Here is a 72089-nt window from a genome sequence, read left to right on the forward strand (position 1 = left end):
AACTATAGTTTAATCAAGTAAATGGCAAACATGTTATATTTAATTTAAACACCATGTTAGGGAGTAATTCATAGAAACTAATCAAAGTTATTTGTCGTTTATAATCCCAAGTTTTAATTAATACATTCTATCCAGTTCTGAGCTTCAATCAAATGTTCTTTAGAAATATTTTAAGTGGTGGTCTAAACCAACTAGACCCTTATTGGTTCTTCATAGGAAGTGGTCTCCACCACTGTCTACTCTCAGAACTACAAAATCTTGCAAATTCAGGAAACAATTTCCACAAAAACCTGTTGTTGTATATGATAACCTTGGTCAGATTTATGCTAGGAAGTAAACATGACACTTATGCTAAAAACTATAAAAGCAGACAATCTACGAGAGAAATTTCATTATTTCAAACCCAAAACTACAAAAGCAAACAATCTACGAGAGAAATCCATCAGACCCAAATTCCATTAAACACAAATTTCATTATTTTACAAAACCCATCAATGTTTAGAGAAATTGAAAAAAACATTGAAACATAAACAAAAGCAAAATGTAACACCTGGGCAGAGGTCGGATTCTCAAACTGGTGTCGGCACTGGGATTGGATGTGTCGGGGTGTGCTTGTTTCTGGCTAGGACTCATTCTTCTTCCTCTCACTTTGTGCTGGTTTTGGAGTAGCTTGTGAAAAATGGACACAAGTGAGAGGTCTGAGTAATAAAAAGAAAAGGCAAAAGTTTGAAATAATGGCATGTTGGTAGAGGTGGGTGAGAGGTGTTAATGGAGAAGCAGTAATGGAGAGGGAGTAGGAGTAAATGGAGAAGGTATAAATGGAGTAAATGGAAGTTAGAGGAGTAAAGAAAATAGAGGAAAACAGAGGCCGAAACTGAGATAGGAGCATTTGGCACAACAAAGGCTTCCAACGGCTCTGAGGATGATGTGACTATACACTGAGGGTCCCACATATTTGCAATTATTTACTCAAAATGCCACAAAACTCATTTCTCAGAAAGTGAAAATAGCCTCTGAGGAGTTCTCAATTCTCATTCTCAAAACTCAAAATTTTGAGATATGAGATACGGAAACACAAAATGGAAACTGAACCAAACAACATTTCAGCTAGTGGGTCCCACGGTTTTTGAGTTTTGAGTAAAGGTTTTTGAGTTATGTAACTGAAAACAAGCCAAAACAAACACCGCCTAAGTGTCCTAACTCATCCATCCATGTAGGTGATAGACGAGCAACCTAAGACGAACAAACCATATATCAAGGTGGCAGTTCAATCGTTCAACTAGTGCACATGTTAAATAAGGAAGCCATGTCAGACGAGTGCCAAGTCAGACAAGTGTCGTGTCAGACGAGTATAGGGTGTTGGACGAGACATGTTGAAAAGCTCCCTATTAGGTAGTTGATGAATGAGTATGTAGATGACGAGTGAGCATGTCGACTTGTAAAAATGTTCTTTATCAATTATAATTTTATAAAAGACCGCAAATTTTAACAAAAAAAGCAATGTACATACATAGTTAACAGATATTATGTGTTGTATATATAGGATTTGGATCCGATGCATGGGCCAGTTGCAGTTTAATATGAGGTAAGTTAAAAAAGTTTTAAAATTTTGTAATCTAAGAGCAATTACATTAGTGAGTGTATAATAGAAAAAATGAGTCAAAATTAATATGGTTTTGCCTAAAAATGACCCACGTCAATCAATATATAACCGTATAAATTTACATGGTTATTGCCTAAAAATTTTCAAGTTTGCTACAATAACCATGTAAATTTACACCGACATTATTCATTTTGCATATAAATTTTTTTTTTTATTCTTTCTTTACATATCCTAAGGATGAAGAAAGAGAGTGAATGGTTGTTATTGTGTGTAAAAAAAGAGAAATAATTTTAAAAAATAAGGAAAATTAGAGGTTGTTTGGATTGGGTGTTTTCATGACTCAATTCTCAGTTTTCATAACTCAATTCTCAAAAATGGTGGGACCCATAGCAAAATACTCGTTTGCCTGCACCAATACTCTATTTCCATAACTCCGTTTCCAATACTCAATTCTCTACTTTTTGAGTTATGAGTTATGAAAACTGAAAACAACTTTTGGCTGTTTTCAGTTTTCAGTTTTCAGTTTTCAATGGCAAACTTGTAAATAACATCACATAGCCGGGCCCACAGTCAGATTTTTGCTCCCTCTTTCTCTTCTTTTCTCTTTTTTTTTTTTTTTCTTTCCTTTTTGTCTTTCACGGACNTTACTAGTATATAACTCATAGCCTCATAGGAAGAAGAAATAGCCACATAGATTGAGATCCGACCCTATTGCACCATGCAATTATCTATAAATTGAAAATTAAAAAAATTCACTTTTAATCTAGTTAAATAAGAATTTGCATCCACTCCACAAAATTTTGTCTGTATTAGTATAATAAAAACCTTTTTTTTCTATTTTACATATTCACTTTTCAAAACACCTTAAATCAAATTTTCTAATTTATACTACATTTCATTAAAATACTAGAGCTGTTTGGCCAGCTTTTTTTGGTCACTCAATTTTCGTCACTCAATTTTCATCACTCATCACTCATCACTTATCACTCAATACTCATCACTCATCACCCATTACCCATCACTCAATACCCGTTTGGCACATCACTGAAATGCAATCACTCAACATTTTTCACACTTTTTGTGGCCCAGCTCTGTCACCCACTGCAGCTTTTTTTTTTTTTTTTAACTGGGTTCTGTGAGTTTCCCAGTGAAAAAAAAAAAAAAAGAGGAAGAAACCAGGACCGTGAACCCAGGTGGAAAAAAAAAAAAAAAAAAAAGAAAGAAGAAGGAAGAACAGGACGATGAACCCAGGTGAAAAAAAAAAAAAAAAAAAAAGAACAGGGACGTGAACCCAGGTGAAAAAAAAAAAAAAAAAAAAAAAGAAAGAAGGAAGAACCCAGTGAAAGAACAAAAAAAAAAAAAAAAAACCCAGCCAACAGAAACTGTGAAAGAAGAAGAAAAAAGGGCCAAACTCAGAAAGTGAAAAGAGAAGAAAAGAAGAAAAAAAAAGAAAAAGAACCAGACCCAAAAAGTGAAAAGAAAAGAAGAAGAAAAAAGAAGAAAAAGAAGGAGAAGAAGAGGAGCAGACACCCAGTCCGTGAAAGACAAAAAGAAAGAAAAGATTAAGTTTTTTTTTTTTTTTTTTTTTAAATCATATATAAGTCTTAAATTAACTATGTAGCTAATATAAAAAGAGATGGCTAAAAAAAATATAAAGGGAGTCTGCAAAATAATATATTAAGGTTTAAAGCTCAAGTAATCACCACCGCATATTTGAAAATGATAAAAAAAATGATAAAAATGATAATAATAAAAAAAATATTTGAAAGCTTATTTAAGTAGCAATTTAATAGTTAAGAATTAAGAAAAACCTAAATTATTAAACATTAAAAAATAAAAATGACTAAACATTAAAGAATAAAAGTAGAGAGACTTACATGAGAATTGATTTTTTTTTTCTTTGAAAGCAAGGGAGGAGGCACTAAATTTCACCCTATCAAATATATGTGTATTATGAAACAAATAAAAAAGAAAAAGAAAAAGAAATGATAGAGTTAAATAACCTTGGAGAGGAAAAGAGAACTTGTGGCTTTCGCTGTAGGTATCCTTAAAGTATCGTTTAGGTGCAAATATTTATATATATATATATATATATATATTTTTTTCCCAACTGATCTTACTATTAAGAGATAGTACAGTTTCAAGTTAAACTCTAATATAAAATCTCATCAAATTATTCTCTATGATCTAATCTCAAGTTGTAAATATACTTGAAGATAAATATGAAAATAAAAAATAGTTGATAACCTTATTTTTAGATAAAGGTAGGCATAACTGATATTGATTTTTGCATAAGCAAACATAATGAAATAGTGCAAACGATTAAATCATTTTTTTTTTTCAAAAGATAGATTTAGTTTACAAAATTTTATCTTTTAAAATTCCATATGTTAGTAAGATTATAGGAATTGTCATTGAATAAATAAATAAAGACACAATTAAGAAAAGTAAAAAAAAAAAAATGTAAAAATGTACTTGCTGATCATGCATAGAAAATCAGTTGGCTGAATGTTTCGAGTTTCAATGGGCTTTAAGTTATTTGAAAGGCCTGAAAAGAAAGAAACACACAATCAAAAAAGATCAGGATGAACCAGCCAAGAACCCTCCGATGCTTAAGTCAGATTTCTCTCTTGAACTCAGGAATTTCAACCTTATAAATGGTAAAAACGTACCTTAAATTGATATGGCTGAGTCCTTTTATAGCGAATTTTGGAGTGGTTACTTGTTTGGTAACTTCTCCAACGTGGGTGGAAATTAGAAGGTTCAGACTTAACTTCTATAACTGCTATAAGAAGTTAAGAACTTAGTGGGAAGTTAAGGCGAAGATTAAGGAATTCATTCTCACTTCAAAATAGTAGAATGCGGTCTAAATTATAAGCTTTGGGTAGAAATTCACTCTGAAAATCTATAAGTGTTGGGTGGTCGTCCAGGTCACTTCGTGAGCTGGACGACCCTTTTGGTCTTGGACGACCTCTTTGAAGGCACTTATAAACTAAACCTTCATTATGACCTTGTACGTACAATATTGTGGGTGGATGATCCTTCCTTGGATGACTTGGCGGATGAATTGGAGATAGGCTAGTTTTTTGTTCACGATCACTTGCAAAGAAAAATGATATGAAAAATACACATGACTAAGTTTATTACCTTCATTTGTATTTCACAACAAATTTATTATGAAATAAATGTGTGCAATCGAAGTAGACGAGTTTGCTTTTTTCCTTTTTTCTTTTTACAACAAATTTATTATAACAGTATTAGCATCATGGTTTGTTGAAGTATTCATAATTTAAGAAGATTAGTTTATTGAAACAAATTTATTATAAAATAAATGTACACAATTAAAGGAGATAAATTTGTAAATCGATACAAATTTATTATGTAAAATAAATATATGACTATATTGGTTACCTTCAATTATTCATTGCTTATATGATCTATTTGCAAGAATAGTGTTTCTTTGCTTTTTGTTGGCTGAATCTACAGATCTTGATAGTCGTAAATTCATGAATTTTCATTTTAATCTTGCTAATGATTATAAAATACACAACCAAACTGTATGCATATTTGAAAGACAAATCAAGTGCATGTAAAGTGTAAAAAAATACTTGCCTGTGGTGGTAGTAATGTCTTCCATGTCAAACCACTTCTAGGAGAGGGAGAGAGAAAGTAAAAAAAAAAAAACTGAGAGAGAGACTTAGTTTGAAAATTAGAGGAGTCAATATATAATAGTAAAATATTAATATTTGGAAGTGGTATTTGATGCGGATAAGATTTCAATTGTGATCAAATTCATCTTCTCATTTCTGTTATTTTTTTTTCTTGTCCTTGTAATTCATTTTAATTAGAAGTTTTTGTATTCTTGTTTTATCTAATTAGTTTTGAGAGTGATATTTGACATAGATTGGGTTTATCTAATTAGTTTTTGTTGACCTTTTTAATTAAAAGTTGATATGAACAAAAAGTCTAATGTTAATCTAATATTAGTTGAACATAATTCTATAATAGACTTTTTTTTTATAATACACTACGTTGCTGTTTTTTTTTTTATTTACAATACAAAAAATTAAGAATTAGACGTTTCTGCAATTCAAGATGCATTAAACATTTTTTTTTAATTGTAGTATACGTTGCTATAATTTAAATGCATTAGACTTTTTTTATATAAATATTTTATTTTTAAAATCTAAAAATTTAAAAAAAAAATTCTTCAATTTGATAAAATCACTTGGCACAACCACAACGTCTAAACTCAACTTTTATTACGTAGAATATGATTAGCATATAATATGATTAGAATAATAAAATTATTGGGCTTAAAACTGGCCCAACATCTCATGTGAGATGGGCCTTTAATCTCAATGCTGCACGGTGATTTTATTTATTTATTTATTTTAAACTCTCGCACTGGTAGTCTCGTTCTTCCCCTAAAATATTTCGCGCCCAAAAAGGACTTATTTACCTAGTGTTCCCGCCATTTTGAGACCTTAATTCATTCCCATCCTGACCCTCAGATCTCAACCACAACCAACCAACGGCTGCAATTTCACGAAGGAAGCAGTCTTTCTCTCTCTAACCAGTTCTTATTCTGTATTTGATTTTCACAGAGCGATTTTGTTTGTGAAATCTGAAAGAGAAAAAGTAAAGTTGCGTAGTACTCAAAATGACCAAAGAGGAAATCGAGAATGGAACTGCAGACATGGAGATCGATCAGCGCGAACTTATGAACGGTGAGCGGAGCGAATTGAATGCCGTTCCTGAAGGTTTCAACGCCAGTTATCTCAAAGTCTATTACGGTAAATTACATATATATATATTTCTCCGATTTATTTTCTTTAATTATTGCTTCTGTATTATACAAATCTAGCTAGGTTTGAATTTCAGTGTGAATCTTCAATTTTTTTTTACTTAATTAAATAATTTATTTGTTTGTTTGTTCAATTTTGTGCCAGGAAAACTATTTCCACACGCAGATATATTCAAATGGATGTCTTATGGAAATGGTAAAAAATCATATTTCCTAATATTGCTCTGTGTGTGTTTATGCTTAGAAATTTTGTATTTGTTTGGCTAAAATACTGTTTTTTGTCCTACATTTTGCATGAATTTAAATTTTCAAGCCTAAACTAGAAGTTCAATTTCGTCCTTAAACTTTTGAAAGGCATTTAGTCCTTAAACTTTGAAAAATATCTTTTTTCATCCCTAAATTATTTATTTAAAAAAAAAAAATTAGTTAGGTTGAAAAAGGTTCTTCAAAAAAATTTAGGGATGAAAAATGAAATTCGTGCAAACTTTAAGGATGGAAACAATATTTTAGCGTATTTGTTTCTTTTCTAAATATGTGCTGGATTGGTGTTTATAGATGGGAAGCATCCTGGCTGTGATGAGTCCTATTTCGGCCGGAGAGAATTTTCATTTACATTAGATAACGACATTTATCTGCGCTTCCAGTCTTTCAACAGCGCGTCCCAACTTGAAAATTCCATCAAGGAGAAGTGTCCATTTAAAATAGATATTGGGCCGGTGTACAGCGTTGATGTAAGTTGAATTGTTTTAACAGTTAGCGAGCATGGTTTAGTAGATAATTTAGTTATATCTAGTTGGTTTCCCAATTTGTACTTGCTTGTTTGAATGAAAGATAGCAACAATTTTGGTTTAATACATACTTGCCACATGTTAAAAAAGAGATAAAATGGTTTTTTTTTTAATGAGTTTTTTTATTATTATTTTTATAATGAATTAAAATGGCCATTACCTACTTTTTATATTGCCGACAGTATTCTACAGTAGGAATATATAAACTTACGAGTTACGACGGTCACATCCGAAGTCGGTAGATGGGATGATGGGATGATGGGACAGACATTTCCGAATGGTCACATCAGAATTTGATAAAATTATAACTCGATTTGACCCATTATAAAGGGAGACATTTTCGTTCAACTTTGTGCTACAAGAACTTGTTAGGTAAGAGCACACAGACACATCCTTATCAATCACGACTTATTATGAAGTGAGTTAAAACACAAAATTATGCTAAAAGTAACGTCTCAGCATTATTCATAATTTAGATTAGCCCGATATCATAACTGCTAGTACTTTATATAGTACTGTATTGTTTTGGTGGTGGGGGTGCGTATATTACGTATGAATCATACTGGGTGCTAAAAATTTATTGGTCTCACAGTATTATTTATATATTTAAAATTTATTTTATTATAATATTTTTCAGTTTTCGGTTTTTAGTTTTTAGCTGTATTTAAAAACTTATTTGTATTTTGGTCTGATGATAAAAAGTTATCATAAAAAATAGATGCAGTGTCTTTATACTATTCTATTTAACTATCTAAAAAATTATTTTATCTATTATACGATTACCATACCATTTTATAATTTACTCAACATCCTAATTTTTATTTTGTCATACTACAAATTAAAGTAATATAAAGTACAATAAAAATAATATAAAAATAGAGAAGAGGGAGAAGAGAGGGAAGTGGGTGAGACTGTGAAAGACAAAGGAGAGAGACTTAGTAATAAAAAAAATGAAATTTAAGTTTACAATTGGTGAATAATAACTTTTTTATTTTTTTGGAGTAAAGGTGAATAATAACTTGTATATATAGAAGTCTAATGTAGCAGTATTGTAAAAGTTTTAGCAAATATACATTCGGGTAATGTATACATTTTGTGTCACAATGCTAAAAAAATAGGATATCCTACACCTCCGTATACTAATGCTCTGATTAATTAGCTTCAATAGTCAATACATAGACTTTCTCGTGAAAAATCGATTTGGATTTGCCATTTTGTAAGGAATAGCTTGCTATTTTATGAGGACCAGCTGGTCTTAGATGTAGCTTGTCAAAAGTCATTCTGAAATTAAACAAGCCTCACCAACCACTTGTCTAACGCATGGTTCATATTATTTCTGAACTCAATGAGGGAGGCTACGGTATACTGAGAAAAGTATTTAGTCAAATCTATTTTTGATCGTTTCCTTGATGGGGCAAGTCGAATTCAAGTAACACTATATGCAACACTACTAAGTTTTAAAGAATTGTTTTTGTAGCTGTAGTTTCTGTTTGGTCAAAAGGAAATGTAACACAGCCGCTTATGCTGCAGCTGAATTCGCCATTTTGTCTATTCAGTCTTTTTATTTCAATATACTCAATCTTTCAAATGTTTTAAAAACTACTTGTAAGGTTGACTGTAGTTCTCTGTTTTAATTTTTTATTTCAATAATATTGAAATTTTTTTTTAAAAAAAAAAGTCAAATTCAAGTCCCCCACGTACTATTAAGCAATAACAACAATAAACCTAAAAGAAAAGGAGAAAATCTATTGATATAAGAAAATGCCATAATATTTTCAAAACATTTTTTTATTATTATTATAAAACAACATTCTTATTTAAGTTTTAATACATGTTCCAAACAATAAATTATATAATATATATTATAATGCTTATGTGGAAAAATTAAGGATCGAGATCCTCTAGAGTTTTTAGGGTACTCTACCGTATAGAGTTCTATTAATCTTAACCATTCATTTATAATAAAAGGTCTAGATTTTTCCATATCATTAATCCACTAACAAATCCCCTAAAATAATGGTTTAAAAAATAACTACTCATAAATGATAATTATTGCCTTACCTCTTTTAACTAAATTAGGTCTCTAAGAAAACGTGAAGTAATCTTCTCCTTCCCCTCTTCATTTTTCAATTTGTTCCACAAATCATTTTGGTTGTTAATTTCAAAGCATAGGTTTGACTAAAATCGGACACAGAAAATTCATATTTTATGATTCTAAGTACCAATCATGTACTTGAAAAGAAAAAAAAAAACATGTATATGCTTAATTTTAATAAAATTAATAGAAGACCAAAAAAATTGGAATAAAAACCCTAGTGTCTTTGCCATTCATATATCATTTATATATATATATATATATATGCTTCTTGGTCTATGTGCATAATAATCAATTTTCTAAATAAGCAAATTTCTTTTGCATTTAATGCTGCAATGTCATAGCCACTATTCGCATTTAAGGTAATACCTATCATTTATGAGTAGTTATTTTTTAAAATCATTATTTTTGTAGATTTGTTAGTAGATTAATGATATGACAAAATTTAGACATTTTATTATAAATGAAAGGTTAAGATTAAGAAAGATGCTACGTCTACAACAATTTTACAACATTTTTACAACAAATCACAAGTGGTTAGTTATTATTGGTTCAAATTTGAAACTAACGCTAAGATTATTTTTTTGCCCTAACAATAACAACCAGTAACAACCTGTCACTTAGGATTTGTTGTAAAAATGTTGTAAAATTATTGTAGACATATCATTTCTCTAAGATTAAAAGAACTCTACATGGTAGAGTACCTTAAGAACTCTAGAAAATCTCAATCCCTTATATAATGCTTTATTTTTCAGTGAGGGACCTTCAGCATTAAGTTGCAATTAATATTCCCAAAGTAGTGCTGAACATTCAATTGGTAAGTGCCGTTATCACTTCTGAGTTCTCGGTCCGTAAAGAGAAAAAGTTATGATAAAATTCAATATGCTCACGGTGTTTAGCCAAAGTTCCTTTGGACGGAAGTCATCGAAAGAATGGGGAGGGTAAAGAGAAAGAGGAGAGAGAAATCAAGAAAAGAAAGGTTATAGATTTTCCCTTCAATTATTATGTATTTGAAAAAGATCATTAATTATATTTGGACCCCTTTAATTTACATATTATGCAGCGAATTAATTACAATTAGCTAATTAATCATATAATAAGATGCTCTTTATGTCTTTTTTTAATATTTTTCTAATACATACTTCACTTTGCAAGATCAGTTTGACATACATGGAGACCATGTACATGTAAAGAAATCGCTAAATACTAAGTGTGGAAGATTACTGAGTAGCCATTCCAATAAGTTGTATTCCAAACATAAAATAAAATAAAAAAATAAAAAAAAAAAAAACAAAAAAAAACTCATAAAGGATCAAGGAAAGGCGTATGCAAGAAACCACCCTCCAAACAATGCCACACTAAAGCAATGGATTGTACTTATTAATGGGAACTGGAGTGACAAAGATTGACAGGTAACTGTAATATTGTCAAAATTTTAATTACAAGTAAATTATGTTCTCCACTTTCATCTAAGAATTATTACCTATGTATGCATTGGATTAATATTTTATGTGGATCTTATTATTGTCTCATGTCTACTAGATTATGCTATCAAATTCATTGGATTAATACTTATTTGAAGGGTAAAGTTGGTATATATTGTAAGATTCATAATCTAATACAAATTTTAAATATTTGATTGTTCTTTATTCTTTATAGGAAATTTCATTGAAAAACGCTGAAAACATAAATAAAACGCATGACAAACACACTCATAAATGTGAGGCAAAGTCACTAGTAGTTAGTGTAGATGAGGAGGTATGTGATATTTCAATTTTTCAAAGCTTAATATATTACTTGTTGTACTTAATTAACTATATATCTAACATTGGAAAGTGAATTAATCAGAGACATAAAAAAGAAGGTCATATTCTTAAAGTGGCAAAAATCTACCGCAATACCCATTTCAATTCAAAGACAAATAAGTGGGTACACCTTGATTGCGAAAATACATATGTACGTATATCACTACGTGCATGTTATGTTTTTAAAACTAGAACATATGTATTTATATTCTAATTGATTGTTTCTATTCTTTGAAATGAGATGTTGAGAGTACAAATGAGCATTGTAGCATTCTTAATATAGAGCATTTGACCAAAAATGAGATATCTATAATGGTTCTTAAGTCGAGATCTAGCTATGTAAAGTGACTTGCCATGAGGTCTTCCTCATCTCTAATGGCTTGTTTGGAAGTTTAGAGAGGGAGGAGAGTAGAGGGAAGGAGAGTAGTGGGGAGGAGAGTAGAGGAGAATGATTCACCACCACCTTATTTGGATGTTTTTAAAATTAGTAAGGGAGAAGGGAGTAATTAGTCCTTCCCCTTGTGTAATTTTGTTAATATAATAAGGGTAAATTAGGTAATTTATTTAGTCAATAGTTTATGTACTCTACTCCCCCTCCAAATCTCTCCAATTTGGGGGAATTAAAATTGGGGGGCTAGAGGGAGTCCAAACCCCTCCAAACTCCCCCAAACCCCTCCCCCTCATTCTTTAAAAAACTTCCAAACAAGGTAATTGCATTACTCTCCCTCCCTCTACTCTACTCCCCCTCCTTTTTTAAACATCCAAACATGCCATAAAGGCTATTGCCTTATCTTCTTCCTCAACTCAATATATCCAATAACTCGAGGGTTAGATAGATGAGCTCAAAGATACAAACATAAGGCAAAAGGAGAAGATAGATCAACTCAAGGATGCAAACTTAAGGCAGGATGAGAAGATAGACTCAAAGATACAAACATAAGGCAAAAGGAGAAGATAGATCAACTCAAGGATGCAAACTTAAGGCAGGATGAGAAGATAGACTCGCAAAATATTCAAATAGTTGGTATCATACAATTTTTGAGGAGCAAGGGATTTAATAACACTTTTGGGAGTGGGGGGAGTGCTCATATACTAGTTAGAAGATATCTTGGTTAGTGTTTTTCCCCCCTCTAGTAAATAGTGTTTACCCACCTCTCATTGTCTTGGGTATTTGTGTCTAATTAGTAATAAATATTATCCATAATAATGCAACACCATCTTATGACTGATATCTTATCAGGAAATCCAATATGTAAGGTCACATGAGCATGCAAATTTACCTTGCTTTGGTTATAACAAGTGTGCTTCACTTTTGAGTTTGTAAAAATTGGATAAACCATTTTAATAAGTTTTATTGCTCTTTCAAAATCTATAATCACTGAATTTGATCCAACATGGGTTCTTGTAAGGCAAATATTTTGTAAAAAGTTTTATGATGCAGATAAAGAAATATGTGAAGACTGTAAGTTTTACCTTTCTTGTTTATGCAGCAATTTTCTCAAACTGATTAGCATGATAATGCTAGAGTTTGATGTTTCCTAGACTTTAATTTTTTTTTTTTTTTTGGGATGCCTTTAGTGCATCAAATTGTTGGAGCATGATTGAAAATTTTGAAAGTATTAACGATGACTTTTGATGAGAAAGTTTCATTATTATGATGTGTAACATATATTAATGAAACTTTCTATAACACTTATCAAATATATATGAAGCCTATGAACTTATTGAAGCAATTCATAATAATAGACCATGCAAAGTTAGCTTATTTTTTCTCGTGGGGAGGGGGTTGGAATGTGACTTTTTTTTTTAGAGAGAGTTTCAACTTATGGCGTCCGCACCTGATGATAACTCTATATTATCAGACCAAGACATCAATCAGTTTTTGGTGTAGACGGGGATTGAATCCCAGATCTCTTATTCATTCATCAGAGACTTTACCAGTTAAGCTAGTTGGAACCCACGGATGTGACTTTGGTCTCTAGGGGCCACATGTGAGCTACACAAACACCACCCTTAGGTCCAATAACACCAATAGGACTTACGGTTAGAGAGTTAGACATAAGCCTAGCTAGTAATTATGCGTATAGTACACGTATGTATGTAATATTTAAAAAAAAAAAAAAAAAATTCCATCTTCTGGAGTCTTAACTTATAGTGTCCACTCCCAATGATAGTTCTTTATCATTATACCAAGATACCAATAAGTTTTCTGGTGTAAACTTTACCAGTTGAGCTAATTGGAATCCATGTATCTCTTTTTTTTTTTTAATTTTTTTTTATTGAATATAATTTGTTAGTATCAGTATTAGTGACTATCTTACAAATTTTAGAATTTATAAATTTAAGAGAAATAATACCATATGTATAATATTTTTATAACAAACTTTACAATAGTTGATATGATCAACTGTGAGTGGTGAAAAAAATGGTAAATTTAAGTGTCAATTGTGTCTATGACCGGGAACCAATTCAACAATTGTAAATTTATTATGAAAAAATTGTGTCGTAACATTATTGATTAAAGAAATAAATAGTAATTAGTTCAACTAGAGAATAATTAAGAAAAATACTAGCAAAAAAGTTTATAATATTATTTTATCTAATGACTATCTTATTTCAAACTTATTTGTATTTAATTCTAATAACGTAATTTTCTTTATATATTTATTATAAAGAAAATAAATATGGTTGGAAAGTAAGATCACTTCGGGGAGTATTTTGGATTATTGTATTTATCTTCATAAAAATATATAAATATATGATAAATATTTCCCTTTTTTTGTTACAAAATTTTTAAATATAAACGTTTTATACACGTACTATATATGTACTGTTATTTTTTCGTTTTTGTATTTTTCTGCTGAATATTTAAATGTAAATTTCTTAAATATGCCGAATTATATCCATCCGTATACTTACCGTATTTTACACTTATCATATTTTACTAACTATGGACGTAAATATGCATTATATAATATTTGAAAATATATCTTTGTTTTATACACCTTAGCTTTTTTTGAGTTGTGGTGATTTAAATGCAATGGTGACGTAATATTTTTAATGTATTGCTAAAAATGTTTCTTATATTACTAACATAATTAATGTTTTTTCTTGATGGTATTGATGTATTTTTCTTATATTAGTGCAGATACGAGATTGGTGATAAAAAGACATTTTTTTATGGCGCTACTTGAACTCAATTTTATTTTTGTAATGTATGGAAGACATCTTTCATCTGTATATTGTTGTAATTACTTTGTGAACAACTTACTTCAATGGTTTTTCATTTACTTTTAGATTGTATGGATGATTTGTTTATAGATGTGGTTGAAAATGAATTGATGATTTGTTTATGGATGTGGTTGGAACAAGTTAGTGTAATGTAATGGAAAGTTAATGAAAAGAACATTAATAAATTAAAAAAATGGTAATGAAAATTTATGTCACCAATAGGTTGAATTAACAATTAAAAAAAATGGTGACAACCTATTTAGTCACCAAAATGTTAAATAAAAAAATAAAAAATAAATTGGTGATGAAATGTTTTGTCTCCAATAGGTTGAACTCTAAATAGAAGTAGAAATAGGCAACGAAATAATTCGTCGCTTAATCTATTGGAATTAGAAAATTAAAAAAAAAAGTACAATCATTGATGAAATATATCGTCGCCTAATATGGTCAAATAAAAAATTACAAATTAAAAATCATTGGTAATGAATTTATTTCATCTCTGAATATAATGTTTAACGACGAAAATAATGGGTGACGAAAAAATTTCTTCACCTATGATTTTTTTTTTAATTAAAAAAATTGGATATATTAGTAACAAAAATTTTCATCACTAGGATATTCGATGACCGAGATTATGCAACGAATGATATTTCGTCACCATATGTCTTAGGTGACAAAATAAGGACATTTCGTGATGAAAATTTTCATCACTATAGGTCTTATTTGTTGTAGTGGTGATTTTTGTGAGGAAGATGGTTGTTTGGTTTATGAGAAAGTTATGTAATCAAAGGGAGAGATGGATAAAAAAAAATAGCACATGAAAAAAGAACAATTGATGTGAAGTGTATTGTCAAATACTATATTAAAGTATAAAAAATATTTTTTCGTGTGTTAAAATAAGAATGGGATATGCTCTAATAAGGATTGTAATGCCTTTATAAATGTTATCCAAAAAAAAAAAAAATTGCGTTTATAAAGGTCAAGATTTAAGGCATGCAACTGTCTATTCTCAATGGGGGTAAAGAGTTCATGGAATATCCAAATATGTTGTGCTCAATCCTGTGTGGTCTATTTCATTGTTTTATTGTTGTATTGTCCCATATGGAGGTCAAGGTCATGATGCCAGTCTCTTTAACAGCCTTTAAAGTCATCTTCATCTATAATGTGGCACGTTAAGATGATATTTTCCTTACGATTTGTATACATGTATGTAGTGAAGGAGCAAAGTTTATTAGAGACACGCATGCACGCATATGTGAATAGTTAAGACCAATTTGAATAAATAAAAACCATTCATGTAAATAGTAAACAATATTTTAATACAAAGAAAATCCAAAAAAAAAAAAAAGACATATTTGTTATATATTGTGTATCTATCATTTTATGAATTTTTAAAGTCAAAATTGAACTTATGATGAAAGGATTTTAGTAGATAGACAAACCTTGATTATAGCTCATGTAAATTTTGATTTGGTTAATTATATAGGCCAATAAAAAAAATATATAAACTCAAAAAATGATCAGATTATAACATTTTTTTAAAAACTAAATTATGAACATTTACATACTTGAATTTTAAAAGTTTACTTTAAAATAATATTTAATTTTAGAGTATATCATGTAATCATTATTATATTTTTATTACTTATAGAAATTTACATAAAAAATAAATTATAACATCAAGAAATTGAGCTTCTTGATCATTTTAATTACTTTTGAAAGGTAATAATTTTTTTTTCTTTTTTAGATCAAATCTCTTGCCTTTTCAAAATGGTAGAGCTAGGAAATTTTATTCGGGAGGGTTGCAATTAAACCTTAATCTTACACAGACACAAGAAGGTGTATGTATGTATTATAAATTCAATCTAATTACTTTATATCTAAAAAGAATAAATATCACAAAACTACAATTTTAAGAAAAAATTATGTCCTTATCATTTATATGTAGAATAATTTGAAGAATTCTTTTTATATTTTATGTTTTTATATTTTGAATTTTTATGCAAAAGAATATTATATAAAGGGTGTGTGTGTTCTCGAATCACATGTCATGTGCTCAATAATTGATTACGCCATATGATAATTATATGAAACACTTTCTTTTAATAGTTTGGTAATAGTATATGAGTAGGGCTGTCCACCCAATCACTTCAATAAGGAGGCAATTTAAACCCGCACCCGCAAATACCCGCCTCACCCACTCTTAATGGACAAGTTTTACCCGCCTCGCATAACAAATGGGGCAGGGTTAGGGGTTAACATTTTTTCCCTGCAGTTTCCTTACACCCACCCCGTTTATATTTTAATAATTAAAAAAAAATATTCTTATAGGTTTTTATAAGACATATATGTGTGTGTGTGTTTAGCCTTCTAACTTTAAATTTATGACTTTTCTTATATTGTATTATTGAATTTATACTTTTATGTTTTAATATTTAAGTTGTTTATATTTTTAATTGTTGTATTGCTATGTTTGAATTATTATTATTATTATTATTATTTATTTATTTGCAATTGTTATGCTTTGAGAAGGTTTTGAAATGTTAGAACTAGTTTTTTTTTTTTTTTTTTAATTTTTCATGTGTTTTAATTTAATGCATTCAAAATAAACTTTTAATAAATTATACAACATACATATATATATATATATATATATATATATATAAGTTGAGTGTGGCCCGCGGGGTGGGGGAAAAAAACCCACCCCGAAACAAAAGTGGGGTGAGGTGGGGAATAGGAAACCTGCCCTATACTCACCCTATTGCCATTCCTACATTTTGGGTCTCCTATTCCTAGACCCACTACCGACCAGTAAAAGGAGTCGATTCGGGTGGTCAAACTTCCTTAGGTACTGGTCAGTCCTTGGTCGGAGTTGGGTTATGAGAAACTTTGTCAGTTTAGCCACAAACTGCCGAATTTGGCGAGATATGGTCGGATCTCGAAGAGATCTCAATGAATCTTGAAGAGATCAGGATGAATCTCGACGAGATCAGGTTGAATCTTGACGAGATTTCGCCAAGTCTTGATAGATCGAATATAAAATACCGGCGAGTCACTATTATCGGTGGAGGACGGTGAATTTTCGATGTGTAGACGGTTGGGTCTGTTGAAAATCGGCTTCTCATGCTTAGACCTGCCTACCAACCCGCTGCCACCGTCATTGGTGTCGAGTCGACCAATTCTCGATTTGGATCGGATAGGATGGGCTGGTGGATTGGGTCATGAGTTTGGTTGGACACTCCTATATATGAGACTAAAATTGTGATTAAATTAATTATAAATCATAAATACATGAAAACAAATGAAAATTAAATGGCATGATTAAAAAAAAAAAAAAATCAAGGGTAGAGAAATATTATTACATTTTACACAAAACCTATTTATGTTAAATTTATAACCTATTATATATATATATATATAATTGTCACTGGACATATATATATTTTGGGAGGATTATGAAATACTTTGTTATTTGAGTATTAACTGTCTATAAGTATGCTTACACTAACAAGCATATAAACAATTTAAAAAAATTAGGGTTGAAAAAAACTATAATTATATTACAAAGTGATAAGTAAAATTATAGCACGCAAGGCACCTCGGGTTTAGCCCGTCGGCCTTGGTCGTAAAATAGGTTCTACGGCTTAAGCTGACGGGGTAAACTATGAGAGAAGCTGAAGACCAAAAAATAAGCTGACCGACAGAGACTTGGCGGGAAGAAAGTCACCTCACTCAGGAGGTAACACCATCAAGAAGCTGACACCGTTATGGCTAGAGAGAACAAGGAAAACTGATGATACTAAAACTGATGGTCTTAGGGGAACCTTGGCTTGATCACCACGCATGGGTATATAAGGAAATGACTTGTATCCCACGCTTAATGTTAGTGTCCAACAAGGAAATGGTTCCGTAATATACGCTCATTAGGATTCCTATAAGGAAAGGACTTCTACCCCAAGGAAGAGAGGGTCAACTCTCTACTACTATAAAAGCTCCAATACCCTCACAAACCAAGATACGCATAATTACACCCTCTCTAGCACTCTAGAGTTGTAAAAGGTTCTAACTTGACCTTTGGAGGGTATTTGGCCGGCACCACACCGGTGCTCTCTGTTATGTCTTCTCTTCTCTTTGTGCAGGTGTCGTCTTGATAGTGCGAGCATTATGTGGCTCATTGGTGATATTTTCGGCATCATCACAAAGAAAATAAAAGAATGTTCAAAATTTTTGGGGACTTGGCCATCGTTAGCCTACAAGTGGCTCCGCCATTGATTCTTAATATATATATATATATATATAACCTTTTATAGGCTATTGATAAAATATAAAAAATATCCTTTCTAATTTCAAATGAAGTTTAACACGTAAAAGAAATACTAATAGAGTACGAACTTTGATATGGTTTGGAATTTTTGGCCAGACCAGGTGCGCAATTCCCCTTCCCTTGCATCTATGCATGCATGTTAAGTGTAGTAAAACACTTTATTGTTTGGATTTTGGTTCCCCAAAACCAATAGCTATTCCTGAACACACCAAATCCATTAAATAAATTGGTTCTCTCTAAATTGCTCAGCCATCAAACACACTTTATTCTCACCAATATTCCAAGACGTGTGTGACAAATTCTAACTTTCACCGCAATTAATCACTTATGGGATAGAAAATTAGATATATGGTTAGAACTAATCTTGACCCAACAAGTAATCTGCCCCATAGTGCAAAGGCATTAAAGGTGTAAAATATTGGTTGGATGTGATAATCAAAAAGGTTTCAGAAACCTTAATCGTAAATTGCCAAGCTACAAATCTCGATTGTCGGATGGAATAATAATAATAATTAATAAAGGTGATAGCTAGTTGGTCAGTCATCATCGTCAAGATGGGTGATGCCATATTGATATTTTTTTCTCTTTTGTAAATGAAAATGACGAGTGCAGAGTTTTCACGTAAATGACAAAACTGCAACTGTTTTTTGCGCTGGGTTACACTATTAAAGTATTAATTAATTGGTCCTTAATCACATGTGATGTTTTTGGAACCAATATAGCAGTCACTATGACGAAATGAGATAAGACAACACAATGATTCGGCGGCTTTAAATTCGATTTCATTCTCATTGGCCCGGTGCAGTGAGAGGCAAGCTTTAAGATTTGTTAGTTGTTTCGCAAAGACTTCTCTGCATGTGTTGTGTGGTAAAGAGTGGTTGTACTTACTATACATAGATAAATTCCACCTTCATTCACACTCGTAGTTTGCAAGTAAATTTCACAAAGAAAACGTCTATATACTCGATTACCTGTAATCCAAGTCTCTTTTGCTTCACACGATAGAAAACGTAAAAACTTAAATCTAAATGACATATAGGTTCTTCTCAAAAAAAGAAAAAAGAAAAAAGACATATAGGTAAATTTAATAAAACATTTATTTTATCTTGAATATGCATAGTTTAAAAAGTTTAAAATTGTTTTCCCTTTCATATAATTTTAATTTATTTTCTTGGAAACGTTATTGTAGGGTCACGATTTTCGGACCGAGCCCAAAATACGTGGGATCTTGGCTCAATGAGCCAAGTACAATAAATTTGTAGAGAGTGGGTCAAAGAACTAGACTTTAGTGAGAGATACAACAACTAGACATGATTACAAGTTGATTTGAATAACAAGAACATGGGTTAAAGTATGAAACTTTGTCCTCAGCCCTTATCGGAGGAGCTTGTTGTTCTTATTACTCCTTCGGTGCTTGGTTACAAGGGCTTCAAAGACAATATAAATGCCTCCTCCCTTTTGTATTTCTTATCTCCCCTCTTCCTGGGGAATCTCTTACATTATATATATATATATATATATCCCCTTCCAGTTGATCTTAACCCTCCATTTGTTGATAATGCAGGTCACTACTCGAGTGCTTGTCCCATCAACCGTTTTCCCAAACCTTCTGTGAGTTGCAGCGACCAAGGTAGCACTGTTCAGGGGTCATTTCCTCATTAATGCGGTCAGAGCGTTAGTTGTGGGCATTTAATACAGAGGTGACAGTTTCTCCTTGAATTGCTCCTCCCCCATGCTCCCATGGCTAGTTCATTGTACTCGTCTTTCTTTTTAGAATGCTCTAGGATGCTACCTTTGATGGCGTACCGCTCTTCCCTTCTGTGATCTTAGTTGACCGAGGACAAGATTGTCCTCGGCGATACTCCTCAGCAATTTAGGCTTTCTTCATTCGTCTTCGGACATTCCTTCCTCCTTGGCGTGGGCCTTGGGCTCAGTATAAAATGGGCCGGGGTTGCCAAATTCTTAGGCCCCACAATAACCCCTCAAAATCCTGCTGTCCGGCTCCTCGAACGAGGAGGAGGATTTTGGTGTCCTCAGGTCTTTGTCATGGCTTGTCAAGTCTTGTCCTCCGTCAATGCCAGAGTCTCTTCATCTATCCAAGGCACATTTCTGGTGCTTCGGTATACGGAGCTCGCCCTAATTAAATTTTGGCGGCTTTGTGCTCCCCATGTTCAATGATGTGATGGTAATCTAACGGTGGGGATTTCTTTAATCTTTATGGGTGGGAAATCCGCACGATTCTTTTTAATTGGAGATATAAATACCCATTTGAACCGATTTGCCTCTTTACTTTTACACTCAAGAGTTCTTATGCACATATCCTGAATTCAGTCAAATCTCCAACCAAACTCACGTCTCTTTTCAGCACAAAAAGTTTGTCCGAGGAGCTTTTCCTCGTTCCTGTAAGTCTTCTTCTCCCTCTAATTCACGTTTTCTCTTTTTCTTTCGTCCTTCCTTGAGTCCTTTAGCCGTTCCTAGGGATGGGTAGGTTTAAGAAGTTAGTTGAGTCTAAAGAGGCAATGGAGAAGTTCATGGCTGATCATAGGATACCCCATAACGTAGGTTTAAGATATTGTGAAGAAAGGAAGTGGCATTTTAGGAAGCAAGTGGGGGAAGTAGTGATTCCCATAATCGCCTTCCTAGAAGGTGGTATGAGAATCCCTATGGGGCCGTTGATGAGGGACTATCTTAGACATTTCTGATTAGCTCCCACCTAGTACACCACCAACGTGTTTAGGATTTTGGATTGTGTGGACGCTTTAAATGAGAAAATGGGGTTGAGGTTAACCCACCACGATATAAATTGGTGCTACAACCTCCAACACCTAAAGGGTAAGTTCTATTATATGAAGACGAAGGACGATAAGATTCGGCTTATTTAGTGTCTCCCTGAGTCCAGCAAAGGGTTGAATAAGGACTTTCTTATCGTGTCCGGGGAGTGGCACGACGGCCTTCATTGCCCGACAGAGGAAGGGGTACTAGGTGGGGTATTTAGAGTAGGAGAGGGTTGATCTTTTGTGTTTTCACAGTTTGCATGGTTCGGTTATTAATATGGATGTGCTTTCTTTTTGCAGATCCACACGCCTTTGAACGACACTTCCACTTGGTCAATCGAGAGGACTTACAAACCATCCTTAGGATGGAGGTTTTTGTGAACGAAGTTGACAACCAAATCAGAGTCGCTCACAAGATTCTCGGGTACGATCCCCTACAGAAATCGTTTGCGGCTCTAAAGCACGTGATCAAAGCCAAAGATCCTTGGCTTCACAAGATCACCGTAACAGAACATGGGTTTTTGCTTCCTGAAGGATCCCCTATCCCAGAAGGTGTTCCGTTGTTAGGCCATTCTTCATCCCATCAGGCTGCAAAGGCTGAGGGAGAAAGTGCAGAGAAAGAAGAAGAAGTTGCTGATTTGGGTCCGTCCGAGGACGAATTTGGTGCTTTCGACCAAGTCAATCCATTTGAGGACCCTCTGATGACTTAGGCGACCCCAATTTGACTGAAGTGGATATCCTATCAAAAGGGATTTCTTTTTAGGCCAAGATGGGTTTTAAGAGGAAACCTCAAACCAGCTTGTTCGACTTGATTGAGGGCTAGCCGAGGAAGGATGCGCTGAGGAAGCAATAATCCAAACTTCCTCCTCCGCCGCCCAAGCTTTAGCCTGTTCAGACTAGGTCATCCTCCACCTAGCCCAAGCTTCCACCTCCTCCTCCTTAGTCAAATCTACCTCCAAGGCCCGAACCTATTGATCCCAAACATAAGAAGGATCCTAAAGGCAAAAGACACGTGGAAGCTGACACATCTCGTTCTTTCCAGGAAGGGGATGAAACTCAGCGAGCCTCAAAACAGCAGAAGATGGGGCACAGAGGCCTTGATAAAGAAGCTGATTCTCAGCTTGAGCCCCAAACTTGGTTCCTTGTGCCGATGCTTCATAGGGCTCCCCTGATGGACGACGCCTCCCTTAGGGACTTCTGAGGGGGTGAAGGCACTTTTGTAGCCGACGCGCTGGAGAAGTCCCTACTACTCCCTGCAGACATGGCTGAGTTAGGGAACCTGAGAAGGTAGGAGGTCTTCTTCAGCGTTAAGAGGTACTTGGATATGGTAAGACTTCTAACACTTATGAATCTGTTGATTTTTATTTTTCAGTTTCCAACTTATTGTGTATTTGTTTCAATTGGCAGGCAATCCAGGTCACTTATAGGTTGGAAGAGGTAGCCAATGACTAGAGCAGGGCCCTAGACCTCAAGCGTGACAAGCGCCTGGAAGCCACACAGACCTTTAAGAACTCCGAGGCTGATCTCTAGAAGGCGAGGAAGGATCTTAAGGAGATGACGAAGGCCAGAGATAGCGCGGTATCCAGCCTTGCTAGCGCTCAAAAACAAGCCAAGGATCAGACAATGAGCCTGCTAGAAGCTGAAGGTCAGTTGTAGATTGCCAAGGAACAGATCGTTGATCTGAAGAAGAAGCTGGTTGAGGCAGAAGAGGCCAAAAATGTCGTCGAGTGGGCCAGGGACGAAACCTTGAGGGCTAAAGAGGAGGCTGAATTTGCCAGAACAGAGGCCGAGACCTCTAAGGAGAAGGCCGAGGAGGCGGCTTATGACTTGAGAGTGGCTGAGATGCAGGCCCTTCTCAAGTCTCAAGTACCTGGGGTATACAGGCTCTACTGTTCTCAGGTTTGGAATGAAGCCCTCAAATAAGCTGGGATTGAGGCTTCTTCTGACCTTTGGAGGGTAGAGAATGTATACTACCCTCTTGCCATCATGGAGTCTGCCCCTCTAGCTCCGAGGTTGAGATTGCTCCTGAAGAGGCTGAGGCTACTCGACCTGAGGCCGCTCTGGTGATGACTACTCCTAATGAGCCAGTTGAGGAAGGTGAGTTTTCTAGGGCGTTAGAGAAAGAGATAACCAGTAACCAGGAAGCTCTACATGAGGTGGTGAAGCCTCTAGCCGACCCTCAAGCTCCTCCTGCTAAAAGGCATCAGACTTGGCCCCCTCTACTGCGCCCTTTGAAGCCACTCCCCTAAGCTAGGATCCTCCAGCTTCTGACACAACCTTTCAACTGCCTTCCAAGGACAAATTGACCCTAAAGTTAAAGAAACAAGCTGCCTTTGCTTCTTTCTCCATTTTTTTTTAAAGATATTTGAACTGTTGTAGTGGAACATTTGGACTGAATGTATGTAATTCCCTTCTCATTGGTTAATGGTCGCTATTCATATAACTTGTGTTTTAATTATCTAGCTAAATGGACTCAACAGTGTGACTTGTCTTCCATTTTTGAAATGGCAGCTAAAAAATGTAAAGTCCATAGTAATAATTCTCACTTGGACTTTGTTTAGCCATTGGGCCACCTCATTACTACGACTTGCTTTTGCTGAATAGACTACAAAAGTCAATAACCTTATAAAGATAAACCTTTAAATCCTAAGATCAAATGCCATAGCATAATGTGCATAGTTACCCATGGGAATGTTCTAAAAATTTACTGACCTCAAGGAAACAGTTAGCTAGTGACTATACAGGGGAGTTAAGCTCGAAAACCTCAAAATGCTTTAGGTGATGCTCATGGGCTTCTATTTATTTACGTATTTATTAAATGAGGACTGGGCAAGTGGTCTAAGGTGTCAGGCTTCTGCTGAAAGTAGTTAGTTTCCCCATAGGTTTGAGTCCGAGGACCATGCAAGATCTTGATTTTGTCTAGTACTTAGATTTTTCTTGAAATAGGTTTGAGTCTGAGGACCATGCAAGACCTTGGTTCTGTCTAGTACTTAAACTTTTCTTGAAGTAACTAGTTTTCCCATAGGTTTGAGTCCGAGGACCATGCAAGACCTTGGTTTTGTCTAGTACTTAGACTTTTCTTGAAGCAACTAGTTTCCCCATAGGTTTAAGTCTGAGGACCATGCAAGACCTTAGTTCTGTCTAGTACTTAGACTTTTCTTGAAGCAACTAGTTTCCCCATAGGTTTGAGTCCGAAAACTATGCAAGACCTTGGTTCTGTCTAACACTTAGATAATTTCCTGAAGTTATTAGTTTCTCCATAGGTTTGTGGTCCGAGGAGTCATGCAAGACTTTAGTTTTGTCTGACACTTAGATAATTGCCTGTGTATGTTAATTCCCCCTAAGCAGGAGGTCCGAGGACCCGTCATAGCTAAGGTTCCGTTTAACCACTTCAGTAGATTAGAAGATATCAATATATACTTCCCAGAACTAGCCCCGCAGTGGAGCCTCCTCGAATCGCTTTGTGTTGCTGCCACTTCCTCTAACGGAGGACCAGCGAACTCGGCCACCAAATTCGCGAGGACTTGACCCTTGACAGAGGTACGGGGCATGTTCTTGATGTCAGAAGCCCCTAAAATTGTGCCTCATTTAGCAGTCCTCCCCGTATAATCTGCACTTTGAAGTATAGACCTGAGCAGAAGCTGAGTTAGGACAACAACTGTGTGTGCCACATGTAGTGTATTACTCACATAGTAAACTGGCCACCATAATGGCTTTCCCCAGGGACTCTTGCTGATGGAGGCCTGATCCTATCTTGACTAACCGTTGCACTCACTACCACACAAGCTCTTCCTACAAACGGCGCCAATTGTAGGGTTACGATTTTCGGACCGAGCCCAAAATGCGTGGGATCTTGGCCTAGTAAGCCAAGTATAATAAATTTGTAGAGAGTGGGTCAAAAAACTAGGCTTTAGTGAGGGATACAACAACTAGACATGGTTACAAGTTGATTTAAATAACAAGAACATGGGTTAAAGTATGAAACTTTGTCCTTGGCCCTCATCGGAGGAGCTTGTTGTTCTTATTACTCCTTCGGTGCTTGGTTACAAGGGCTTCAAAGACCATATAAATAGCTCCTCCCTTTTTTATTTCTTATCTCCCCCCTTCCTAGGGGATTTCTTACATTATATATATCCCCTTCCAGTTGATCTTGGCCTTCAATTTGTTGATAATGCAGGTCACTACTCGAGTGCTTGTCCCATCAGCCGTCTTCCCAAACCTTTTGTAAGTTGCAGCGACCAAGGTAGCATTGTTCAGGGGTCATTTTCTCATTAGTGCGGACAGAGCGTTAGTTGTGGGCATTTAATGTGGAGGTGACAGCTTCTCCTTGAATTGCTCCTCCCCCATGCTCCCATGGCTGGTCCATTGTACTCGTCCTTCTTTTTAGAATGCTTTGGGAGGCTACCTTTGATGGCGTGCCACTCTTCCGTTCTATGATCTTGGTTGACCGAGGACAGGATTGTCCTCGGCGATGCCCTTCGGCAATTTAGGCTTTCTTCGTTCGTCCTCGGACATTCCTTCCTTCTCAGCGTGGGCCTTGGGCTCAGTATAAAATGGGTCGGAGTTGCCAAATTCTTAGACCCCACAGTTACAAAGTGTTTTGTGTGTGTGAATTAATTAAGTTAATAATCCTAAGTACATAATATACAAAATAAAAGGCATGCAAGACAAAAAAAACCAACCACACATAAACAAACCAAATATATGGGAAAAATTCTTCAATATAAGGCAGGGGACCGACCTAGGACCTAGGATTTTGAACTAGCGGGGGCCGGAGTATAATTGGAAAAAAAAAAAAAAAAAAACTCCAAATAGGCATCCATATATTATTAAAAAATTATAAATACACAAAATCTATATTTCTAAATACACTAAGAAGCAATCATCTACTAACAAAGACAAAAATAAAATAATGTTTTTTTTAATACTAAACTGGCTAGGATTTTTTGTTGTTGTTGTTGTTGTTGTTGTTGTTGTTTTTGTTGTTGAAATTAGAGCATTCACAGTGGTGGTGCTAAAATTTTTAGCTTTTAACAGCTCAAAAAACTACTTTATCTATTTTATCACCTCACCTTACAATACACCCAATATCAAATGTTTTTTTTTTTTTATCATTTCATTTAAAAATATATAAACAACTCATTAAAATAATAAAGGAAGAAAGAGAATTTGAGTTTTTTAATTGAATGAAGAGATATAATCTTAATAAAATATTTTATTTTATTTTTAACAACATGCTACAATCAACTAGTATTTATATCAATTTACTGTAGTTGCAAAAAAAATTAGTTTTAGCTTCTCTTATAACACATGATTTTTTGGTAGTAAAATAGTTTTTAGCTAAAATGCAATCACCATTGTGAATGTTTTTATTGTTTTTATTAAGTTTTTGGGTTGGATAGTTGTTATTTGGGTTAGACTAGCTAGGCTAATTGAGGAAAAGGGGGGGGGGGGGTCAAAGTTTTGGAAAGGGGGTCAACTACAAAAATAAAATATATAATAACTATATATAAAATAGGACCCGCGCTGGGGGGTGGGGGGGGGGGACCCTGGACCCCCACCTAGGTCCATCCCTGATATAAAGGGAAAATACTCATCACAAATCTGATCAATATACTATAATAAAATAGAGATTATAATCTCAAGTTTATGCTCAAAACTTAAGTTCACAATAAATTGAGAAAAAAATACAGAAATATTAAATTTATAAGGTATAATACAATCTCACTGCACCAAAAAAAAAAAAAAAAATCAAAATCAAAATCTAATGAAACCAACAATGAATTAAGATAAAAGATATCCAATCATATTAATACTTCATCTCTTTGTGATTGTAGCACCCAAATTTTCTTCCTAGAGAAAATACCCAAGTTTATCTTCCTAGTGAGATACGAATTCTTGTTTTTCCCCTCTTGCCATGTGCGGTATGTTGGTTACATGAAACTGTTTACTCTCACTGTAATGGACATGAATGGTCTTAATTAGACAATTCTGATAAAAGCAGAGCATTTATATTAGGCTCAATTAAGTAGGGGTGGCAATTCGTACTCGTGGGTTAGGTTCGTGTCGTGTCAAGCCATAAGTACTCTGCTATATGGATTGACCCGAACCCGACCTGTTTTATTAAACAAGTTGACTCGATCCAACACATTTAACCCGTTTAATTAATAAGTCATGTAAAAGTCAATGCAAATAACCCGTTTAATAACCTAGCGCTATACCTGAAAAGGACTAGTCACAATTGAGGCTCCTTGTAATTGTTAGGGTGAGTTTGGTTCAGCTTTTTGTAAAAGTGTATAATAAAAAAGTGGAGTTTTCAAAAAGCGCATAATGAAAAAGTGCATTTTCAAAAAGCTGATAGTTTGGTAAAAGCTGTTAAAAAGTGCTTTTTGAAAAAGCTGAGTGTTTGGCTAGCACTTATAAAAGTGACAGTTTAAGGGATAAATTACCAAAAAGGACAATGTATATATAAGGGAGTTTATTTCATTTTTTTTTTATGTGAGTTTATTTCATACTTAAATCAACTACTTCATATACTTAAATCAATTTTTCTCTTTCTAAAAAAATTAATTTTTTCTCATCAATATTAGCTAATAATAACCTACCACTTAAGATTTATTGTGAAAATATTGTAAAATTATTGTGATAATTGATACTGATTTTAATTTTAATGTACTATTAAAATTATTTTTTTCTCTTTCTAAAAAAATTATTTTTTTCTCACCAATATTAGCTAATAATAACCTACCATTTAAGATTTATTGTAAAAATATTGTGATAAAAATTAATACAGATTTTAATTTTAACGTACTATTAAAATTATTTTTTTCTCTTTCTAAAAAAATTATTTTTTTCTCACTAATATTAGCTAATAATAACCTACCTTTTAAAATTTATTGTGAAAATATTATACAAATATTGTGATAACATTTCCTCTTTCTTTCTTTTTTTCTTTTTTTTTCCCTCTTTTTTTCTCCTCCACCCATTTTTTTTTTTTTTTTTTTTTTTTGACAATTCGAAAGCCGCTCTTTCACTTCCTCCAGAGAAGATGATAATGATGATGATGATGATGAAGATGAAGATGATTGAAACATTAGGTTTGTATTTTTATTTGATTTTGATTTTGGGTTTGGGTTATGGGTTTTTAATTAATGGTTTAATTTTGAGTTGATTTTCTGTGGATTTTGGGTTTGATTTTGAGTTGGGTTTGAAATGGGTTTTGTTGATTTTGTTGATTGTGGTGGTAGACCGGGTTCATGGATGACTTACCACGGAGAGGCAGAGAAGAGATGAGCGTGAGAGTGAGAGAGCTCAGTGCTTAACGGCAGAGCAGAGAAGAGAAGAGAGAAATAAAAGGGAAAGTGTGAGAACTGAGGTATACATCTGCAAGGGTAATTTGGTAAACAGCAAGAGCTATGGGATAAAAATGCGCGTTTTCTTTTGTTTATGGACCTCTGCTGCTGCATATTTGTTGCGCGTTCTCAGACCATTTTTTGCCTTGGCCCAAAACGCAACTTTTTGAAAAAAGTTGCGTTTTGGGCTGAGCCAAACGCAAATAACTTCTCAGCATTTTGCAAATGCACATATTTGGTAAAAGTGGGCTCAAAACGCCTAACCAAACGGACACTTAATAAAACCCAAATCTACCTAATAAATACCCGATGTGGGACTCATCACACACCCACACAAATCACACAATCAATCAAATTAGGGTATCATAATTATGTAACAACTCAAGGAAAAGCGCTAGCCATATCTGCGCTATACCTCAAAAGGACTAGTCACAATTGAGACTCTTTGTAGTTGTTAATAAAGCCTAGATCTACCCAATAAATATTCGATGTGGGACTCATCACACACCCACACAAATCATACAATTAATCAAATTGGAGCATCACAATCTCCCTCACTTAAATCCTTAACGTCCTCGTTAAGGCCCATTTTATCGGGTAGTGTCTACAAGCCCACACGGAGTTATCGGACCGGCTTTGATATCATATTTAACGACTCAAGGAAAAGTGCTAGCCACATCTGCACTATACCTCAAAAGAACTAGTCACAATTGAGGCTCCTTATAGTTGTTAATAAAGCCCAGTTTAACCCAGTAAATACCTGATTTAGGACTCATCACACACCCACACACATCACACAATCAATCAAATTGGGGTATCACAATCTTTCCTACTTAAATCCCTAACGTCCTCGTTAGGGCTCACTTTGTGGAGTAGTGTCTCCGAGCCCACACAGGTAAACAATCTATTATCAATTTCCATATATTTAAAATTAAAACACAATTACAACCATAAATATAGTAATAAACATATAATTACAACAAAAAATTAAGCAATAATAACAAAATTTAATATTTTTATTATCTAAACGGGTTAAACGGGTCAGACAAATTTAGATGTTGAACACGAATACGACCCTTTATTAAATGGGTCAGTTGTGTCGACCCGAATATGACTCAAATCCGTTTAGCCTCAACCTACGACCTGTTTATAAACGGATTAGTTGTGTCGAGTTCACGGGTCATGTCAGATTTTGCCACCCCTACAATTAAGTTTTGGCCAAAGTTTAGCTAAAACCCTTAACTTTTCTATTTTTGCTAAGCTATTATTCACATGTAGATGCATCAAACCTTTCTTTCAAAGAAATTGTCACGTGGCTTAAGAAAGCAAACTCATATTACTTTAATCCAATGATCTCCATGAAAATGCCCTAGAAAACTCGTTGTTTAAATACAAGAACTTCAAGTCAGGCAGTCTTCCAAAGGAGAAAGTATATCATGTTTCGGTAATACTAAATTAGTATCTGTTTTGGTATTTCTTAGCTAATAAATGAGTGACACGTATTTCAAAAAATCACATTTGACTACTCCAATAAATGATAATAACACTGACAAAACTATTAGAAAGATAAATTAATTATTTATTAGAGTAGTCTCATGTGATTTTTTGAAATATGTGTCACTCATTTATTGGGTAGAAAATACCAAAACAGATACTGAGTTGGTATTATCGAAATATGGTATAATTTCTCCTTCCAAAGGAGTGACTGAGGGATGTTTAGCAATAAATGTGAGAAATTTATTAAGTAAAAGTAGTTGACTTGGCTAATAATAACTCTAAATTAATGATATAGGAAGTAGTAATTTATCTCCGCTAGATTTAATGAGAACTTACCATCTAAAAAGAGTATAATTCTTATCAAGCTATAGTATGTATAACTTGAATCCATTTATACCCACACAGGTAAACAATCTATTATCAATTTCCATATATTTAAAATTAAAACACAATTACAACCATAAATATAGTAATAAACATATAATTACAACAAAAAATTAAGCAATAATAACAAAATTTAATATTTTTATTATCTAAACGGGTTAAACGGGTCAGACAAATTTACATGTTGAACACGAATACGACCCTTTATTAAATGGGTCAGTTGTGTCGACCCGAATATGACTCAAATCTGTTTAGCCTCAACCTATGACCTGTTTTATAAACAGATTAGTTGTGTCGAGTTCATGGGTCATGTCAGATTTTGCCACCCCCACAATTAAGTTTTGGCCAAAGTTTAGCTAAAACCCTTAACTTTTCTATTTTTGCTAAGCTATTATTCACATGTAGATGCATCAAACCTTTCTTTCAAAGAAATTGTCACGTGGCTTAAGAAAGCAAACTCATATTACTTTAATCCAATGATCTCCATGAAAATGCCCTAGAAAACCCGTTGTTTAAATACAAGAACTTTAAGTCAGGCAGTCTTCCAAAGGAGAAAGTATATCATGTTTCGGTAATACTAAATCAGTATCTGTTTTGGTATTTCCTACCTAATAAATGAGTGACACGTATTTTAAAAAATCACATTTGACTACTCCAATAAATGATAATAACACTGACAAAACTATCAGAAAGATAAAAGATAAATTAATCATTTATTAGAGTAGTCTGATGTGGTTTTTTGAAATATGTGTCACTCATTTATTGGGTAGAAAATACCAAAACAGATACTGAGTTGGTATTATCGAAATATGGTATAATTTCTCCTTCCAAAGGAGTGACTGAGGGATGTTTAGCAATAAATGTGAGAAATTTATTAAGTAAAAGTAGTTGACTTGGCTAATAATAACTCTAAATTAATGATATAGGAAGTAGTAATTTATCTCCGCTAGATTTAATGAGAACTTACCATCTAAAAAGAGTATAATTCTTATCAAGCTATAGTATGTATAACTTGAATCCATTTATTGTCTAAATATTACTATTATTTTTAAGTATAAAGTTTGGTTACAAACTTAATTGTAGCCTAAAACTACAACTCCCACTAAAAAAATTAACAATGCTACTACATATTTTGAAAATAATTGTTGGATTAATTTTTTTTTTTTAATATTCTTAACACACATTTCAAATTTTGTACCAATAATGTTATTTACTATTGATTTATAATCTTATTTTTTTTTTGCATAATTTTATACCATAAAAATTTCGAAATTTAAACATTTGATGAGTTATTGCTAGAAGTAAGTTTATTACCAAACTTTCTCATAATATTTTTAATTATCATTTGTTCTGTAATTGTAATCTCGACATTCTCTTGCCCCATCGCCCAACCAACCCGATAGTCATCAAAGACTTTGGTGATGGCGAAGAAAGTCCACGCATCCCATAAACCAAATAACAGATCGACAGCGAAGAAAACCCAACATCATGTTTATGGGGTTTTGCCGTTTTGGTTGGCAACGTCGTAGGATTTTCAAGGCGTATGGTGTAAGAAAGCTGATAGTCGTCAAAGATTGGTGGGCTTTTAATCCACGATGTTACTATGGCGGTGGTTTTTAGGTGGTTGTTGTTGTTGTTGTTGTTTTTTTTTTTTTAATCGAAACTTTTGGGTTGATTTGGTTTATGTTATAATTGTGAAGAGGATTAGCCAGTAGCCAAGGATCAATGAAGATTGGTAAATATGGAATAATTTTTTTAAATGAATGCAATTCGTATAGTTTTCACAATTTTTGGCTAGCTACATGGGTGTTTTTGGATTGGGATAATTATATGGTTAAGAAGACAAGTTTTCTTATTTCGGCCAAGAACCTTGTGGCATGACTACCATCCTTTATTAGAAAAATCATTGCTTAAATCCCTATTTACCCACTTATAAGTTGTGCGTCTAACAACTGATTATAAGTTAGTTGTTTACTTAAATTATTTACCGTTTATGGGTCTTATACTGTTTTTTTCTCTGTTTTTATTTTAAATAATATAAGTTTTTTTTAATAAATATATTAGTTTTTAATTTTTTTATCTTATATTATATAAATAAATTATCAAAAATAAACCATTCTTAAATAAACAAGCATATACGTGGGCTTTGCGTGAACGCGCAACTGTTCAAATATTAATTACTTGGTTTTGTTTTTCCCCGGTAAGTTGAAATGCCATAACTCGACCAACGTGGCAATTGACGATTTATCCGTAGTACAACGGTTGACTTGAGCAATCAGAATTCAGAAGTATAATACTAGGTAAAATGAAAAAAGAAAGAAGGGGCAAAAAAAAAAAAAAAAAAAAAAACCCACATTAGGTAGGAGTAGGTTTTAGTTGAAATCTTAAAGAAATGAAACAAGTCCAATTTTCCCTAGATAGTTGAGGCCTTGACTTATTCAATTACCATAGAAAAAGGGCACTGCATTGAATTTGAGTCTATTCAGTATTCAAGATGAATGACAAAGCCGGAAGAACTTTTATTATAAGTTTAAATGTTTTGCATTAAACCTTTTAAATGTTTAGCGTTAAACCTTAACATTATATTATACTTCAAACAAAATTGAGGTATGTATAACTTCTGAGGAAAAATATTAGTGCAATAAAAAAAATAGCAATTTTTGTCATAATTTGCTAAGTGGCGAGTTGTGAGTGGTCGAAAAAAAATAGTGGATCCATATTTCCACCTCTCACAACTTACCACGTAATGTGGCAAAAGTCGTGATATTTTTTGTGGCACTAGCTTTTTTTAATTTCTTAGGCATTGTATCTTTAGTTCCACAATTAAAATTCCTTTTAAAAAAACCTCAAATAAACTCAATCATGTAGATTTAACTAATGAACCGCGAAGTTGCATTTAATTGTCCATAAGAGAAGAAAACACATATTATGCTCATTAGTCAATACAATTATATAATTAAATATAATAAAGAAAAAGATAGAAGAACTAAGAAACTGTACTTAAATATTTTCCTTATACTTTTTATCATTCTTTCGTGCTTATTATTTTTCTTATATATATTTTAATAATTACTCATCAGGATTAAAATTATTTTTTCAATATATAGTAAACAAATCTTTTATCCCTACAATTCCTAAACCCATGGTAATTATAAAAGTCATTAGCAAAATAAAATTTTTGATTGAGTAAACTATATTTTAAACCCTATAATATATTGATGGTTTTAATTTAAATTCCACACTTTTAGAAAATTACAGTGTAGGTTTGAAAATTCGAATGGGAACGTTTTCAAAGATATATGGCGTAATTTGAAAATTTTGAAGAATGATTTACTTTCAAACCATCCATATTATGTAATTAATTTTTTTTCTTCAGTAAATTGACATTTCTTGGATTCATTGTTTTTTTAATATTAAAAATTAGAACTTTGGATTCTTATTAAAACTTAAGAAGTTAATATCTCAAAAATGATCAAATACTTATACTTGTAAAATGATCATCACATCAAAAATGTTTGATAATACCCCATAAGTAATTCTAAATGTATAAACTTTAAATCCCTATTATACCAATTACCTAATTGTCCCAAAAAAAAAAAAATCTCCAAAATTGATTACTACGCGAAAACAATTGTTACACCACCCCCCTTTTCCTCCTTGACGTTAAAGTTAGAAAGTTAATTTTTACTTTTGAGAAATGATATGTTTATGGTGGTTATTGATTATTATTGTTGAGGTAAAAAAATAATTTTAATATTAGTTTCAAATTTGAACTAATAACAACTAATTATTTATAATTTGTTGTAAAAATATTATAAAAATATTGTGAATGTAATACTTCTCTTTACTATTTATTGTGAAATCATATCAACAGGAAATAAAAAGTAAAAATTACTTCAACTACAATTTTGCAATTACCTAATCAAGTAAAACAGTTAACTTTTTTTTTTTTTTTTTTTAAGCCGTTCCAATTCAAATACCGCCGTAAAGTCCACTCACAGTCGCCCACTCCCGTCGAATTAAACTCACATGCTCGCAAGTCTCAACTAACTAATCTAAACGACCAGAAATCCCTTTTTTCAACACGTGATACACCCGCTAAAGCGAGTGACTAAAATAACTCAAACGAGCGCGAGTACGCATTCGCAGCACACCCGCCACACTTGTCTTTCCCGCGGCCATTAAATGAGCCCTTCTGGCCTCTGCATGCAAACCGTATCACACTTTGAACAGACCTCTCACACCACAGCATTCAAAGAGAGAGAAAGAAAGAGATAGAGAGCTCAACAGTGAAACCAAACGCATAGACTTAAATTCGGAGAAAGAGGCATTAATGCTATTGCTCAACCACCAATGTGATCCATTACTACTAGAAAGTAGTAGCACTGATATTTCTCCTATTTCGTGCTCTCACCACTCTCAACTGCCAATCTTTTTTCACACATTTTCAAACCCTACTTACTATATTAGCATTGTTAGAAAAACTCTTTAGTGTTCACTTTTTAGAAAAAGTTTGTGTGTGCGTGTGTGTGAGAGAGAGAGAGAGAGAGAGAGAGAGGGGTTGATTTGGATCGGGATGTGGAACTCGGCGGAGAATGCGTTTGCGAGGACGGCGCCGTTTAGGGAGGATGGAGAGGACGAGGAGGAGCTCCGGTGGGCCGCGCTGGAGAGGCTGCCTACCTACACTCGCGTACGGAGAGGGATATTCAAGAACATGGTTGGAGATCACAAGGAGATTGAGGTCACTGAGCTGCAAGCTCAGGAGCAGAAGCTCGTGCTTGATCGACTCGTTACCTCAGTCGATGACGACCCCGAGCGATTCTTCAATCGCATGAGAAGCCGATTTGACGCGTAATTTTTTTTCTCTCTCTCTCTCTCTCTCTCTCTCTCTCTTTATCTCTTAAGAAATTTCGTGTAATGGCTGTGTTTGGTTGTGGAGGAAGTGTAGGAAAGGAAAAGAAAAGTTTGGAGTTGTGTGTGGTGTGTGGTGTGGCTCTGTTTAGTTAACCGAGTGTAGTTGAACAATTTGTGAGGATTATGATCGGTTGAGTTTCTGATCTTTTTGGAAGCTGAATTTGACGTTTTAGTATCTCTGTTTTACTTGCTGTGTGTGTGTGTGTGAAATTATATAGTACTAGTTGGCTCTGTTTGGTTGCTGAGAAAATGGAGGGAAGGAAAAAGAAAGTTTGAAGTTGCATGGCTCTGTTTAGTTAACTGAGCGTAATTGAATAAAATGTGTGGATTATGCTAGGTTAAGTTTCTGATCTTTTGGAAACTGAAATTCTCTGTTTCTCAGCAACGAACAGAGGATTGGTATTGATGGCTTGGTTATTCTTCTATTTGAATTTTTTTTTTCTTGCGTATGATCTGAATTATTTGGCCTTTTACCATTTCTCAATTCTGGTTTCACTTCCATCCTGCATTATTTCGAAATTTGGATCAGTAATTTGTTTTTTCTCTTTGTTTCACTGTGATTTCTTTGTCGATGTGCCATTGCTTTTCTTAGTGCATTTCCTGTGAGTATGTATTATCTTCAAGCTGAAGTTTCTTTTAAATTGCACATTTTATTGTGGTTGATACTTAGTAGTTTTTGGTTTTTATTCCTCTCTCCCAAATTTGGTGTTACAGGGTACATTTGAAGTTTCCAAAGATTGAGGTTCGATTTCAGAATTTTACAGTTGAATCATTCGTCCACCTTGGAAGCAGAGCACTGCCAACAATTCCCAATTATGTTACTAACATGGCTGAGGTAGAATTTTACTTGATGAATAATCATTTTATGAGGACCCAAGTTTTTCCCAATTTCTGATTGTGTTTCAATTCATTTTGTTAAAAATGTCAATTTAGGCATTTTTAAGGCAGTTGCGTATATACTGGGGACAGAGAAGCAAGTTGACAATTTTAGACGGTATTAGTGGGTTAGTTAGACCATCAAGGTGAATTTTGGAGATTTGATCAGAACCCATTTGTTCAATGTTTGTTCAGTTTGTCTGTGTTTAATAAGGAGCTGTGTTATCTTGTAGATTGACATTGCTATTGGGTCCTCCAAGCTCCGGAAAGACAACTCTAATGTTGGCTCTTGCGGGTCGCCTTGGAACTGATTTGCAGGTACCGAAACGTGTTCAACTTTCATGACCCTAAATATGATGTGTATGTGCCTTACTTCTTGGTAATCACGCCTTTTGGTTCTAGTGTAAAAAGAGTAGCAGTGTCATGTTAATACTGACCCTCTGCAGTAAAGATCTATCAGGTTTCTCAATTTTGAGGACTAATTTAATTGCCATAAGCTGTTGTGTTTTATGCATTTCCTATCTGTACTTTTTATCTGTTTTACCATAGTGAATAGTAATAATAGTAGAATGATGGTGAATGAAATAGATAAAAAAGGATATTCATAAAAGAATATATAGTAAGATGCATTGATTTGTCCAATGTTGTGGGTTTGGTTCACATCACTCATCTTTGTTCATTAGGATTTGACAATCACAGTATTATGAGAAATTTAAAAGATGTATTTATCAATTCTCAAAAAAATAAATAAATAAATAAATAAAAGATGTATTTATTCTAATTTAAGTGATCGCATTTGATCGCTTTGCTGATTAAATGGAAATTTTTTGCTACTAATCTCCCTGTTGGATTCTTCATCTCCTCTTTGCCACTGATACTTTGATCATCTCTGAAGACGTCAGGTAGAATCACATATAATGGACATGGCCTGAATGAATTTGTTCCTCAGAGGACAGCTGCTTATGTTAGCCAACAGGATTGGCATGTGGCCGAAATGACTGTTAGGGAAACTCTTGAGTTTGCAGGACGCTGTCAAGGTGTTGGGTTCAAATATGGTAAGCTTTGGTTACCATTTGTGTGTATGAATTGCGTTTATTTAGATGCTGACTTCTATATACTTCTGCTCAGATATGCTAACTGAACTTGCAAGAAGAGAAAAGAATGCTGGCATAATACCTGATGAAGATCTTGATATATTCATGAAGGTACTTTGCACTTGTTAGATGTTTGTCTGTTGTGGCATCCTTTTTTTTTTTTTTTTTGGCCAGATAGTTTATAACTGCTAAGAATCTTTGTTGACATAATTTCTTTCTCCAGTCGTTAGCTCTTGGGGGACAGGAGACAAGCCTTGTAGTGGAGTACATTATAAAGGTATTCTCTTGATGCTGGTTACCATTGGATGCATGTAACTGATGTCATTACAACATCAGAATTTAAGAAACTCATTTGATTTATTTTCACTTCATGAAGGACCAATTAATAATTTAATGGATTAAGTGTTGCTTAAGTCTAGGGTTAACAATTAAATGGATATGGCCATAGAAAGGAAAAAAAAAAAAAAAACCCAAGTATATCACCTCAATCCAAATCAATAAAAGAACACAAGAATTTGATGATGAGTGGAAAGTCTTTGAAGAACTCTTCAAAAGAAAAACTACTCCAGGGTAATCTACCAACAAGAAATTTTTTTAATTTTTTGGTGAACTACCAACAAGAAATTTCACTATAGAAAAACTGTTGCAATAGCCTAAACTTACAAAACCTTGGCAAATAGACTCTCTATGCAACTTCCACAAATGACCTGTACACCTCCCACTACAGTTGCCCCAGAACTTTGGAAATCTTGTATGAAATTTCTTCCAAACAAGCCCATCTGCAACCATTGGAACTCGAGTACTCCAAAGAACTCTTAAAATGGATACGCTAATGAACTCATTGATAAAGGGTATGCAACTATGTTATTTGAATGAGAAACTCTCAAAGAGAACCTCTAGAAGGAACTCACAAGAACGCTCAAGGGAAAGGGTTTTCTGAAGGTTTGGCTCAGCAGAGTTAGGTTCTCTCATTTGGTGGTCTTTCTCCTCAGGAATTTGTATAAAAAGGGTTGGTTTTATATAGACAAAAAGTAAGTCAAAATGTGGTTTCAACCAAGTAGTTTTATTGATTATTGCAATCTCAAGTTTCAGATGAGAAATGAAGTTGTTCGAGCATCTTCTTCACTTGACTTAATACAACCGAATTAGTTGAACACAACTAAGAACTTGTTTTGACACAATAAGTAGCTAGCATATCTCTCCCTTTGTCAATTCTGTAACAAAACCATACTTTAGCTGAATGAATTTATACCAATCTCAAAGAAACCCTTACCCAATACAATCCCAATATACCCTAAGGCCTCTAAACTGGAGATCAGTGTCACTTTCTCGTTCAGAATTTGAGATAATATCTCCACCAAGCTTAAATCCTCCCTCCCCCTTATGAATACACGAATTCTGATTTCAAAAACACTATCTCCCCCAACTGAAAGCCCAGTCTAATTTCGAAACACCTGTAGAACAACATTTATAGGGAAAATAAATAAAAAATTCCTTGAAAGGCATGAGAGTTTACATGGAATAATAATATTCTCTCTTTTATTTCACATGTTAACGTGTCTTGTGAAATCAAATCAATCTTAAAAGTAGAAAAAGTTATGAAATCAAACATTATTAAAAATTATAAGGTTTTCAAATCAACCATTTTTATTTTATCTTAATTAGGTTCCACTTTCTTTTTCATTTTCCTTCTCTCTCTCTCTCTCTCTCTCTCTCTATATATATATATATCCTTTTATTTTATTTTTTTATTTTTTTTTTATTTTTTTCTGTTTCTTAAGATTTTTCATATATATATATCCTTTTATTTTATTTTTTTATTTTTTTTTTATTTTTTTCTGTTTCTTAAGATTTTTCTTGGCCACCCTATTTCTCCACATTCACTTATTTTACTTCATATACCGGCTTTCACACTATTGAAATAGGCATCTTTCTATGATCCATATATTATAGTGGCTTTGCACTGTATCAGAGGTAATTATTTCCACTATCTTTTTTTAAAAAAAAGCTTATGTGAACAAAAACAATAATCTCATCATTCATATCATGCTTGACTAAAAAGCTCATGGTTTTCAAAGAATGTTTAACTCATCACTTAACCCACTACCGAGTTTAACTAAGAGTAAACAAGTGTACATTTGATAAAATAGAACTCTAGGGCATACATGACTTTTACACATTAATAATATAAATTTTCATTATTCTTAAATATTCATGCACTACGTATGCACACATACTTTCCAAGTTTCATCACAATGTCAAGTTTGTTTTATGTCAAAAGATATATTTATATTCATGCAACATACCTTAAGACTTTCAAAACAAAAGACAAAGAAAAACATAAATCAGAAAATTATTTTTTCTTTTTGAAAAATTTCAATGTTATTGGATTTTTTTTAGTAATCACGAATTGAAAATAAAACACACCAAAACCCAAAAGAAAAGAATCAGGCATTAAACTCAAAATATTTTTTCCCTTGAAAGATTGAAGTATTAGTGCAAGGATGGATTGAGATGGCTCTTAATGGCTGAGATTAAGAGTTGAAAAATTAACTTTGAACCTAAGCTGAATCAGAAAAGTTTTAACTAAACTTTTCTAATACAAGGGCTGATATGCTATTGCATGGGATACAATCCATGCAAGGAAAATGTGAATGAATGCTTATTTCAAAGAATCTATACTCACCTAGACAACATAAATTTTTGGCTTTGTAGGTGAAGAGATAAGAACATTGGAGTGTTTATGAAAGGAATTGAAATTATTTGAGATTATGACAAGTTCAATACTTGTTTTCCAAAATTCATCAAGTTAATGCTTATTACTTGAAATTGTTTGAGGATATCCAAATAAATGAGACTTTTACCATGAGGTGGTGTTTTCTCCTTCCTAAGCTATGGACAAGTTTTTCTATTGTGGCATTTTGTTTTGCAAACATTACGCACACTCATTAAGATTTTTAGCATTCATAGGTTTTGGTTCATTTTTCTTGGTCATCTATATTTTGTGGCTTTTTGATAAAGTTGGTTCCTGAAGAGGAAGTTTGAGAAGTGTTAAAGCCAATACCACTCTTGTTAATTTCAAGCCTCTGAGATTTAAGCATTTCATCAAGTTTTTCACTAGAGAACTCTTTTGGTAGAGTTTTTTATTTATCAAGTTCATCATCTAGGGATTTATTATGCATGTTAAATTATTCGATCCCTGTCTTCACTCTACGTCTCATTTAAAATGTTAAATTCCCACTTGTTGGGCCCCCACTTATTAAGGGAAAATTTAGGCTCACAAGTGTGGGGGAGTGTTAGAATTATGGTTAAGTTATTAAACTCACCATTTCCTAACAGCTTAAACTTTTGGGACAATCAATAATTTCACAATGCACAACCTTATTAAGTTTTCAAGGGATTTCTTAACAATTTTCTTCAATTTAGCGTATTCCTTAAAAAGCTTATTATAGGCCATCTGAAGATCATCTTCTTCACCCGAATCATTGTGAGATGATTTGCTATGTTCAAGCATGTCATACTCACTGGACTCATTTATACTTCCTATAAAGCCAGCAAAGGCCAGGAAGTTTACATTCTTGTTGATACAATCATCAAACTCTTCATTGTCTGATTCACCACTTGGGGTCACCTTTCTGGCTTTTCCTTTGGACTTCTTGTAGTTTGGACATTCTGCATGAACATGTCCAAAACCTGAGAACTCATGGTCATGAAATTTGGATAGCTTGAAGCCTTTTCGCTTTCTTACAATTGGAGTCTTTTCTATTTTAGGAATTCTCACTGGATTCACTATTGGGATTTTTTAGCCAATTTGGGAGTATTTTCACCCTTTGTTTGAGAAATTTTCTAAAACTTTTTGGCAAGCAATGTCATGTCATCTTCCAAAGATTCCTCGTCAGAAGAATCATTAGCCTCTTTTTTTTCACTATTTTCAAAGCTGTGGACTCTTCTTAGGTCTAGGCAAGGTTAGTTCATAGGTTTCTAGAGCTAGGTTTTTCTAAAGCCCTGCTATTTGTGACTCTTGACTAGAGCCTGGTATTGCATGCTGTCAAATGAACTCTTGAATTGTTCACACATTCTTTCTTTACCTTTTTCATTTAATTTATATCTTTCTTGGAAAATCATGTCTCTATATTTCTTTTCAAGTTTGAAGTAATACCAAACACTATGTCTAAACCTTTGGCAACTAGTTTGTTCATTTCAAATGATTTTGAGATGTTTCTGCTACATTCAAGGTTATGTGTTTCACAATATAGGCGTTTTGAAGACCTGTTATTTGGAAAACTTGTTTTTGAGCATTAAAAAGGTGTTAGTTTTGACTAAGCAGATTGAAAAGAACTGGTTTTAACAGGTTCCAATATTGAAGGCAGGACCCTTTGAAAAAGGGCCATGAAATGACATTTATTCAGATTTGCTTGAGTTTCAATTCTTGTAGGTTTGTTGATGTGCTACAAGCCACTGGGATAGAAATTATGCTTGAATACTAATATATTCTGACAAAGATTTTAGGGTTGGACATCTGTGCTGACACACTGGTGGGAGATGAAATGCTCAAGGGAATCTCTGGGGGCCAAAAGAAGCGGCTTACAACAGGTGATACACTGTATTATTTTGCTTATGGTATACTAGTAAACTGAATGTATTTATTTATGCTGATTGGGCATATATGGGATTTCCAGGTGAATTACTAGTCGGTCCTGCGAGAGTGCTATTCATGGATGAAATATCAAATGGGCTTGATAGTTCCACTACTTATCAAATAATCAAATATCTTAAGCATTCAACTCGTGCACTTGATTCCACCACTGTAATTTCTCTGCTCCAACCAGCTCCTGAGACGTACGAATTGTTTGATGACATTATACTTTTGTGTGAGGGCCAGATTGTATACCAGGGATCTCGTGATGCTGCTCTTGATTTTTTCACATTTATGGGATTTAGTTGCCCTGAGCGAAAGAATGTGGCAGACTTCTTGCAAGAAGTAAGTAGTAAGGAGCTTGAGATGTGAATTTCTGCTCTATTATTTTGTTTTTGACAATCATTAATGATTTCTGCTCTATTATGTGGTATCTTTGTTAAATTTTTGTACACAGGTGACATCGAAGAAGGACCAAGAGCAGTACTGGTCTGTTCTGGGCGGCCCTTACCGGTACATACCTCCTGGAAAGTTTGCTGAAGCTTTTCGTTCATATCCTGCCGGGAAGAATTTGTCTGAGGAACTGGCTGTTCCTTTTGATAAACGCTATAATCATCCAGCAGCCTTGGCAACATATCGCTATGGAGTGAAAAGGCGTGAACTTCTCAGGACCAACTTTCACTGGCAGAGGCTACTCATGAAACGAAATTCATTTATTTATGTCTTCAAGTTCATTCAGGTGGTACAACTTATTAATTGTTGGCAAAATCTCAATTTATATCCTAGAATTCAGCATTGTTTTTGGTGATATGTCAACTTGAGTTTTGTTAATTTTTTTGTAGCCAATGCAGGTTATAAACCACTTAACTTCCAACTTTTATTTTAAAATATTTAGTTTGGCTTTGTGTCATTTATCTAAAATTAGGCTTCTTCTTGGCCAATCACTACAAATAAATTCCAAATTTATGTCTGTCAAATCATTCTGATCATATGTCAGCATGATTTATATTGACTTTTTCATCACCAAAGCAGCTTAAATGGATTACTTACAGATTTTTATCACTCTCAATGCCATTTTGTTTTGAATGTGTAATTTACGTGAAAGAAGGAATTATTTCTAGTGCTGATTTGCAAGTATTATTTACTGTTCTCCAGCTTTTTTTTGTTGCTTTGATCACAATGAGTGTGTTTTTCCGGACAACAATGCACCATGATACGATTGATGATGGAGGGATATATCTTGGGGCACTGTACTTTTCTATGGTTATTATCCTTTTTAATGGCTTTACCGAGGTGTCAATGTTGGTGGCCAAGCTTCCAGTGATTTACAAGCATAGGGACTTGCACTTCTATCCAAGCTGGGCTTATACTCTTCCTTCTTGGGTTTTAAGTATTCCAACTTCACTCATAGAGGCTGGTTTATGGGTGGCAGTCACATACTATGTGATTGGATATGATCCTGCAATTACTAGGTAAATCTTATGTTCTCATGAAGTTCTAAATGTATCCTGACAGTAGTCTTTGGATGGATTTTTATATTAATTCTTGAATATGCAGGTTTTTTCGGCAGTTCTTTTTGTACTTCTTTCTACACCAAATGTCAATAGGACTCTTCCGTCTTATGGGATCCTTGGGCAGGAACATGATAGTTGCCAACACCTTTGGATCATTTGCTATGCTGGTTGTCATGGCTCTTGGAGGGTACATCATTTCAAGAGGTCAAACAGAAATTCTTTCATTGTTTGCATGTTTTATTTTTCATTTCATATGTTTATTCATTTTCTTGTTACATTGTAACAGATGATATACCAAGTTGGTGGATCTGGGGATTCTGGTTTTCTCCTTTGATGTATGCTCAAATTGCAGCATCTGACAATGAATTTCTTGGACATTCCTGGGATAAGGTAATACCAATGTATCATCTTACATTCCATATCAATTGGTAGCTTTGGGTTTTACTAGTATGTGTGTGTGTGTGTGTGTGTATTATGTGACATTTTGGGATTTTTCTATTCTGGTGAGGATATGATGACATAATATGGAGACAGTTAAAACAAACAGCACTATCACTAAAGGATGTTCAGGCCGAGTTAAGATGCATCTGATGTGTTATCCTTTCAACTGAGTTTTGTTAGTTAATAATCAACAACATAATTAACATCCTTTAGTCTTACCGGGTGAAGGTTATATTAAGATGTTGTAAGAAATTTTGCCTATACCAACTACCAAGTTGTCTGTAAAATCTTCTGTAGCGTAATAGGAGCAATTTACAAGTCATACCTTTAAGTTGAGTTACTGTTCTAGCAGATTGCTTCTATCTTGAAACTTATAATTGTTTGTTACGTTATTTATGTAGAGAGTTGAGAACAACTCGAACTCTCGGTTGGGTGACGCATTACTAAGAGCACACAGTTTATTTCCAGAGAGCTACTGGTATTGGATTGGTGTTGGTGCTATGATTGGATACACAGTTTTACTCAACATGCTGTTCACATTATTTCTAGCTTACCTTAACCGTAAGTCATTTCTTTCTACTAAAAAAGTTTACCAATAATTTCCTTCTGGTACCTTATATTGCCAAACAAGAGTAAACATGAAATAAAGGCTAATCAAGTTCATTCTTTCATATGCCTACAGCTTTAGGTAAGCAACAAGGTGTGGTCTCTAAGGAAGAGCTGCAGGAGAGAGAGAGGAGAAGGAAAGGCGAACCTACTATTGTTGAGCTGAGGTACTACTTGCAGCAGTCAGGGAGTGGTATGTAGAATACATATTGTATTGACTTTCTTTCCATAATTATTTTTCAGTTACTATATCAAAGTCCAACCAAATGTTTAATTTGGCATTAAATTTTTGGCAGCAAAACATTTTAAGCAGAAAGGCATGGTTCTCCCATTCCAACCACTCTCTATGACTTTCGGCAATATGAATTACTATGTGGATGTCCCTGTGGTGGGTATATAACTCCATTCCTTTATGTCATTTTGGGGAAAAACGACTACTCAATTTTCTGATCAAACTGTCACTTCAGGAATTGAAGCAACAAGGAATAGTGGAAGATAGATTGCAGTTGTTGGTTAATGTTACTGGAGCATTTAGGCCTGGTGTCCTTACAGCATTGGTTGGAGTCAGTGGTGCTGGGAAAACCACCCTCATGGATGTATTAGCTGGTAGAAAAACTGGTGGGGTCATTGAAGGGAACATATGTATTTCTGGTTATCCCAAAAGGCAGGAAACTTTCGCAAGAATTTCTGGTTACTGTGAGCAGACTGACATTCATTCCCCTTGCTTGACTGTTCTGGAATCACTTCTGTTCTCTGCTTGGCTTCGGTTACCATCAGATGTTACCTTGGAGATTCAACGGGTAAATATAAATTTTATTTTGTAATTTTTGTGTGACTTGGGCACATTGTGATTACTGTAGGGTATTTTGCAGGCCTTTGTTGAGGAGGTGATGGAACTTGTAGAGCTCACTCCACTGAGTGGGGCATTGGTTGGTCTACCTGGAGTTGATGGTTTGTCAACAGAACAGCGGAAAAGATTAACGATTGCTGTGGAACTTGTTGCCAACCCTTCTATAGTGTTCATGGATGAGCCCACATCAGGTTTGGATGCAAGGGCTGCAGCCATTGTGATGAGGACTGTAAGGAATATTGTAAATACTGGACGAACAATAGTGTGCACAATCCATCAACCTAGCATAGACATTTTTGAATCCTTTGATGAGGTAGGTGCCTTTTATTTTTTATTTTTCTTAAATATTTGCTACGCAGCTTCTTTTGCAAGTTAGTCTTTTCTGAAATATTAAATGCCAGCAATCAGAATTTCTTCTCACCATTAGCATCACAGTCTACAAAAGTATACACATATCTTCTAAGTTTGTATATATTTTTATTAAAACTCCTTAGCAGTTCCAGCTGGTGCACTCTCCTTGTCTCACAAAGATATGCCCATGACAGAATAATTACAGTATTGAATAATAATTTGTTTCTATATTGTTATGATCTCTTCATTGATCTTCCCCTGCTCTCATCTGTCAATGCAGCTTTTGTTTCTGAAGCGCGGAGGAGAGCTCATATATGCTGGTCCACTTGGCCCCAAGTCTAGCGAGCTCATCAAATATTTTGAGGTCCGGTCATGCATGTTCATATATCTTATAATATGTCATCTTACTTGAAGTGGTTATGATTCTGTCCTCAGTTATCTTTATGCTATAAAAATTTGCTTCTGCAGGCAGTTGAAGGAGTGCCAAAAATCAGGCCTGGATATAATCCTGCTACATGGATGCTTGAGGTTACTTCTGCTGCTGAAGAGAATCGTCTTGGAGTGGACTTTGCAGAAATTTACCGAAAATCAAATTTATTTCTGTATGTGCAGCATCCATAAATTCTGCCTATTAATTTTGCTTTTGAGAGAACTATCCCTTTTCTTATTTAGCTTGGCTGTCTTCTTCCATTTCAGACTTAATAGAGAGTTGGTTGAAAGCCTAAGCAAGCCAAATAGTAATTCAAAGGAATTGAACTTCCCCACCAAGTATTCAAAGTCACTCTTTTACCAGTTGTTGGCTTGTCTTTGGAAGCAAAATCTTTCTTATTGGCGAAACCCACAATACACTGCAGTTCGCTTCTTCTATACTGTCATCATCTCATTGATGCTGGGAACAATATGCTGGAGATTTGGTGCTAAAAGGTTTTCTTTTAAATTTTTCTTTATTTTTAATTTTTTTTAACTCTACAATTGCATTAAACTCTAGTAATTGCTGTTTTTTCCATCATCCAATCCACAGAAATCTTCTTTTGATACTTTGGTCCCCGACAATTGAGTGCATTAGTACCACAATTTGCTTTATCACATGCTCCCAATTAATAAGTTGTGTCACATTTTTGTGACTTGGAAGTTGTCCAATGAGGATGCTACCTGGTCCCTTTAGTGGCAGATTGCTCGTACCAATGCCATGAACATGTACAGTGTGTTTCTCATCTGTGGATCCAATGGTAGTTGACCATTAATAAACCATAAGGCTCTTTAGGTAGCAGCAACTGAGAACAAGATTTATTAAAAGTTAAGATGGTTTATTTGCAGCAATAAGATCAATGGTTGCATCAAGATTTGATATGGTTTGAATAAAGGTACAGCAAGAACCAAGAGGACGGCAAAACAGAACGCAGTCAAAGCTATGCAAAGAAGCATTTTGATGGAAGCTTGTGATCTAAGAGTAGAAATGGCCAACTCTAAGATGAGATTAGATTGGATTGGTTGATCTTAAATTGGATAGTGCTTTTCACACTCTAATTCTGTCGTAAACGCTCTGTGAACTGATAATTGAGTGTCAAAAGACTCAAAACACTAATCAAAAGTGGAGCACAAAGCACTTTTTCCTTTTAATCATAGTACACCAAATCCTATGTATCATTATTGTTTTTATTTCCCATTTTTTCCTGAAGAATATTGGATCTAAATGTCAGTCTGTACCATCAGAATCTCTGACACTTTCGTTTTTGCACAGGGAGACCCAGCAGGATTTATTTAATGCCATGGGTTCAATGTATGCAGCCGTCCTTTTCGTTGGAATCACCAATGCTACTGCTGTTCAACCTGTTGTTTCTATTGAGAGATTTGTTTCATATCGAGAGAGGGCTGCAGGAATGTATTCAGCTTTACCATTTGCTATTGCTCAGGTTTTCCTTAATTCTGCTTTTTTTTTTTTTTTTTTTTTTTTTTTATAGTTGTAAAACACGTCAGTGATATGAAATATAGAAAAAACATTTTTAGTAGATTGTAATATAAACATTTTTTTTCTCAATATTTTATGTAACTTTTCCCATAAGATCAATATTGTTGGCATCCTTTAAAGATGATACATAATATATGGGCCTAGACACATTCAAAGGGTGCTATCTAAATTATATGACCCTTTATCACACAAATATATTGATTCCCCTAATGTATGGTAAAGGAAGGCAGGTTTGTGTCTAGCCATTTTCTTGATTTGTGCCGCATAATTTAATAGTATGGAGGATGTAACTGGATTCAAATGTTGAATAAAATAAGCTAAGAGAAAAAAAGAGTAAAAATAAACTATATAGCAATAAACATCAAATTATCCAAGTTATTCTATGTAATATAATAACATTATATTATTATATAGTACTATATGTATAATGCAATAGGATAATATTTAATCAAATAGAATATAAAAGATAACATCTTAAAATACAAAACTAAATTGCATGAACCCAAAATAGAATTCTGATTAACACAAAAATTCATCAACCTAAAGGATTGATGCAATGAAAATAAAATATAAAAAAAAAAATCAAACAAAAAATGAAAAACAAATTGAGAGAGAGAGAGAGAGAGGTAACCTTTTTTGTGTAGAAAACTATGCATAGAATGAAAAGAGAAATGTCAAATTTATAGTAAGATGTTGAGAATAAGAAGAGTCAAAATTATAGTAAGATGTTGAGAATAAGAAGAGTCAAAATAAAGGCAAACAAAAAGGTAGAAAAAGAATGATATTAAGGAAGAAAGTAGTGGGGAGATGAAGAGGTAAAAGGGAGGGAGAGTTTTGAAAAATTAATAATAAAAATAATGGTTCAAAGATATTTAAATTTTTCAATAATGGAGTTTTTAAGTCATTTTAAATGAGAAAATGTTTAAGAAATATATATAACAAAAATTGGAAATAAAAAATGATGACGTAGCTGATGATATGGCTCAATGTGAGTGTAGCAACATTAAACACTACGCTTCAGCTTTTAGTAATATATAGATGTGTGTGTGTGTGTGTGTGTGTATTATGTGACATTTTGGGATTTTTCTATTCTGGTGAGGATATGATGACATAATATGGAGACAGTTAAAACAAACAGCACTATCACTAAAGGATGTTCAGGCCGAGTTAAGATGCATCTGATGTGTTATCCTTTCAACTGAGTTTTGTTAGTTAATAATCAACAACATAATTAACGTCCTTTAGTCTTACCGGGTGAAGGTTATATTAAGATGTTGTAAGAAATTTTGCCTATACCAACTACCAAGTTGTCTGTAAAATCTTCTGTAGCGTAATAGGAGCAATTTACAAGTCATACCTTTAAGTTGAGTTACTGTTCTAGCAGATTGCTTCTATCTTGAAACTTATAATTGTTTGTTACGTTATTTATGTAGAGAGTTGAGAACAACTCGAACTCTCGGTTGGGTGACGCATTACTAAGAGCACACAGTTTATTTCCAGAGAGCTACTGGTATTGGATTGGTGTTGGTGCTATGATTGGATACACAGTTTTACTCAACATGCTGTTCACATTATTTCTAGCTTACCTTAACCGTAAGTCATTTCTTTCTACTAAAAAAGTTTACCAATAATTTCCTTCTGGTACCTTATATTGCCAAACAAGAGTAAACATGAAATAAAGGCTAATCAAGTTCATTCTTTCATATGCCTACAGCTTTAGGTAAGCAACAAGGTGTGGTCTCTAAGGAAGAGCTGCAGGAGAGAGAGAGGGGAAGGAAAGGCGAACCTACTATTGTTGAGCTGAGGTACTACTTGCAGCAGTCAGGGAGTGGTATGTAGAATACATATTGTATTGACTTTCTTTCCATAATTATTTTTCAGTTACTATATCAAAGTCCAACCAAATGTTTAATTTGGCATTAAATTTTTGGCAGCAAAACATTTTAAGCAGAAAGGCATGGTTCTCCCATTCCAACCACTCTCTATGACTTTCGGCAATATGAATTACTATGTGGATGTCCCTGTGGTGGGTATATAACTCCATTCCTTTATGTCATTTTGGGGAAAAACGACTACTCAATTTTCTGATCAAACTGTCACTTCAGGAATTGAAGCAACAAGGAATAGTGGAAGATAGATTGCAGTTGTTGGTTAATGTTACTGGAGCATTTAGGCCTGGTGTCCTTACAGCATTGGTTGGAGTCAGTGGTGCTGGGAAAACCACCCTCATGGATGTATTAGCTGGTAGAAAAACTGGTGGGGTCATTGAAGGGAACATATGTATTTCTGGTTATCCCAAAAGGCAGGAAACTTTCGCAAGAATTTCTGGTTACTGTGAGCAGACTGACATTCATTCCCCTTGCTTGACTGTTCTGGAATCACTTCTGTTCTCTGCTTGGCTTCGGTTACCATCAGATGTTACCTTGGAGATTCAACGGGTAAATATAAATTTTATTTTGTAATTTTTGTGTGACTTGGGCACATTGTGATTACTGTAGGGTATTTTGCAGGCCTTTGTTGAGGAGGTGATGGAACTTGTAGAGCTCACTCCACTGAGTGGGGCATTGGTTGGTCTACCTGGAGTTGATGGTTTGTCAACAGAACAGCGGAAAAGATTAACGATTGCTGTGGAACTTGTTGCCAACCCTTCTATAGTGTTCATGGATGAGCCCACATCAGGTTTGGATGCAAGGGCTGCAGCCATTGTGATGAGGACTGTAAGGAATATTGTAAATACTGGACGAACAATAGTGTGCACAATCCATCAACCTAGCATAGACATTTTTGAATCCTTTGATGAGGTAGGTGCCTTTTATTTTTTATTTTTCTTAAATATTTGCTACGCAGCTTCTTTTGCAAGTTAGTCTTTTCTGAAATATTAAATGCCAGCAATCAGAATTTCTTCTCACCATTAGCATCACAGTCTACAAAAGTATACACATATCTTCTAAGTTTGTATATATTTTTATTAAAACTCCTTAGCAGTTCCAGCTGGTGCACTCTCCTTGTCTCACAAAGATATGCCCATGACAGAATAATTACAGTATTGAATAATAATTTGTTTCTATGTTGTTATGATCTCTTCATTGATCTTCCCCTGCTCTCATCTGTCAATGCAGCTTTTGTTTCTGAAGCGCGGAGGAGAGCTCATATATGCTGGTCCACTTGGCCCCAAGTCTAGCGAGCTCATCAAATATTTTGAGGTCCGGTCATGCATGTTCATATATCTTATAATATGTCATCTTACTTGAAGTGGTTATGATTCTGTCCTCAGTTATCTTTATGCTATAAAAATTTGCTTCTGCAGGCAGTTGAAGGAGTGCCAAAAATCAGGCCTGGATATAATCCTGCTACATGGATGCTTGAGGTTACTTCTGCTGCTGAAGAGAATCGTCTTGGAGTGGACTTTGCAGAAATTTACCGAAAATCAAATTTATTTCTGTATGTGCAGCATCCATAAATTCTGCCTATTAATTTTGCTTTTGAGAGAACTATCCCTTTTCTTATTTAGCTTGGCTGTCTTCTTCCATTTCAGACTTAATAGAGAGTTGGTTGAAAGCCTAAGCAAGCCAAATAGTAATTCAAAGGAATTGAACTTCCCCACCAAGTATTCAAAGTCACTCTTTTACCAGTTGTTGGCTTGTCTTTGGAAGCAAAATCTTTCTTATTGGCGAAACCCACAATACACTGCAGTTCGCTTCTTCTATACTGTCATCATCTCATTGATGCTGGGAACAATATGCTGGAGATTTGGTGCTAAAAGGTTTTCTTTTAAATTTTTCTTTATTTTTAATTTTTTTTAACTCTACAATTGCATTAAACTCTAGTAATTGCTGTTTTTTCCATCATCCAATCCACAGAAATCTTCTTTTGATACTTTGGTCCCCGACAATTGAGTGCATTAGTACCACAATTTGCTTTATCACATGCTCCCAATTAATAAGTTGTGTCACATTTTTGTGACTTGGAAGTTGTCCAATGAGGATGCTACCTGGTCCCTATAGTGGCAGATTGCTCGTACCAATGCCATGAACATGTACAGTGTGTTTCTCATCTGTGGATCCAATGGTAGTTGACCATTAATAAACCATAAGGCTCTTTAGGTAGCAGCAACTGAGAACAAGATTTATTAAAAGTTAAGATGGTTTATTTGCAGCAATAAGATCAATGGTTGCATCAAGATTTGATATGGTTTGAATAAAGGTACAGCAAGAACCAGGAGGACGGCAAAACAGAACGCAGTCAAATCTATGCAAAGAAGCATTTTGATGGAAGCTTGTGATCTAAGAGTAGAAATGGCCAACTCTAAGATGAGATTAGATTGGATTGGTTGATCTTAAATTGGATAGTGCTTTTCACACTCTAATTCTGTCGTAAACGCTCTGTGAACTGATAATTGAGTGTCAAAAGACTCAAAACACTAATCAAAAGTGGAGCACAAAGCACTTTTTCCTTTTAATCATAGTACACCAAATCCTATGTATCATTATTGTTTTTATTTCCCATTTTTTCCTGAAGAATATTGGATCTAAATGTCAGTCTGTACCATCAGAATCTCTGACACTTTCGTTTTTGCACAGGGAGACCCAGCAGGATTTATTTAATGCCATGGGTTCAATGTATGCAGCCGTCCTTTTCGTTGGAATCACCAATGCTACTGCTGTTCAACCTGTTGTTTCTATTGAGAGATTTGTTTCATATCGAGAGAGGGCTGCAGGAATGTATTCAGCTTTACCATTTGCTATTGCTCAGGTTTTCCTTAATTCTGCTTTTTTTTTTTTTTTTTTTTTTTTCTTATTCCACTTCTTGCTGCAAAACACTGGCTTTGCTTAAATTTTTTTTTTTTTTTTTTTTTTTTCTTATTCCACTTCTTGCTGCAAAACACTGGCTTTGCTTAAAGTTAACCATCTTCAATCCCCTGTGCAGGTTGTTATTGAGTTCCCCTATGTATTTGCACAGGCAATCATCTACTGCACAATTTTCTACTCCATGGCTGCATTTGAGTGGACTGTGTTGAAATTTATGTGGTACATATTCTTTATGTATTTTACTATGATGTACTTCACCTTTTATGGGATGATGACAACTGCTGTCACACCAAATCATAATGTGGCTGCCATCATTGCTGCTCCATTTTATATGCTATGGAACCTTTTCAGTGGCTTTATGATTCCTCACAAGGTAATGAATTAAAAAATTTCTTGCTTCTTTAGTATCTGAGTTGGCTAAATCAGACCTGCATGCCATGATATGTCTCCTATTAATATTTTGATCAGTGGGAAATGTTAATTATCACCTAGTTACTCACTAAAATTATTGCATGGTTCTTTGTTTAGTTCTTAGAGATATAAAGATGGTGTATTGAGCACCAGTTTCTGGTATGAAGGAATACATCAGGATTTTAGACCTCCAAAACATGTGAGTCAGATTAAATTGGATTGGCTGATTTGTGGGCCAAAATCCAGTATGAAAGACCGTGAGCTATGTCATTACACCATAAAACCAATTGGTGATGAGGAAGACGCACTCCAGTCTTTTATGGCATTCAAAATCATACCTTGTGAACCTATTTTTAGAGCAGTTGTAAGGAGTCGAATTGTGGTCCCTCCAACCCAAAAAATATTTGAACTACCGATTTTTTGAGCTCGTCCCTAATTCTTACGATCATCTTCTTCTAATTTGAATAAGGTGGCTGTAGAGCAACATTGTAAATAAATTATAAATAAATAATAATAAAAAACCCTTATCTCCACACAACTAAACACTCACTTCTTCCCTTTAATTCATTCTTTGTGATTTTTTTTGTCTTTCTAGCTACATTTCATAACATGTTCCACTTCTTTTCAGAGAATCCCAATATGGTGGAGATGGTATTATTGGGCAAACCCTATAGCCTGGTCTCTATATGGCCTCCTTACTTCACAATATGGTGATGACAATAAACTCTTGAAGCTATCAGATGGAACTCACTTGGTACCTGTAAGGCAGTTACTCAATAGTGTTTTTGGGTATAGGCATGATTTCTTGGGTATATCTGCGATTATGGTGGTGGGTTTCAGCGTGTTTTTCGCAGCCATTTTTGCTTTTGCAATAAAATCCTTCAACTTCCAAAGGAGATGATAGCCAAGTTATGTTCCATTAAGAAGGGTATATCCTCAATGCATGCTTGACGAGTACAGTACTTCCTAGTAAATGAAACCTGTGAGAAATCTATATACAGCTACATGATTTTCTAGGATGAATTATTTGTTTTACTTGAGTAAAAATTACAGCTAGCTGGAATTTGTGTGTAAAACTAAAATATTGTAAAGTCAGATATCAGTGGCATGAGAGTATGTTTTCTACATAATGATTTGAGGACTTAAAACGAGGATGGTGTTCTATTTTTATATTGCAATTTGTTCTGTGTTATATTAATAATGGCAAAGCTATACACACAATTATTTCCACTTCCTACTCTATAATTTCTTCCTTCCATGTCAAGCATTGCACCTGTATGCATGGTTGTCACTTGACATTTTTTCTTTTAACATCAGAGCTTGTTGAGGAATAAAAGAAAAATGAAAATGAAAAAAAAAAAAAAATCAGAGCATTAATATACTTTTATACATATATTGAGCACAATCTCTCTGGGTGTCATGCTGAAATAAGTATCGGTAGCTTTTCAAGGACAGTGTTTCTTGCATATACTATGTGCAAATACCTTATACAGGTGACTTTAAAGTTGTTTTGGGCGGTGTGTGTTTGCACACAATGTATGGTATGTGCAATAGATTTTCCCTAATCGAATATCTTATTAAGAGAAAAAAAAAATTTAGGAGCATATCTTTTTGTGTCACAATTTTATCACAACTCTGATGTGTTCTGAGAATAGTAGAGAAAAAGTGGTACATCCAAATGAAAGTTCTTGATCTATATGGGCATAGTACAAGAAAGAGGAGCCTGTCATTTGTGTGGTAGTGGCCTTTTAGTGCTTTATGAACGTGATTTCTTGCTAAATAACTATGAGAGAAATTACACTTTACTACCCTGAACTATGCACTATGTTACATTTTGCACCATAAAATATTTGACTGCATACTTTGCACCTTAAACTATCACGCTTATCACACTTTACACTCCAATGTTATTTTTGCTATTATATTTAACAGAATCTTACAACATGTGACAAGCACATGTTTCTTGCTTAGGTGGAATAAAATTAAAAGACTGAAACATCCTTCTTCAAAATCAATTTAAACAAGACCCAAATTTTTTTGCATCTCCCTGTCTCACGTGTCTACCATTCTCTTCCCCAGATTCAATTTCAAAATATTTAAATTTACCTCTCTAATTCCATAGCAGAATTCATTCGCATTACCCCATCCACCTTCCTGTATTTCTTATACTATCTATAGCTTTCAAGTTATTAAAATAATTAAAAATCCCTGGTAAGGGAAGACTAGTCTGTACAACAACTGATAAATTGGACACAAATACGTCAGTTTTTCCGCAACTCTAGCTGGTGGTGATGCATCTCGCGATGGGAAGCTCTATGAATTGATGGTGAGCACGGCTAATGAGGCATAGTTCCTGTTTGCTGTGCCATTTAGGATTTGCTATTTTAACTTCTTTTATACCATTTCGTCATTGATGGAATTAAAAAGTATTACATTGTATTTTATGAATATGGGGAAGAGGATGGCAGACACGTGAGACAGAGGGAGATGTGGAAAAATTCGGGTTTTGTTTTAATTGATTTTGAATAATAGTGTTTTAGTCTTTTAACTTTGTTCCACCTAAGTAAGAAGTACGTGCTTCTCACATGCAACAATATTCTGTTAAATATAACAACAAAAATAACACCGGGGTGCAAAGTGTGATAAGTGTGATAGTTTAGGATGCAAAGTGTAATATAGTGCATAGTTTAGGGTAGTAAAGTGTAATTTTCCCTAACGAAGACTTCTTTCTAGTGATTGTGCTGGTAAACTGCCCTAACGAGGGTTTGTTTTTTTACACCACTCCGAACTTAGTTGAATTTTGAATTTTTAATCTATGAATCGTAGCAGGACATACTAGAGGTCCGCCACCAAGGCATGACAATTATCGAAGGAATATAAAATTAAGGGTTATGCTAATGAGTGCCTTAAGGACATTAGTTAACAATCTATTTTAGGAAAATTTTAATACAACTTTTATGGGAAATGAAAAAAACTGTTAAAATATTAATTGTTTTTTTTCTTTTTTTATAAAAACTTTTTTTAAATGAATTATTAACCAATGCCCTAAGGACAATCGTTAGCATTTCCCTAAAATTAATACTTGCATAATTTATAGCTTAACTTGGTGTTTTCAATAGAAATGTTAATAGCTCAACTTGGTGTTTCCAATAAAGATGTTCAAGTTCAAATTCTTCCACCCCATTATAACTATCAAAAATAAATTAAATAAAATAAATAAAAAAATCCTAGAATGGTCCTAATAGGTTTTCATGCAAGGGTAACGGTTTGGCTTGTGCTTATTTTATGCAAGGAAGAGAAAGCCAAAAGAACGGTCAAAAGTTTGGCAAAGCCATTTATGAAGGTCGAAAGTTTTGGTCAAAATGGTAGGTGCAAATGTATGAACTTCACATCACAGGTCCCAACTTGTCAAAAAAAGAACCTCTAAAACCTACCCTAATTTATAATGCTGACAATTCTAGATATAGAATTTGATCAAATCCTAAAAATTCTTAAATAAAAAAAAAATTCTAAAAAAGCTAGAACTAACCCTTAAAAGTTAAAACCCCAAAAATGAGCAGGTTGAATACTTTATACTGTATTTCATTAGAAGTACTACTTTCTAAAAGGTTTTACAAGTGCCCTAAGATACCGCATTCTATATTTAGCAACTTGAAACATAATTCTCTGCAAATCTTATTACACAATGGTGTTCTTAGAGCTATTATGGGTTGTTCTCCTGTGTTGTGGTAATCTTCAAGAAGGGTCTAGAAGATTCTGGTGATGATTTGTCCTTATCAAGATCTCCATCAAGAATAGTCTATGTCCTATTGTAGAGAATGTCTCATGTGTATGAGGAAGTGGCACCCTCAATCAAAATTAGGAATACCCTCAAATTTATTTTTAAAAAAAATTATTTGTTCTAGTTTCAAGAAAAAAAAAATTTAACAAAGCCAAGCCCACAGTAAGCCCAACCGATTATAAAAGTAGCAAACCCACGGATTCTCAAAAAAAAAAAAAAAAAAAAAAAAAAAAAAAACCCAATATATTGCAAATCACTAAATCAGAAATCACTAAGGGCTTAAAGCAAACCTAAAGACAGAGCAACGCCTCAGCTTGCTCGCCCCTCATCGGAGATCGCTCATTATTGCCTCAGCCTTTAGGCCTCCCTGCTCCGGTGCGCCCTCCCTCAAGGTATTTCTCTCTCTTTTTCTCTTTGACTCTCTCAGTCTCTCACTCTCTCACTCTCTCTTTATCTAAATTACTTAAATGAAAACTATGAAATGAAATAATGAATAAGAGTCTTTCTCTCTCTTTATTCTTTAAGAGTCTAAATCTCTCTTTTGAACTGTGAGTTTGTGATTGGTTGGTCGAATCTTTAACTTTATTATTATTTTGCTTGTTTTTGACTTTTTGAATTTGGCTTTATCTTATTTGTTGGTGTTGGTGTGTGTTAGTGTTGGTGAGATATTAATTGTCTTTTAGTGTAATGTGTATTGTGATTTGTGATTGTGAAATTTTTTGGCAGCTAGCTCTTATGATTGGGTGTATCAATTATCAGGTTTGTGCTTGTCTGTTGAGTGGGGTGGGGGGTGGATGGGCACATGGGGCCAGGTAAACAATAATAAAAACAGTGTAACATCAACACATGGGATGTGTAATAAACAATAATTAATAATTATGTTAGGCTAATACATTAATAATTTTAAAAATAATTAATAATTTATTGCAATAGTTTATTAATAATTTAAACAATAATTAATAATTTAATTAACCAATACATTATAAAAGACAAACAAATTAAATTATGTTAGGCTAAACAACAATTAATAATTTAATAATTAATGAAACAACAATATAATAAATTATAGTTTATAAAAGACAAACAAATTAATGAAACAACTAAACAACAATATATTTGGAAAAAATTCCTGGAGCCGCCACTTGTATGAGGTGTATGCATCAAACCTCCCACCGCCAATGGTTCTAGTGGGAAAAAGGCTTATTTGATCATGTATTATCTAATAGGCCATCATCCTTTACATTTATGAGTGATGCGCGCAATTAGCTCATATGACCTTTATCACCTCCATTACCTTAATAAGCCTTTGGGACCTAGTGAATAATTGATCATGTCTCTCATGCATGCTATTTGATACGGAGTCCAATATCAGAGGTCACTTGATGCATCTTCAATCTGTGAAAACCATTTGATTTGGGAGGTTCAAATATTAAATGAGCAAAGTTCGAACTAATGTGTTTGTGAACAAACTCATAAGTATAAGGTTAGTTTTAATTATATATAACATATATATATATATATATATATATCATGTAAAATTGAAAATAATTTTACAAGATATCAATTTATTATTTATGATTTATTGATATTATAAATACTCCATTTCATAGGCAATACAAGGTTGGTGAATCTTATTTTTATAACTTCATAAATGATAATTATTTTATCTAATTAACTCAATTAATATATCTTTCATTAAAATTTAATTATTAATTATTAGTATAGATTTGTAAATGGGTAAAAAAAAATTATAGTCATGTTGTTTACAATATTTGAGAAAAGAATAAATTAATCAATTTGCTCTTGAACAAATTGAGCTTATTCAACAAGAAGATAAAATCAACCTTGTACATGTTATCTATGTTGATAAGCTCGAGCTCAATTGGCTCGTGTTTGAAATCAAATTAAATGAACAAGTATGAATTATTAATACTCAGCTCAATCATCTCATTTACAAACCCAAGTGAGATGGCTGTGAACTAAGAATTTCCCTCTCTTTTTTTGTGCAATATTATCTTTTATTTATTTTCTTTATAAGGTGTCTTTGCGATTAATAATATAACTTTAGTGGCTTGGATGGTGATCTCAATCCAATAAATCAATCAGGTATTTTTTTTGTCCCTATATTGCACCAAATCTCAATCCCATGAATCATTAAAGTTTTATCAAGGATGTGTTTAGATACCACTTATTTGCTTAAAACTGAAAACTTATTATTGTGCAGATAGCACCCCAGGACTCAAATCAGTAACAGTAAATAAGTGGAAATTAAATAACAAGCACACACAAAGAATACAAGAATTTGCGTGATTCAGCAAACTGCCTATCTCCACGGCAACGACAGAGAAATTTCACTATAAAATAGGGAGATATAATAATGCACAAGAGCACTCTCAATCCCATGAATCATTAAAGTTTTATCAAGGGTGTGTTTAGATACCACTTATTTGCTTAAAACTGAAAACTTATTATTGTGCAGATAGCACCCCAGGACTCAAATCAGTAACAGTAAATAAGCGGAAATTAAATAACAAGTACACACAAAGAATACAAGAATTTGCGTGGTTCGGAAAACTGCCTATCTCCACGGCAACGACAGAGAAATTTCACTATAAAATAGGGAGATATAATAATGCACAAGAGCACTCTCAAGAAACCCAAATCCCAATACACTCTAACTCTCTCTCACCAACAAGATAAGAAAATACTATTCTTCTTCTTATGCTGTTGCTGCTAGGTTTTTAGGAATTCTCTACTCCTCTATTTAGTGCTGTACATAACAACATATATATGTGTGTGTGTGTTATTAGCAAGCCGGCAAGAGCATTCCTTCTACAATTTGGATTTGGTCAACTAAGATGACCAAATTTGGGCTTGGCAATTCAAGCCACACAGGCCCAAAATCAATACTAATTATTAAAAATACTGTAACAAAATAATTTTTAAATATATAAATAATATTGTAAAACCTCAATTTACTTAAAAATCTATATTTTTCAGATTTTTGTAAGTTTGTGAATAATACTTATAAGACCCACTAAAAAAATGCTGACGCACGAATTGGGAAAACGCCAAAGCGCCAAATCTCAATCCCATAAATCATTGAAGTTTTTTGTCCTTAGTGTTTTTGTTTCGGTATAGCAGTCACATAAGTCTGACTGTCAACAAGGTAACAACTAAAAAAATGTGCCTACCGACTTTAAAGGGCTATATTGCATAGGATGCTTAGAGATAAGCATAGGAAGCTAGCTATTAGCTATCGTTTATTTATTTGTAACAATAGATTTATAGACAACTCTACAAGGTTCCTGACTGAACCCACTTAGAATAGAGACAAACGTGTGTAGAGTGTAGACTCAAGAAGAAAGGTACTGAATCCCAGTTAAACAAGAGACAAAAGTCAGGAGCTTTCTCTCTCCCAATTCAAAAAAAGACAACAGTCAAAAAGCTCTTTCATAAGAAACAAAAGGCTCTCTTAATTTATTATCTGAAAACAAAAACGAAATTCTCTCTCTCTCTCTCTCTCTCTCAAATACAAATTTACAAAAGCACCTCATTTTGACAACAAAATTAGTTTGAGCTTCGTGGTAGTAATATACATGCTCAAAGCAAACTAAAATGATGAATTCAATCTCAGAATCCTTCAAAAGCAACCCTATCCACCTCAACCAAATCATTCCACTAGATTTCAAGTCTGTGCTCACATTACCCGACTCTCACACTTGGACCCTATCCACGGATCCCCTCCAACCCATACCCACGGACCCATTTGAGTCCGTGCCCATCATAGACCTTACCGACCCAAATGCAGTATTGCTGATACGACATGCATGTGAGCAATGGGGTTTGTTTCAAGTCACCAACCATGGCATTCCCATTGACCTCCTTAAACAACTAGAACTTCAAACCAAGCGTTTATTCTCTCTTCCATTGGACCAAAAGCTACGTGCCGTTCGATCCCCAGAGGGCATCACCGGCTACGGCCTCGCTCGCATTTCTGCGTTTTTTCCAAAGCTCATGTGGTCGGAGGGTTTCTCAATTATGGGCTCTCCCTTGGAACATGCTAGCCAACTTTGGCCACATCACCACAAAATATTCTGGTACGTGTTTAATGCATGCCTTGCTGTGGCAATGGGCTTCGATTGTCTTCCACGTTTTGTGTACACGTCATGGGTTAAATAATTAAATGTGAACATTTTATAAAAAAAAAATATAGATATTTGGAGTAAAAATGTTGACATTCTGCCGTGAACTTAATTTGTTATTTGTGTTTCATGTAGCCTATGTATCAAAGAACAATGTTTATTCCACAAACTGTTTTACACCCACCTGGTAACTGAAATCGTGACTTTGACTTCAAATTATGATTTTAGTTACTTTTTGAAGTGTGTTATAGAAAAATTGTATTTATTACGCACAACTGTCTTATATAGTCATGATTTTCAATGTTTAAATCATAATTTCAGTTACTTTTTGAGATGTGTAAAATAATTTATATGTAACAAGTTTAACCATATACTTAACCTAATCCACCTGCAATATGCAGGTTTGACCGTTTAAGGTGGGGTTTTGGGCCAGTTAATTAGCATGGGACCGGATCATTTAAAAAAAAAGGGTCTTGGTTGGATCTAAATCATCCTAATTAGAATGTTTGATTGCTTACATAGAATGTAATTATACGAGGTTGCAAACAAAAGTTGGTGTACCCTTATACTTTATTCTATTTTTTAGAGGAATATTTTGTTTTAATAATAATGCTGTGTTGTGTTGTGACCAACGAGAGAGTAATTAAAAAAAAAAAAAAAAAACTTTCTTAAACTCTCCCCATGATCAAGGGGTGTACGTTCATCGATAAATAAATAGATGAGCATACACTGATACACCCCTTCATGTATGCCTTCCACGAGGCAATCGGTGTGTTTTTGTCATATCCTAGAACTAAGAGGACCATCGGGACTAATTATTTTGCTCGAATCAGTTTCATCAATTTAAGATTTCTTCCGTGCAACCGCAACTTTCTAGTTTCTACATGCGCAATCTTCTTTTTATAGAAAAATGGTAGTGTGGAACTATTTGTTGTCTTTTTGCCAAAATTACATAGGTTCTTAGTGATCCGCATTTCTATATTTAGTTAGCGATTAATTTGAACCGATTCACTAGTTTGTCATAGCTTCACATATGATATGTGTCCATATATTTGCTGAATTGATCTGATTTTGGGTGTGACGGTGTTGGGTTGAGGTTGGGATAAGTACTCTTTGTATTTAAATTTATTTATGGCATGTTTGGATGTTTAAAAAAGGAGGGGAGTAGAGTAGAGGGAGGGAGAGTAATGCAATTACCTTATTTGGAAGTTTTTTAAAGGATGAGGGGGAGGGGTTTAGAGGAGTTTGGAGGGGTTTGGACTCCCTCTAGCCCCTCAATTTTAATTCCCCCAAATTGGAGAGATTTGGAGGGGGAGTAGAGTACATAAACTATTGACCAAGTAAATTACCTAATTTACCCTTATTATATTAACAAAATTACACAAGGGGAAGGGCTAATTAATCCCTTCCCCCTTACTAATTTTAAAAACATCCAAATAAGGTGGAGGTGAATCATTCTCCTCTACTCTCCTCCCCACTACTCCCCTTCCCTCTACTCCCCTCTACTCTCCTCCCTCTCTAAACTTCCAAACAAGCTATTAAAGATAACATACTTAGTTATACCCCATCTCATGAAACGGATGTCACTAATTTGAATCTTTCCTCACCTCTCCTAAGCCTGACACTTACTCGATTTCAAGTCATATATAAACATTTTTTCAAAGAATACAAGAATAAGTTAACTATAATTTTCCTTATTATCATGTATAATTTGTAACATTTCTCATTTTTGTCATGCAGTAATGTAATGGAAGTGTGCCAAAAGGACATGAAGGACCTAACAGAAAGGATTCTAGGGTTGATGCTTGTGTCATTGGGCTTAACCCGTGAAGATGTTAAATGGTTTAAGCCCAAAGATAGGAAGAAACAACCCCAAGCCCTTCTCCATTTAAACTCATACCCAATCTGTCCAGACCCGAGCCGGGCCATGGGCATGGCCCCTCATACAGACTCATCATTGCTCACTTTGCTACACCAAAGCAGCACCACTGGGCTCCAAGTCCTTAGAGACAGTGTTCGGTGGGTGCCTGTGCATCCTATCAGGGGTGCACTTGTTGTCAATATTGGTGACCTAATGCACATACTCTCCAATGGCCGTTTCAAGAGTGCATTGCATCAAGTGTTTGTTAACCAGACACATCATCGCATCTCAGCCGCTTACTTCTATGGCCCACCAGGGAATGTGAAGATATCACCGTCGATGAAGTTGATTGACCACAAACATCCACCACTCTATCGCTCAGTGACATGGAAGGAATATCTTGATGCCAAGGCAAAGCATTTCAACAAGGCACTTGACTTGATTAGGAATGATGTATGCATTGCCAATTGATAAAAACAAGTGTGGATGTTGAATTTTGACTTCAAATTTCATTTGGGTCTATAATATATATATGATCAATTACAACAATTAATTAATTAATTAATATTTATTTTTAAGTATATATATTTTATATTTGAAATAAGTTATGTTTATTTTGAATTTAAAACGTATGTAACAACAATAAAATGTTTAAAAATATATCTAAAATTAATTTAAAAATAACAAAATATTGTTTAAAGTACGAATAAAAAAGTTTAAATAAACAACATTCAATATCAAACTAGAACAAATGAATTAAAAAATAATTTTTTCTTTGTGAGTGCATACTTGACACGATTGTGTCTATGTTAAATACGCGTCCAACACCAATACGTTGGCAATTTTGCTGTGTCTGTGCTCCCCAGGCTCTATGCTCTTTTATAATGGTGTGATGCCTCTTCCATTTTTATAGACAGAAACCAAGCCATAGGGATAGAGGTATAAAATTTTTACACAATAGTAATTATCATTTCTCGCAGAGCAATGTTGAGTTTGACAACAGAGGGTAAAGAAAATTTACTAAGTTTTATCAGTGCAAAAGGTTCTTGAGCACATGGACCAGAACCAAAAATGCGCCACAACATTCGCGGTGAATTATATTAGACGAACAAAATTGTTTGAAAGGATTCTACAAATCTAATAGAACTGTAAATATTGCTAAGAATGAACAACCAGCTTGCATGTTTGAACCACAATCGTGAAAACATAGAAATAAAATCTGATGCCCCATCATATTTAATGCCTTTCAAAAGGGTGATTCATATAAGTTAACATAACAGGATGTCATAACAAAAAGGAGAATTCTGTATTAAAAAAAAAATTTACATCTTTTGTAAGTCTGAACCAAAACTCTATAGGAACATTGTCAACCGGATTTTGTGTGTACCAAAGTTAGCTTTGATGCGAAAGTTGACTTCATTTGGTTAACTTCTCCGAGTCATGATCTAAATACTTATTTCCTTGCCAAGGCAGACTGTAAGGAAATATAAACAGCAACAAAAGTATCCGTGGAAAACCTGCTGAGTATTTCTGGATACACATAATGGAGAAGTCATACCAACTTTGTCAGGGGGAAAAAGCAGTTAAGTCACTTCCAGAGCTTGACATACTTGTCATGACTAGCTGTAGCTATCAAACCTGCAGTACTCGATACTGCTAAAGCGGACACTAGTTTGTCATGTGCATGTAGAGTCATTGTCTTGTTCTCGCTTGTGTTCCAAAGTTCCAAAGTCTGGAATGACCGCCAATCCACATGAAGAACATAAGTCCAGGTCAGCGCTTAAACAATTACATGCCATCTAGTTCAAAACTCAATGGAAACAAAAGTTGGAATTCACTCGACATATACCCTACAATCCAGTACATCACACTATGGAGCACTGGTATTTCAAAGTTGTAAAAACCTTATCTAATTGTGCACTACTAATCTGAGACTTGCATCATATTGCACTCCTCACAAATCACAATGTTGTGTATGGCTAAATTAGATGAAAAGGCAGAACAGTCATCTCGCACCCTATTCAATCAACTGACAAACCATATATGTTATGCGGCAAATTTCATGAAATTGCATTAAAAGGTAGAGCTATGACTTACCTGATAACAGCCAATGACCAACAGCGTAGGATAAGTAGGATGGAAAACACAGCTATTAAATTTGTTGCCAGTACAGCTCAATTCATGAATACATTCCCCTTTGTTTCCGGAGCCAATTGTCCACACTCTCACCAAGTCATCACTCACAGATGCCAGATATTCACCAGTAGGATCCCAGCAGACAGAATGGACCATGTTTTTATGGCCCTAAACAGTAAAAGAGAGCGTCAATCATAATGTGAGGTCATTACTCCAAAGAGAATGAAGTGAGAAAAAAGAAGTAACAAAGCAATAACAGATATTCATGTGACTTCCACATCATATCCTGAAAACAATTCAAGAAAACATAAACTGCATTATTTGCATATTTTCTCTTCAAGATCTCATAATGAAACTAATTCAATTTATAAATATAACTGAATTTTATTTGTTCAGGGCCAATAATGAACAAGGAGCTTACGTAACGTGAGAGAATATTCCAAGTTACAGAGCCAAAGGCTAGGGTGCCATAAAGGACTTTCATATGCCAAGCAAGCAAAATTATATATCCATTTTGGCTTTTTCATCAAGGGGCACTTAAAAGCCATTAATCATCTTGTAGGCAGCCCTTTAGGGAGGGGGTTAAAGAAACCTTGAATTATTAAGATTTCCATTTCTAAAACAGATGTTTCCATTTTCCATCAAAACTGTAATGACTAGGGAAATTCTAACCAAGATAATCAAAGTCAATTGAAAAAAAAAAAAAAAAAAACCACCAGCTTTGAAGGATGGAAAACTGGTATGCAACAGAGACAGATGAGAGCCATCTAGCAATGAAATCTGGTTTCCGAATTTTAAAGGACCTACAAAGCCGGGTTAAGAAATGCCTCTAGGAAAAGAATGTATTCATCTCATAGAAAATCTAATGGCTCGGTTTAAAAAAAAAAAAAACTAAATTATATCAATCAAGCCAGTTGCCAAAACACTCGCTAAATTGAACCTCTGGACGCAGATATTGATATCTCCAACATACGCACAAGAGAACTATCTGACAGAAAAAACTGGTCTTGGAACTTTGGAGTTTGGACCTACAAAGCCAGCTAAAAGAAAGGTCTCCATGCATGCCCTCCAATTATACCATACAAATCGCACACTAACAATCCACCCAAAGGGAGGTTTAGTAAATAATCAAATATGACACTTGGGCTAAGGGTCAAGTTGGTAATTTTCTTTACATCCACCCCTCCTGGAGATAAGAAGGTACTATGTACCCTGGGGATACACTGAATTTTCTCCCTGGAGCCCAGGAGTCATATGCACCCCTAAAATAAAGAGCTTTGAATGCTAGAAGAAAAGCACCTACACCTAACAAAATTAAGTGAATACCCAAATTGTAATCAATTTATTTCCATCTTTCCATACATAACCGAAGAACAGAAAAGAGTCCACAAAAGGACGACAGCCAACCTGTAATTTAAGCCTACAAACTTGGGTCTCTACATCAAGTATGGATACAAGATTCTCTGCTGCAGCAGCAAGAAGCCTTCCAGCACGAGGTTGAAATCTCATCTGGGTCGCACCACCCTGAAAAAATGGAATATAATCTACTAAATACAAACAGATGCTTAAAATAATATTGAACCTTGTTGTACAATTTTCTTGAAGATGAATAAACACCATATTCTTATACCTTGAAAACTCCAGTACAACTGCCATTCTTGATACTCCAGTATCTTATCTCATTAGTATCACAAGAGCAGATAAGGTCCTCTTTACTAGGATGGAAGTCCAATGACATAACAGTATCAGAATGCCCCGTAAAAGTGCGAAGAGAATAACTGGGCTGCAAAGTATCATTGTATCCATTAAATTAAATATAAATAAATAAAGATAAGAGAGGTAAAGGCATCATAATAACCCCAAAGATACTGTAATATAAATTGATTCCATCACTGACTTCAAAGGCAAAGGCATAAGAGAATGAAATCAATAGAGGAAGTTTACATTACAAACTTATCTTAGTATTTCTAGCAAGTCAACTTTATGACTCAATCCAAAATAACCTTATTCTACTTATGAGAGGTTGTCTTAAGGTATTAAAAAGGGGTTTTGGGGGTGGGGGGAAGGGAAGGGAAGAGGTGTAGTTTTATTAACAAGTTGTGATGCAATTATGCTGGTATATAGAATTCCAAATTTGGTGGATTTCCATCAATACAATCAAAGTTCAATTTTGAACTTATACATAAGGATTTCAAAATAAAAAGGGAATATGCCAACTTACATTATCAGCATCCCAAACCCTGACAGTTTTGTCAGCTGAAGATGTAGCAAGTCGAGACATACTTGGACTGAAACGGACATCAGTTATCCAATGAGAATGCTCTTCAAGTGTAGACTTCATTGTAAAGGATTCTGTGCACCACAATACAACCTGCACCATAAATCATCAGGAAAAAAGGTTTCTGTTGACTTTTCTATAATCAGAATCAATTCAGTCAAAGCAGAACTGAAGTTTCCCTGTGCAACTGTTTGCAGCATTTGAACAATGTTAAATAAAACAATCTAATCAAGCCAACTGCTTACTTTTCTATCAAAACCACCAGTAGCAAGCAGTTTCCCATCTGATGAGAAGTGACAACATTCAACTTTATTCGTACTACTTGCAGGAATACGCCGGATCTCCGTAAATGTGAAGCCTAAAATTAATATAAACATGTTAAACCCTTGGGTCCCATTGACATAGATATATGGAGCAAAGCATTAAACAATCAAACAAGAAGCATTCACCAATCTAAAAAGCAGAATGCGCTGTACCTTTGCTGACACCAGAACATTGATTAACTCGACTATCCCTAGGGTCTGCATCATCTTGAGACAAGAATGACTCAACATTATCTTCCAAGGACCCATCATCCACAAACTGGTCCATATCAGACTGCAAAAGACTATGTCAACTATCTGACTGCAAAATTGAATGCAAATAGCAACCCCCCCTTCCCCCTAAAACAAAAAGAGAGAAAGAAAAAGAAAAACACCTTGCCCTTAGCAGCAGAGTCATGACCCTGGCACTGCTAATGACAATTCCTCACAAATAAACAATCTGTAACTTTGTTACAAAGGGCACATTGTATAATTTTTAAACATTACTTTAACAACACACTACTTCTAAAACATGTAACTTGTGATCAGGAAAATTATCCAAAATGAGATTAACATGAAATAAGTTAAAATACAGGTAAAGCCGAGCTCAGTAGCATGAGCCTGGAACCTCAGCAGGGGCACTATGGTTAAAAAAAAAAAAAAAATAAAAAAAAGAAGGTTGCTCACCAACTGATTTGGTGCTGATGTAAGTGGGCCCACCGCATCAGAACCAAACATAAGTAGAGACTTAGAGGAACCACCATTATGTGGTAAACTTGGCATTGACATCACATCTCCTGGTGTGTGAGTAGAAGGTGTTGAAGGTGAACTTGGGGATGGTCCTGTGGTGTTTGCAGTCCCAGAGCTATTGGCAGGACCTGAAGATGATACTGGCTGCTTTCTCTTTCGCACAATTTGAGTTTTTGGAGCCTTTAAGGAACAAAAGGAAACAATTTCAGAAACTCAAACCAGGTTATACCAAATTTTCAGTGATGATCAAGTACACAGTGGTAAATTAGAGTTAAGAAACCATTTGACACACAACTTAGATGATGGAAAAGTAAAGCACGAGAAACAAATAACAATAATTACGTAAGGGGATACAAAAGCAAAATGAACTAGATGATGGGAAAGTAAAGCATGTGAAAGATGACACAACCTATAATTGGTTAAAAGATTACATGTTTAGCAATAATAGTCCACATTACAAAAGAAATTCTAAAATAATTTGTCAAGTTATATTTGGAGAATGGAGAATGGAGAATTGTTCTACAATAACTAAGCCAAAAACCAAGAAAAGAAAACGACAACAGGAAAAGAGTGTAGCTAACAAAATCTACGACTGCTGAAGCCAATAAACCTGATCGCTTCCTTGAAAGGTATTTGAAATGCTACCATCCACTGTGACGCTTCCAGCACCATTCATTTTATCTTGCTGCTGGAGGTGGTGGTTTGAATTTTGAGAATGTTGACTAGAAAGTGAATGCTGCGCATAATGCTGCTGCTGCTGATTGTTCTGAATGTGTTGCTGCTGTAACTGAGAAGCATTACAACATTAGATAAGCAAGCACAACTGGAAGTTTAGAGACTGATAAAACTGTTGAAAAGACATAAAGATGATAAGATTGATCAACTCTGATGTGCAGGAACAAATAATACCTTGATTAGCATCTCTGTCTCTGCACGGGAACCAACTTGAACTGGTGATCCAACACTAGGAACCATATCAACAACAGAATTTAACTGGCCATCCTTTGCAAGACCCATATTACGATTGTTTTGAAACATTCTTAGTTTTCTGGATTCCAAATCATTCGCAGATGGAGATGCCAAGTTTTGCTGTGTCTGAAGCATTAGTTGCTGCTGTAACTGAAGTTGATTGAAAGACTGAGGGGACTGCATCTTCTGCTGCTGGAAAAACCCAGTTCGAATCTGCTCCAGCCCCTACAAAAGGTGAGAAGTTTTCAGAAAAGAAATCCAATTCCATCCTTCTATAATATCGTAATCATTTTGTGAACCACCAAATTGAATTTTTTTTTTTTTTTTAATAATTAAACCAAAAATGCAAATGCAAGTTTCATTCCAAGCAGCATGCATAAACAACATTTGCCAGTTGTCAGACAAGAGGGAGGGAAATTTGCCTTCATTCTGCCTAGCTCTTTCCTAAGAAGTCAGGTTGAATAGAAGTGGGAGCAATCATTTGCTTACTGCAGTTTCAAAATAACCATCCTCAACAATTCACACATTCACTACTTCCAACTTTCATTTCTAAAGTTGAAATATTTAACAGAAAATGCTTAAGCAACTCTCTATGAGCAAAATGGAGGCTTCCCTTATCCAACTGCCCACATACAAAGACAGGCTACCACGTATATTGCCAGAAGTTCTCTTCAATAGTAACATAGACAAAGATATAATGTACTAAAACAAAAAGAAGGAAAGACAAACTGAATTCAAACCTCAAATTAAAAATTAGAGAAAGAAAAGAGTATTGATTAATTTCTTTTTTTGATAAGTGTATTGATTAAATTAAATATATTTGTCCTTCAAAATAAAATACAACAACCATATCAAGTCTTATCACACAAAATAAAACAATTTATCTTATAATGCAACATATTGCTTTAACTAATAATTTTTTCTAATGACAAATTGCCTTGATAGGTAGAATATTGAGAGGAAAATGTCATATCGGTTAAGACACTTTTCAGCTTAATTAAGATTTGATTGGCAGATGAGTGGTGGATGAACCAACCAAAATGAAACTAAGATCATCCTACTTGAAAACAGATGCACAATTGAATATACAGGGAATAAAAAAAAGCATGGCTTTTAGTCTTACCGTCAAAGGCCATCCTTTCAAAGTCAAATTGTTACTGCCTTGATTTGATCCTAAAAGAACATGAGAATAATTGTTACAACTAACAATGAAAAAATCCTAAATTATACAGTTTCAATAAATAATTAAAGAACTAATAAACCATGGATTTACATGCTGCATGACCCAAAACACAAATGCATACTAGATCATGGAACTTAATGGGAGTTTCTTAGGATCCATTTGGGATTTCCAATCACTTATGCATACGTTTCTAGATCCAATAACAATTGTTCCTTTGCAATAAATGACAGTTTTGTTTTGATAAGAAAATATAAGGTAACGAAAGAAGCAACCTCCTTTGCAACAAATGACATGAAAAACATTTACAACACATCCATCGATATTCAGTTAAAAACATCTTATTTATAAGAGAAATTTCCTAGATTCCTTCCTTTTTCATTTGATCTTCCAAAATCATCACCTATATTAGAATAATTGCCAATCCGTAAGTTCAGAGTAGTAAGCAGAGAAGAATACTAGGTTTAGTAATAATCATTTGAACATTTGAACCCTTGTTGAGCTGAATACTAGAAGTTGCATTCCTCATTCTATTAAAATTCTTCATAACATAAGGGGTCAACATCCCATGATTTGTTAATAGTAAAAAGAAAGTTACAGCTATAAAATCATAGAACCTATACATAAACATAACAAAATGAGAAAAGAGAAACAAACAGCTGGATTGAAACAAAGGACAATTTCAATCAATACCATGAACTCCAATCAATGATCCTTCTGAGCCAGCAGCTCTGGGGTTCATCATTGAACTCATCTCACTCTTTATCTCCTGTTTCAGCATACAAGATTATCAAAAATAAGAAAATTGAGCTATGAAAGTAACAAAATGATGGCAATGATGATGATTATTATTATTACCTGTATAGGCCCTGGAAGCTGCTGACTTCGATTTTGAACTTGTTGAAGATTTCCAGAAATACCCCCAGGTGTACCATGAAGTGTTTGCCTGCAAAACAAGAGTTTACGTACTTTCAAATTGGACAAATTACAAATGTAGACTCGTAGTACAACTTAATAACTGTGTCCTGGAAAAAAAAAAATACCCTTGAGGTTGGCCACCTGCTGCACCTGCCTTCAGCATTGAGGCATGATTAGGATCCAGTAGCTGTCCGACATTGTCACCTAACCTTTGCTGCATGATAATGTTTTGTAAATAACTGCAGGGATAATGAAAAAAGAAGAAACTCATTTTTAAATCCATCACAGAATATCAATACCTTCATAGCTCCATCATCCAATGCATCCCTCTGGAGTGGATGCTTTAGTCTATCCTCATACATTTTTGTTGCCAATGCATTTGCAGTTGCAGTCGCAGAGTTCTGTCTAATAAGAGGGTCGCCACTTGCAAGCCCATTGGCAGAGCCATTTAGGAGCTGCGTTCCATCTCTCCGCTGCTGCTGCTGCTGCTGCTGCTGCTGTTGTTGTTGCTGTTGCTGCTGTTGAGCATGCCTCTGCATCAAGAGCTGCTGCATTTGCATCTGTTGATGCTGCTGAGGTTTCTGGTTCTGTTGTTGTTGCTGCTGCTGCTGCTCCCGAGCCTTTGCCAACTGAGTCTGT

At 34.3% G+C, this 72089-nt stretch overlaps 4 protein-coding genes across 4 annotated transcripts in view; 3 read left to right on the top strand and 1 right to left on the bottom strand.

Moving 5' to 3' along the window:
• The first annotated feature begins 6015 nt into the window (after nt 1-6015).
• LOC136065569 (uncharacterized) lies at nt 6016-7150 on the top strand. Its single transcript, XM_065768945.1, has 3 exons — nt 6016-6399; nt 6556-6606; nt 6966-7150. The coding sequence occupies exons 1-3, from the start codon at nt 6267-6269 to the stop codon at nt 7148-7150; spliced, it is 369 nt and encodes a 122-aa protein (XP_065625017.1). The 5' UTR covers nt 6016-6266.
• Nucleotides 7151-34868: 27718 nt separating this feature from the next.
• On the top strand, nt 34869-54360 carry LOC112006106 (ABC transporter G family member 32). Its single transcript, XM_065768946.1, has 34 exons — nt 34869-35511; nt 36289-36409; nt 36508-36596; nt 36684-36768; nt 37346-37505; nt 37579-37655; nt 37768-37821; nt 42047-42137; nt 42224-42525; nt 42638-42919; nt 43336-43652; nt 43738-43898; nt 43981-44084; nt 44537-44696; nt 44818-44934; nt 45038-45129; nt 45209-45541; nt 45614-45904; nt 46223-46306; nt 46411-46544; nt 46639-46866; nt 47684-47902; nt 48188-48197; nt 49345-49504; nt 49626-49742; nt 49846-49937; nt 50017-50349; nt 50422-50712; nt 51031-51114; nt 51219-51352; nt 51447-51674; nt 52492-52663; nt 52838-53092; nt 53759-54360. The coding sequence occupies exons 1-34, from the start codon at nt 35237-35239 to the stop codon at nt 54029-54031; spliced, it is 5925 nt and encodes a 1974-aa protein (XP_065625018.1). The 5' UTR covers nt 34869-35236; the 3' UTR covers nt 54032-54360.
• A 6109-nt stretch (nt 54361-60469) lies between these two features.
• On the top strand, nt 60470-63445 carry LOC112006111 (gibberellin 3-beta-dioxygenase 3). Its single transcript, XM_024038408.2, has 2 exons — nt 60470-61011; nt 62797-63445. The coding sequence occupies exons 1-2, from the start codon at nt 60530-60532 to the stop codon at nt 63386-63388; spliced, it is 1074 nt and encodes a 357-aa protein (XP_023894176.1). The 5' UTR covers nt 60470-60529; the 3' UTR covers nt 63389-63445.
• A 679-nt stretch (nt 63446-64124) lies between these two features.
• The window catches only part of LOC112006110 (transcriptional corepressor LEUNIG), a 10544-nt gene continuing 2579 nt past the window's right edge, over nt 64125-72089 (bottom strand). Inside the window, exons 4-18 of the mRNA XM_024038407.2 lie at nt 71750-72085; nt 71576-71664; nt 71391-71478; nt 71226-71301; nt 70476-70525; nt 69293-69577; nt 68994-69170; nt 68321-68563; nt 67808-67928; nt 67577-67689; nt 67275-67424; nt 66684-66836; nt 66461-66577; nt 65015-65221; nt 64125-64649 (exon numbers count right to left, since the gene is read on the bottom strand). Of these exons, the coding sequence (XP_023894175.1) occupies nt 64506-64649; nt 65015-65221; nt 66461-66577; nt 66684-66836; nt 67275-67424; nt 67577-67689; nt 67808-67928; nt 68321-68563; nt 68994-69170; nt 69293-69577; nt 70476-70525; nt 71226-71301; nt 71391-71478; nt 71576-71664; nt 71750-72085 (2349 nt within the window). The 3' untranslated portion in view covers nt 64125-64505. The remainder of the gene's footprint in view (nt 64650-65014; nt 65222-66460; nt 66578-66683; nt 66837-67274; nt 67425-67576; nt 67690-67807; nt 67929-68320; nt 68564-68993; nt 69171-69292; nt 69578-70475; nt 70526-71225; nt 71302-71390; nt 71479-71575; nt 71665-71749; nt 72086-72089) is intronic.

The sequence above is a fragment of the Quercus suber genome, unplaced genomic scaffold (genome assembly GCF_002906115.3).
Source record: "Quercus suber isolate HL8 unplaced genomic scaffold, Cork oak 2.0 scaffold_1026, whole genome shotgun sequence".
NCBI classification, from domain to species: domain Eukaryota; kingdom Viridiplantae; phylum Streptophyta; class Magnoliopsida; order Fagales; family Fagaceae; genus Quercus; species Quercus suber.

Coding starts and splice junctions, on each gene's coding strand:
- LOC112006106 (XM_065768946.1), top strand. CDS start 35,237: ATGTGGAACTCGGCGGAGAATGCGTTTGCGAGGACGGCGCCGTTTAGG. Junction 42,920..43,335: donor ATGTCTTCAAGTTCATTCAG/GTGGTACAACTT, acceptor ACTGTTCTCCAG/CTTTTTTTTGTTGCTTTGAT. Junction 51,675..52,491: donor TGGAGATTTGGTGCTAAAAG/GTTTTCTTTTAA, acceptor GTTTTTGCACAG/GGAGACCCAGCAGGATTTAT.
- LOC112006111 (XM_024038408.2), top strand. CDS start 60,530: ATGATGAATTCAATCTCAGAATCCTTCAAAAGCAACCCTATCCACCTC. Junction 61,012..62,796: donor CATCACCACAAAATATTCTG/GTACGTGTTTAA, acceptor TTTGTCATGCAG/TAATGTAATGGAAGTGTGCC.
- LOC136065569 (XM_065768945.1), top strand. CDS start 6,267: ATGACCAAAGAGGAAATCGAGAATGGAACTGCAGACATGGAGATCGAT. Junction 6,400..6,555: donor TTATCTCAAAGTCTATTACG/GTAAATTACATA, acceptor ATTTTGTGCCAG/GAAAACTATTTCCACACGCA. Junction 6,607..6,965: donor ATGGATGTCTTATGGAAATG/GTAAAAAATCAT, acceptor TGGTGTTTATAG/ATGGGAAGCATCCTGGCTGT.